The sequence below is a fragment of the Protopterus annectens genome, chromosome 1.part1 (assembly GCF_019279795.1).
Source record: "Protopterus annectens isolate FY-2018-M chromosome 1.part1, PAN1.0, whole genome shotgun sequence".
NCBI classification, from domain to species: domain Eukaryota; kingdom Metazoa; phylum Chordata; order Ceratodontiformes; family Protopteridae; genus Protopterus; species Protopterus annectens.
Window position 1 is genome coordinate 103,591,067 of NC_056726.1, and position 72,089 is coordinate 103,663,155.

Genomic DNA, 72,089 nt, shown 5'->3' on the forward strand with positions numbered 1-72,089 from the left:
ATTATATGTCTTTTAAAATTAAAGAGTTTAAAAAGATAGTGTATAATACTGGAGGCATGGCTTCATTATCCACTGTTTACAGCTGTGAAATGTATTATATATACTTTTCTATTTAGTGTCAAGAAACTTGTTATAATAATGAATATAGATATATGGCTTACGTCATTATATTATATTATATTATTTTATTATTTTCCAAATATATATATATATATATATATATATATATATATATATATATATATACACACACCTTTTACTTGTTATATATGTAAAAGTAGGTTTTTTAGTGACATTTTTAAAAGTTAATACAAAAGTTTTTTACAGACACATTAAGAATGTTGTAAAATATTTTTAATATTTTTAGTATTTTTAGAATTTTTGACATCTTTACATGAAAGTATCTGATTAGTTAAAACTTGACCACATGATGGTTCCGCTTGTTATTTAAATGGTCTTGTGAATGTAATGTGAAATCTGAAGAAGTTGCCTTAATCAAGGCGACGAAAAGCACTTTATTTAACCTGTTTTATTTGTTTAATTAAACCTGGTTTATTCGTTTACACGTTCCTTATTTTCATTGGATTGGTGTGCCGGGAGACCTTTGTTGTTTTTTAGTTTATAATTTATCCAGTTTGTTTTGTATCTACTATATGCTATACCATTTTGCAACATGAAACATGACAGGATCATAACATAGACAACATTAGCAAATGTTGTTGTTTTGTTTTAGTATATGTCATGACTGCTGATCATGGATCCTAATAGAGATAGGCTAGTACTGTTCCAAAGGAACAGGAAATGACCTTCATCATCCTTAGGCAATCAAAAAGGAGGTTCAGATTAGTGAATTCAGAGTGTTAGAGATAGGCACCTCACAGCATCTAATGTGATGCAAACAATTCTGGGGAAGCCAATGAGGACCAATACGAGAATTCTCTTTTCTTTGTAAATGGAAGGGCATCCTGGATTGGGTTCACCCTGGGAAAGAGGTCATGTCCTGGAAACTGTCAGAGTTCCAGCACCATCAAGTGAGGTCTCATTGGCACTTGAAAATTTGTGGGACAGTGTATAAGTCACATATCAGGTTGTACCCATATCAACAGCACACCTTCAAGTTGAATAGTTTCTGCCATGGTAGAACAGTATGGCTAAAAGAAGCTAGCAAGCCAATTTTGTAACTTTGGAGTAAGGATTAGACTTAATTGCTCTTTCAACACATCAGACTGTCAAAATATGAATATCATTGTCTTTTTTAAAAATGATACATTAACATAGATTACCTTGTATACAACATAATATCCTATACTATACTTAATTTGGACATCCAAATGAAGTGAAAACCAGTGGAACGGGAAGCAATGGGTTAGGTGCCAGATGAAGATATGTTGGAGCCTTCCACAGAAAGCCAGTATAAATATTCACTTGAAGATGGACAGCAAAGAAAGGAACAGGAAACTGTTGAAACTCTGATGCAGTTAATGTTGAGGAGTGATAGGCCAATGAGTTCCCATATGACACAGCAACAGATGGCACAGGATGAAATTTAAGAAAATGTGTCACAGGAAGATGGTATAGAACTTTCTAGAGAATACCTGCAGAAAATGGAGAACAAAAAAGGTGTCCTCAGTTTAGAAGTAAATGAGCTAATAGAAGAGTTGCTTGATTTAATAGAAACAGATAGAAAGATTAAGATCAATGGAAAAAATAGACTGCAGAAGGTCAGTAAAACCCAAAAAGTCAGAAATTTGATAAAACAAATGAACACAGTAATTAGGACTGTCCCTAGAGATCCATGCAATATAACAGAAGTAAACATATATTACTGTGCAGCTAAATTAATAACTGATAAAATTCCGCCACAAGAACACAAGGTAGTGAGGGAAAGGAAGGGGAGAAATCAAATACCATCATGGAAGTATCAAACAGAGAAAGCTATAAAGCAATTAAGACAAGAAGTGTCATTGTTAGAAGAGTATAGATGATGGAGCAGATCAACAAAAATACTTAGAAAGATAAACGTGATAAAAACAATGCTCAGTATTAGAACAGATCAGGCTCTATTGTGCACTATAGCAAATTTGTTTGTTTGTGTCTTTCAGCTTTTCCCAGTTAGGGATCGCCACAGCGGAACTCCGGTCTGCTAATGATTGGTAGTAAATTTTTACGTACTGGGTTACCAGCCCTGATGCACAACCTTCAACAAATAACAACTAAAAATCTCAGCAGAGGTGGAAAAACTTAGAAGATATGCAGATAAATATAAAGGAAAAGTACAAAATAAACAATTTATTGATGACCAAAAAAGTTTTATAGCGAGTTGGGAAACAAGGTAAAACAAATTAAAAGACCACCAAAAAAGAAGAAATAGATACATTTCGGAGAAGTCTTTATGAAAATCCTGTCGAACATAACAAACATGCTAAATGGATAGAAGAAGTAAAAGAAAGAGAAATCAGTTTAAAGGTGCAGGATATGAAATGGGATGAATTAACAGCCACAGAGATTGAAATAAAGTTAAAAAAGGCCTCTAATTGGAAACCCCCAAGCCCAGATGCAGTACCTAACTTCTGGTTAAATGAATGAACATCTTTGCATGAAGATTTAGCCATGAGTAAGAACTATTTTGTGAAAAGACATCAACCTGGCTAACAACAGGAAAAACAATGCTCCTACCTAAGAGTGAACCTGCAAGCTACCCTAAAAATTATAGACCAATGACTTACCTCTCAACGACATATAAACTATACACTGGAATTGATGCTGACAGAGTTTAATGTCATTTAGAAGAAAAGTCAGTTATGGCAATAGAACAAATGGGCAATAAAAGAAAGTCATATGGAACAAAGGATCATTTGTTGTTAAATAAAGTCATAGTGGAGAAATGTAAAAAGGGTAAGAATCTAAGTATGCCATAGACTGACTACAAAAAAGCATTTGATAGTATCCCACATTCATGGATAAAAGAGTGGTTAAAATGTATAAGATACACACTATACTGATCAACTACATTACAGTGACCAGGAAACAGTAGCAGACCATTTTGCAATTAAGGCATGATAAAGGACAAATTATTATCCCAGGCATAAAAATTCAAAGGGGGATATTCCAGAGTGACTCTTTGTCATCACTGCTATTCTGTCTTGCCCTTAAACAGTTAAGCTGTCTATTCAACAGAATAAAATGATGAAAAAGTAACAGTCTACTGAATAAAAGGTACTCGATACAGCTATCCCGAGGACTAAACAAGAATCTCCAGCACAAGCACCAGTCACACGATGTAAAATCAAAAAAGTTTAATTATATAAAATCTCCGTTAAGCGCTTTCATCGTACATAGACTTCATCAGAACAATGATAACAGGGTTTCAATCCCCTATAAATACATACGTTTGATCACCTGACTTCCTTAAATTAAAATTTAAAGTGCTAGTGCTGAATGCATTGATAATTTTATTCCGTAGGGGATTTTGCTCTGTAGATGGACCCTGGTTCAGCTTAGGATCTGTGGCCCAGGCTCCTTAACTTTATAGAACTATATCTGGTCCTTCTTCATGGAGGGGTGTCAGTGGAGTTTCATTGCCTACCCCATTTTTATGTTTTGCATGTTTTATTGAAAACCATAACCAACATAATATTTTAAAAGGACCTATGCCATCCACATTTGAAGACATAACAAGTTAATACAAGATTTTAGATACAAAACTCATTGAAAGGATTTCTGAATTGCCATTCATAAATCAGATTACCTTACTAATTTTATTTTATTTATTTATTTATTTATTTAACATTTGTTGACCGGGAAAGTCCGACTAGGTTCCACAGAGCCTGTTTTCAGCGGAGGCCTGGGGAGAAATGCTCCAGATGCATGTCTTTGGAAGGACATGCATTTTTTTTTAAATTTTAATTGAATTTTAATTCAATTTTTAATTGATGCCAGAATGTTTACATATTGCAGTTTTCATAATGTTTAACCCATTGTCTCCTACTAATGGGAGTGATAATATAGAAACTATATTATTTAAATCTATAACTGTAAACCATTATGATCCAGAAACAACTAAAACAAACAAATAATCCCAAACAATAACTACATTTCTACTGTGAGGGTATTAAATTACCTAAAAAAGAGTTAAGAATCTATTAGTGGCTCATCTTGACATTGACTAATATAAATTTAGCGTGAATATTATTCTTAGATGCATCTTTAAATATCCTTCAAGCAAACCCATTAGAAAAAAAAATCCCTGTAAACCCTAATTAATATTCCTGCCTCTAACACTTGATTGAAAAATAACGCTAGTATTGACTCTGTTGCTACTGACATATTTAAGAGAGCAGGCTAACCACTCAAATCCACAGGAAAGTTAGTTCATTATCATCTCATTGAGTAGAGCTTAGAATTTGTGGAAGTAGGACTGGTCCCACATCTACATTCAAATGGCCAAAATGTTTCAGTATAAACCTTTCCCATCCTTCAATTTGATTCAATTATAGAAACTCCAAGTTGGGCACTTAATATAAACTAGTTATCACAGACATTTGCAAGAGCCAGAAAGACTGAAAGCAGCTTAAATGTCTGCTTAGGGGATAACACGCTAAGATCCAAATTGCAGGATTGGGGGTAAATTACAGCTCACAACTGTGCTAGCCCAGTGGGACACCCAATACCATACTCAAGATGCAAAGGGGCATCTCTGGAACATATGGTATATATCAGCTTTATTTGATGCACACCCCAAACAAGCACCTGTGACAACTAAACCCTTTTTTTGAATTTTCCAAGGAGTCCAATAGCCTCCATACAAGAATTACAGATAATATCCTTAACAGCCAAGAGAATGAAGATAAACATTTTAAGAGTGAAAGCTGCAGAAGATTGGTTGGTCTTTGGTCTCCAACCGAGAACACCATTATATGCTCTAAAATAAGCTTTTCTGGCCCTATTCTATATTTCTCTGAATATGGTTCATATAGATGAGCTATCCATATGTCAAGTTTAGTTTGAACTGCCTTTTTAATAACCTACACAGCATCCTCTAATTTGACACATCTTATTCTAAGGCCTTTCCAATATGGAGACAGAAAAAGTAGTACCTAAGTTGAAGATACTTCTAAAAATCTGCTTTAGGATGACCAAGTTCTCTCCTCACTTCGTCAGATGTTTTTGCCTACAGGTTGCCTCCACATTTAACTAGAATTTGCTCTAGCCTATGCAAACCCATGTTGATCCAGTCTGGCCACCATATCCTGAACTCATTTATCTTAAAATGAGGTTTACCCCATATTGGACATTTCTCTATCCACACATTAAGACCTGGGTGAATTTGGTGAAATTTCTGCAGAACTTTGCTGCTTAACCTCATAGTCCACCAGCACCTGATGGTCTGTGGAAAAGTTGAGGTATCCATAAAAGGTATGTAATGCTGCCTATGATCCTTGCTTCTATCCTAGACCATATTGGAGGTGATTCAGCTGATATTCTATCTGGAAACAATGTTACACTCTACCTATACACAAAAGAGGTAAGTCCTCTGATATCTCTAACTTTAGACCTATCGCTATCCTCTCCTCTCTCTCTAAAGTACTAGAAAAATGTATTCATAAACAAGTTATGCAGTATCTAATACAGGAAAATCTGCTTACACCCACTCAACATGGCTTCAGACCCAAACATAACACCACTACAGCTCATTTATCCTTCCTCAACACTTTCTCTATAGCCATGGATGACCATAAACTTATTTCTTGCCTATTCTTGGACCTCTTAAAAGCTTTCGACACTTTCTCACACTCTCTTCTGCTGCACAAACTGCATAACCTCAACTTCTCCTCTGATACTGTTGCATGGATCTCCAGCTACCTCACTGATAGATCTCAATCAGTGAGATGCCACTCTGCACTCTCCCCTCCTCTCCCTGTCTAAATGGGTGTACCTCAAGGGTCTATCCTAGGGCCTTTACTTTTTAATATCTGTACTAATCAGCACTATACCTCCTGTCCTCAGTCATCTTTAATGCAATACGCAGATGACTCTACAGTCATCACCACAGCCAACTCTCCCTCTAAGCTCTTCTCAGCTACTCAGGCATCTTTTAACTTTGTTGAAACATGGCTCTCAACAACCAGCTCATCCTTAACCATAAAAAAAAAAAAAAGCTGTTACTTTTCTTACCTGAAAAGTTCATAAATATTAAACCCTCCTTCTACATACAGTCCCTTAATAACACGTCCATTCAGGTAGAATCCAGTACTAAGCTCTTAAGCATAACCATCGACGAGCAGCTTAAATTTGACTTGCATGTTAATAACTGTATCAAAAAGACTCATTCAAAACTAGGCTCCTTTACCGTAACAAGATATTCCTTACCTCTGAAGCCAAGATTACTCTCTCTCTCTTACCTACATTCTACCCAGTCTAATGTACAATTCTCAAATTCTCACAAATCTTAACTCAGCAGTCCTGACCAAACTCGAATCTACCTACAACAAGGTAGCTAGATTTGCTGTCCAACAAACCTACAAATCCCATCACTGTCTCTCTCTAAAACACCTAAACTGACTTGAATGACCCCACCACTCCAGATCATCCATTCTATCCTATACCAGCCTTCTGACTGCCCAGCACTATCCCCTCTCATCTCCCATTATTCTCCCTCCAGACCTCTCCGAAGCTCTAACCAAGACCTACTACAAATCTACAAACCCAAGTCTAAATTTGGACGCAACATGTACAGCTATCACTCCACTATTGTCTGGAATAGTCTCCCACTAGAAATCAGAACCCATACACATCTTAAACAATTTAAGACAGCCACCAAAGAGCACTTTAAAAGTCACTGGTCCTGCCACTGCACTCTCCCTCCTTAACATCCCCTACTTCTCATACCTTAATCTATTTTCTGCCCTTAACTCACTCTTCTCACTAACTCTCTCTAACCTTCCTTGACTACTCTTTCTATTGTCTTCTAAAATTTATTAAGCAAATTGCCTCAGAGAAACTTTCTATTGTAATTGTCTTGCCTTCATGCAACTACATCATGATAAAACTGGGTTTTTGTAACCACTTACCCCAAAAACTATACTCATCTTAATGACATATTTATTTTTATACAACTTGAAATAGTTATGCTATACTCCTGATTATTGACACTATATAACATTGCATTGTTACTTAATGCCTTGTAATAATCCTGTAACATTGCTGTTTAATGCTAATTTATAATGAAAATTGTATAATATGTTGGAGCTTTTCTCCCCGGGCCTCCACTGAAAAAGGGCTCTTCAGCTCAGTCTGACAATCCCAGTCAACAAATGTAAAATAAAAATAAATAAATAAATAAAATAATAAATAAATATTGTTAAATATGGATTGCTAGCTATATCTAAAGACATGTTGGATGTATCTATCCCCCCAAAAAATGTACTGGTAGTATGTAGAGCATCTCTAGGTATATGATGTCTCCCCTTGTTCCATACAAACTGAAGCATTAGCTTTTAAATTTATTTCAACCATTTATGGGAAGGTAGTGTAGGAACATGGTGGAGTACATGCAGAAGTTTAAGGTAAAAAATTATTTGCAAGGCTGAGATTCTACCTCACCATTAAAGGTGTAATTCCCTCCATGTGTGCACTTGTATAAATAGTTCCTCCCAAAGTAGTCTGAGATTGCTCTCCATCATTCCTATCTGGTTCCTACCCAAAGTAATTCCAAGGTACTTAGGAGAGTTAGTACACCATTGAAAAGGTCCATTCCAGTCACTTGTACATAGATAGTGCACTGATGCTTTGGCAGGGAAGAGGATTGTTTTAGCTAAGTTTATTTTTAGGCCAGTACATTCCCAAAATGTATTCAAGAGATCTGTTAGTGTATGAGAGTCCAGCAATTGGGTCTTCTGTAAGAATTAAACAGTCATCTGCAAATATTAAGATGCAAGTTTCGATCCCTGCCACCTCCCAGCCCTTTAAATCCTAATGGGCACAACAGCATCAGTCAAAGGGTCAGTACCAAACAAGAATAAATATGGGGAAAGGGGGCAACCCTGCCTAGTGGCTTTTTCTAAGTGAAAAAGAAAATAAACAAAGCCCTCTGTTAGAAGTCTCACAAAAGATGCATTACAAAAGCTTTTATCACCCTTGAAAAGGTGGAAGGAAAACCTCTTTTATCCAAAATCCACCAGAGAAAGTCTCATTGAATACTATCAAAGGCTTTCTCAAACTAAATCAAGATGGCTGTTGCAAGCTGGGCATATCTCTTAAGTATATCTAGGTACAGAAGTACTGTAAGGAGGTGGTCCTCTGATTTTGTGGGTTTTTATCATATGCTCGTAGAGGCATTCCATTGAACGCCTCTTCATCAACACATAATCAACGAAGTCACTAAACAGCGAATTTTCACATGAGCAATTTCTTTCCCTGGGAAAGGAATCACTTGGCCATCCCTGTTAGTTTGTCATTTTCTCCAATGCAGTGTGATCTTGGAGTTGGTATATTTAGTTAGGAGGTGTGTGGGGGGGTGTTCAGGGTGAAGCTCCCCACTTTATGTTTGCAGTGATGTGTTTGTGCTTTGAGGGCAAGTGATTTCTTTCCCGGGGAAAGAAATTGCTGTTATGAAAGTTTGCGGTTTAGTGACTTCGCTGATTACGTGTCGATGAAGAGGCGTTCAATGGAACGCCTCTTCTGGGATTTAATATAGACCCTATTTTATATGGGTAGAGTTTTGGGGATAAGAAGTTTAACCCTTGGTACTAAATTCATATCATAAATCTTGGTTTCTAGATTAATCAGGGGAAATAGGCCTATTGTTGAATATAGGCATATGATTTTTCCCAAGTTTGGGTGGGATGATAAAACAGGATTCCTTCATTGAAAGGAGTATTGGCCCCATAAAGAATATTTCATTAAACAAAAAGTGCATTGCCAAAGCCAGATGATCTTGTAATAATTTGCATAGACTTGCCATAAAACTACCTGGGCCTGAGGCTTTACCTGCAGGCAGTTCTCTAATGGATTTACTAATCTCATCTGACATAATCCATCTACCCAAAGTGCTTGCTTGATCAGGCTGGACTTGGAAAAAGGGATAATCTTCCAAGTGGGTGCATCAACCCTTACTTGTGATACAGTAGCTTGGAGAATCTGAATATAAAGACTGGTAATACTTCATAAACTTTTCATTTATCCCTTCTGGCTCTCTAATAAGTCCTCCTTTGCCTTCTGTTCTTGAGATCCTAGTCCATAACCACCTTTGTTGGAGTCTGTCTGCTAACAGCTTTCCAGGTTTATTAAGGGAAGCCCAGGCTTAGAGAGATCATCTCCCAAGATATAAAAAATAACATTCTAGAATATGTTAAAGAATGGGCGATCTCCCGGAATGGAGAATGAACACTCTCCAGCAGGGTGTTAATCTATAGGTAATGCCCACTGAAAAACGAGTCCGCCACTTTATTGCAGCATATCAAGCTGCCATGGAGCTCGGACTGATAGTAACCTAAAAGTCACTTTTGCTGTTTAGCAAGTGTAAAATATATATTTTTAATAAAAGAAAATTAAAAAAATGTGTGTGTTTATGTTTCTGTGTGTGAGTGTAGGTGTCCATGTCAGTGATAGCGAGATCGACTGAGCTGTTATTTTACACTCACTAAGCAGTGATTTTGCTGTTTAGCAAGTGTAAAAATTAAACAAAATGGAAAAAAGTGTGCTTGTTTATGTTTTTGTGTGTGTGCATGTGTGTATGTGTGTGTGTTTATATTTCTGTCTCTGTGTGTATTCTGTGTGTTTATGTTTTTGTCTGTGTGTGATTGTATGCATGCTTGTGTGAGTGAAAGTGAGGTGTGTGTGAGAGAGAGGGTTGTTGTGTCTTTCGGCTTTTCCCGGTTAGGGGTCGCCACAGTGGAACTGCGGTCCGCTAATGATTGGCAGTAGATTTTTACATGCCGAGTTGCCGGCCCTGATGCACAACCTTCAACGAAGGTATGCCCATCCATGCATGTCGTGAGAGAGAGGGTGAAGGGTGAAAACAATCAAGCACTGGCAGCAGCAGCAGTTAAAAAGTTTGCATACTTCTCTACCTCTTAGTTCAAGATATCTGGATAAAGCCTAAAATAAAGGGGGAACAACGGCTCAGAAATCAGAAAGTTGCTTCAATAATAGGATTTGTGTTAGCATGCATTTTCTGAAGGGCACATGTGTGTGTATCACAGAGAGTGAGATCATCAACCAGTGGCAGCAGCAGTAAAAAGGTTTGCATCCCTCTCGATCTCTTAGTTCAAGAAATACGGATAAAGCCTGACATAAAGGGAATGCTCTAGTGAGTTTTTATGAACGGGCTGTCAAACAAGGGATTCAGGAGGTTGAAACACTTTGTATGGAGGTCAACAAATTTGAATCAATGGGATCTTTTTCCTCACGGGTTAATCAGTTAACCACAGAGTTACTTAAGCTTGAACAAATTTTAAAGGACAAGAAACTCAAAAAGTTTCAACGAGATGTAGGGGATTATGACAGAGGGAAACCTTTTGAAATGCCTAGAAATGTCACTTTTAGGTTTCCAGGCAATAAACCCTCTGCCGCCAAGAGAAAAAGACCCACATCTATTTTAAAATGAAACTCAGAGTCATTGATCTACACATCAGGGGATGAGACATCTTCTAATACTGAAGGGGAGGGGAACCATACAGATGCCTCTCCTGATCCCAAGAGAAGGAGTTTGTCACACCCTTTGGGTTCATGTCCAGATGAGGGGGGAGGAAGCACAAAAAATGCCAGACCGGTAGAAGGCTTGGAGGGTCTTTTACAACTGATGATCGAACACTAGTTGACTATATGAATGTACATAACATTTCCTCTGTACACCTCTCTGATTTGGAAATTAAAGTTTTAAACAAAGGCCTTAACTTTGTCCCCAGCTTTTTTGTTCCAGAATATACCCTAGCACAGGATGTGGTTAATTTCTGTCAGTTGTTAAATCTTAAATTGTATTTTGAAAATGACACCACCCAGGAAGTTCCAGAGTTCAAATTTAAAAGGTCTACTTTTACTCCACCTATGTCAGATATAGTATCTATTTTTCAGGCCAGTGTCTTAAAAGATTTATATTGTAACCTTAAGGAATTTCAGTATTCTTACAAAAATCTTTCCAAAGAGGAGATACAATGTATAAAAGATCTTAAGAATAAAAAGGAGATTGTTATTGTACCAGCAGATAAGGGTGGTGTAATAGTGGTTCAAGATTGTGTCAATTACAATGAAGAAGCATTAAGACAACTTGGTGACAACAGGTATTATATGGCTATACCCTTGGATCCAACTAATCATTTCAAGACCAAAACTGATCCTTTTTTGACTCAAGCCAAGGAAGAGGGCATTATTACTGATTCTGTCAGACATCAGTTGTTGGTTTCATCCCCGAGTAAACAGTATTTCTATCTACTACCCAAAATACATAAGGACGCTAGATGTCCTCCTGGTAGATCAATAGTATCAGGGCACGGATCCATCACTGAACCACTTTCTGAATACTTAACACATTACCTTAAACCACTATTATCTATGTTCCAGGCCAGAATTCAAGGCACAACACAGTTTCTTGATATTATATCTGACATGCAATTGGAACCACATTGGCTTATGTGTACATTGAATGTAATCTCTCTCTATACTGGGCAGGTTTACTGGCTTTGGAATTTTGGTTGAGAAGACCTGGTTTATACCAACCAGGCTTTAATACTTTTTTAGTATGCCTGGCTGAATATGTTCTTACTAGTAATGTATTCTACTTCAAGGACCAGTGTTTTTGGCAGGCCAAGGGAACAGTAATGGGTGCATCATTTGCACCCATTTATGCAGACCTATTTATGGCCTGTATTGAGGAGGTATTAATTTATGACTCTAGTCATAATTTATACATTGAGGAAATAGATATTTGGCGGCGATATCTTGATGATTGTTGGGTGGTGTGGAGGTCAGATTACATGTATTTACATGAGTTTATTGGTTATCTCAATGATAACAAATGGGGAATTGAATTTAAACTGAATTTTCATAAGTCGAAGATTGTCTTTCTCGATTTTGAAGTTAGCAGGAACCCTGATGACACTTTAGCTACACGAGTTTATAGGATATTCCCCGAGAATAACTCATTTTTGCATGCCACCAGCTTCCACCCCAACACATCATCCGGAATATCCCCAAATCACAATTTCTCCAGGTAAAAAGGATTTGTTCCAGCCAGGAATCATTTGAAGATACCAGGGATGATTTGATACAACATTTTCGTGAGAGAGGTTACCAATCTGGGACAATCAGCACAGCTTGTCACTGGGCTTCCACCCAAGACAGAACTAAGCTTTTACAATACAAGGACAAACCAAAATGTTTTTCTAATCCTTTGGTTCATCTGGTGACCACATATGGACACAATACATGGGGGTTTATGAATATTATCAACAGACACTGGAACATTCTTATGGCCGAGGAGAGATTACACCCATTTTTGGGTGATAGATGCTATTTCTCTTTCAGGAGAGGATGTACATTAGGTTCCCATTTTAGTCATTACAAGAGGGTGAGACCTAGTTCTACGCTTCCCACTCAATGTACACTTACAGGTGGCCCATTGATAGGTTGTATGCCATGTGGACATTGCACTCACTGTTCTAGGGTTCAGAAAACAAGGGAATTCAGTAGTCACAACACATCAGTGGTTTACAATATTAATTTTTGGGCTAACTGCAGCACAGAATGGGTTGTCTATTTGGTCACTTGTTCATGCTCCTCATTCTATGTGGGACAAACATCTAGACCTTTTCGTCTCAGAACTGGGGAGCATCTTAGTGATATTAGGAATAAACGTCCTACCAATGCTTTGTATAAACGTGTACAAACACAATACTGCATCTTTTTATTTTAATGTTATAGATTGTATTGTGGGTAAATGTAGGGATAAATCAGGATGGCATGATATACTTAATTTCAAGGAATGTAAATGGATTATCAAGTTAGGAGCTCTATTTCCACCTGGGCTTAATGACCAATTATAATGCACCAATGAACTGCTTTATGTGTTTTATACATAAATATATATATATATATATATATATATATATACATATATATAAAAGTGCATTTTGGGTTGCTCATGTTTACTCACTGAAGAAGGCTATTGCAGCCGAAACCGATTTGGGGCAGGTAGTTGGGTTTATTTCCCTCTACCTTGTTATGGGATTTTATTATTTAAATAAAACTGTGGGTTTCCACCTTTACTGCTGGCTTTACTAATGTTTGGATTTGCTAATTTCTGAGCCATGCAGCAGCCATACATGCATTACGCAATTAATTGATATATGCAAATTACCCCTAAAGAACATACCTATGTTTCAATTAAATGGCTTCTGAATATGCATGCCATTTTATTTTTTTTTCCTTTTTGAGTGTTTATGGGTACATTCAAGCCAATAAACACAAATCCCACTAGCTAAAGGCAAGCATGTATTGGCTTCTTTTCTTTTTAACCTTGTCAGTGCAGTAAAAGTGGAATGTGCGGCTATATTTTAGATACACAGAGCCTAAAATTAAGCCTGATATCCATAAACATTAGAGTGCCTGCAAAATATACCAAATAACATCCAAACTAAATGACATAAAGGTCACACAGACCAACCATTCAGTAAAATCTGCAAAACAGACCAAATCAAGTTGTTATTTATTTGGCAAATAATGGTCTCTTTCATATTTAATATAGTTTTTATTCTAAAGCTGATTTTCTAGAACATAGACAGGCAATGTATCCTGATTAATCAGTCCAGGTTATTCCAGCACCTTACTGTTATCTGTTTCAATATTGACTGGTTTCTCTCTCAGCCTGGTACTTCTTCTTTTGAGATGGGATTTCCAGAGATTTGGTGATTTAGTTGCTTTTCAGGAAGGGAGCTTTAAACTGTTTATATATTATTTTATAATGCCAAGAACTCCTTGTTGGCGGAATCCAGTGTTGGAAGCTAATATAGTTATAGCTATATCTTACCATTTTTAACCAAAAAATCTCAGTGGTTAATTAAAATATTTCTACCTGATCACAAATAACTCAATTCATAAATTAATCTTTGAAGGCAACTTTAATGCTTTAACTTATCCTTTTGACAGTTCATTGGCCAATAAAGAGGGTACGGCCATGGATTTAGTAGATGAGGGTCCTCCTGATGTCTTCTTACCCCTGTTGTCTATCTGTTAATGTTGTCCATAAAAATGCAATCGGTGTCATTAAATTTGTAGTGGAAAATTGCCTACCAAGAGGTAACCATTTTTCCTTTTTCTGACCATGGGGTGTTGGGCTTATCCATTTTCTCTCTGTCCTTTGGTTGAATGTTGTTGATCTGTGGAGTTTGTTTTTTTTCCCTATGCCAGTATCGCAAGACATCCTAGGTGAACTTTTGCAGCTGGTTTGGTTACTATGAGAAGAAATTACCTTGTGCCAGTTCTCTGAGGCATATGCAAATATTATTTACTTACTAATTTGTTCATTTGTGGAATAATTAAAATGAAAACAATTAAAATGCTGAGTACAGACATACTATGAAATGAAAGAAAATGTGAAATGCTGGGTGTAGACATACTATGTACATTTTTTTCTTAGCCATTGGCTTTCTCAGAAAGTGGTTAGAAAAATTTTGAGATGTTACTGTTATCACTGCACCATGGAGGAATGTTTGAACATCAATTGGAGTCTAGTAGTGGGGAAAACTCATTATACAACGACCCCCATTAATATTCAAAAACGTGCATGCTGATTGGTCAGCGTGCATGTTGTAAATCAGAGTTATAGTAAAGGAAAAAGGTCCGGTCACCCAGACTTTTTCCATTACTATAACTCTTTTTTTACAGCAAGGGAGAACGCAAGATCTCCATTGCTTCACACTGTCTTGCTATGTTAAACTCGTTTAACATATCGAGACAGTTTGTAAAAAGCAACGGAGATCTTGCTTTCTCCATTGCTTTTGCCCACAGCTCTGATGTACTGTGTAGGCATACACATGCGCAGTACATCAGAACTGCCGCAGAATACTAGACAGCTGCGGAAGGGCAGCAAGGAGGCATTATACAATGCCATTATTTAAGAAAAGTAAGTATTTTTTTTCTTAAATAATGTCATTGTATAATAGCAATAACCCACTTCTGGGTGAGGGTAATGCTGGATTTACCCACGGTTGGCTTTGTTTGGCCACTCGGGCTTTGCCCTCATGACCAAACCACACCAACCATGGGTAAATCCAGCATTACCCACACCCAGGCGTGGGTTATTGCTATAATATTTAACAATATAAATCTACAGCCCAAGGTTTAACATTCCTGGCATAGATGACAAAACTAAAAAAAAAAAAAAAATTGGAGGGAATCTGATTTGTAATGGATCCCTTCAGAAGTACAAAGATTCATTCCATAAGTAATATGTTCAACTGTTTTGCCAGCCAACAGGATAATGGATTTGACTACCACTATAGCTCATCAATGGGATTTCTTACCCTAGTGTGCTACTGAACTTCTGAGATACTTTCAGTGCTTCCTTCAGTGCACAAGAATTGTATTTAACCATTTGGTATTTAAATGTGTGAAAATCTCTAGGGCCATACAGCCTCTAACTAAAACTTTAATGTTCTACTACAGCTGCCCAAGTCCATAGTTAACAAGCATTCATCTTCATTGCTGAAACACTGACTCGTAGACCACAAAATTCCAAGCTGTTTTCCCAAGTAACAATACTGCTGGAATTAGAACATTAACTTAACCATTAATGTCTAGTTTCAGTGCTTAATGCTGACTATAAAATATGCATGTATATTTGGGCAAGTAAAATTAAATCTCTTAGGAGGCATTCATATTCATAAATAAATAAATACCATGCTTTCAGCTTGCAAACTATTACAAGCCTAGTTACTAACCAGGCATCAGATTCAGTCCATGTACCTTGTATCTGTGAGGTAAAGACTTAGGCATTATATCAACCCCTCATTTTGCTCAATTCACCTTCATCCCTAATAAACAAACAAGGTATTATGTAAGGCAGACGGAGCAGAACATGATGATACTCCAGTATTGGTCCTATGCTGAAAAAAGCCTTTGACAGACTTCTTTGCCTTTCTCATTTAGCAGATTATCATGCTTGTGGTTTTACGCTTAACCAGATTCATTCAAGTTCTGCAAGCTTTATGTGAAGGCTCCTGGATATGGTTTGTTTAGGCCCACAAGTCTCCTGCCCTTTCAACATTTTGCTGAGTCTAAGCAGGGACACCTGTTCTTCCCCCTGTTCTTCACATTTGGCCTGAAGCCCATTGTCCTTTATTCTAGCAGTTTCCACTTGAGGTGCCATTACAGTCGTTGGTTTGAATGATACCACTGACTTACATGAACAGCATCTTGCTTTTTTTTGCTAAACACAGCTTCAGAGATACCTCTCAACTGTTATAATCTAGGCATAGCATTATGAATTTTGGCTTAGGATTTTACCATGGTTCTCCTAGGTATACTAATTTTCTTTTGCTTTTCCTCATAAAGCTAGACCTGCTGCTGAGAGACAACTGTGATGACTAATGGAGACCCAGCAAAAGAGCCTTCAGCCAGTACAGACCAATGTGGTACAACTGGACCTGTAGAAAGATAATACAGAGGTCACCCACAAGCACCATTACAAAGGCTCTTCAGAAGTATAGCCTAATCCTACAGTATCATCAGTGCAAGAATGACATCTACCTGAGAAGCCCAAAAGGTCTATCCATGTCCCCAGTGCACATTGCACCTGAAATGTTCAGCACTTCTGAGGTGCAGATATTCACCACAGGGGACAGGCATGGGGGAGTAGGTGCCACCATGATGACTTCAGAACCATCCCTGATTTAACTATGACACTAGGCATTAATCAATTAATCAACAGATGCAAAGTTCAGTGATCCAGACATAAATGGCTGCTGCCCACAAAGTTATGGAGATGATTAGTGTGTCACATGGATTTCAAGACTACATGTCACAAGTGCAAAATGATATGGAGCACAGGGACAGGGAGCAAACAATACTCCTGAAGTCAGTGTTAGCAAATGTCAATTTTAATATGTGTCTTTGTAAGGAACACAAAAACTGCTGTCCAGTCTGACTTCAAAGGCCATATTTCTTGTGTTCACTGGAGTGTCAGAATCCAGGTAGGTTGGCAAAAGACTGAAAGACTGTTCCAGTTCGTGGCCAATTGTGCCCATGGTGACTTTAAAGATGAGTGTGCTTAGTAAGTGAGTAACTGTTGCTGACACAGTAAGACATTTCACATTGGTTATGATTAGTACAATGATTCTCACTTGGGTTGGATGAATTTCCAAAGTGAAGAATCTTATTTTCTGTAGTTTGGATCAATATAGTATTTTTGGAGACTGTAACGCTAGCAAGAGAAACTCATATTCCTGTTCATTACAAGAACATTTATAGCTATAAATTTCCTTGCTTCTAATATGACAAGATTAGAGATCTTGTATGCAACCTATAATTGACAGATGACCTTGTTAGCTTGAGACTCAGTATGCAAATTAAAACTTAGGTTCCGATCAACAGTAATTCCCAAGTGTCGTTACAAATTTGTAGATGACAGTGGGTAGTGTACAGCATCTGTGATCTGCAGGTTGTTGAAATGTTTGAGCCTATGCTGGGCCTCAGGAAGCATAACTGCAGTCGTGGATGATGTTGACCGCAACTTTGTCAGAAGTTATCCAGTTCCAGGTTAAGCTAAAGTGGTATTGAAATAAAGAGGAAATAACAGTAGAATATGTACTCGAGTCATATAATACTAAATTAATGGCATAAAGTTTATAATTAATATTGGACAGATCCCAGAGATGATTGTCAATAAAAGTGAAAATAGTAGAAGACCAAGGACAGATTCCTGGGGTACCCCTGTGCATATGGAACCAGTCCCTGAGCTATACAGAGCACCATTTGTTGTAAAGTATCTATTGGAGAGGTAGTCTTTAAACCATAAAATAAGCATTAAACAAACTAATTGTTAAAAGTTTATTAAGGAGTATGTTGTGGTCTGTGGTTTCCAATGCTCTTATAAAATTGCAGATGACACCTCCACTCTTGATATGATATTCTCTCATAAGTCCATTGATTCATAGGTAAGTACTAGACTAGCTGCTCTTGTGGGCCATTTTAAGACTATCCAGTTTCCCTTTACATGCTTGATATGTCTTACCCAGCTTATGGTCAGTAATTATATATTACCCCTAATGAAAATAACTGGGATCATACCATATGCAATTTTGAGGGGACCCATGTACTTAGGAGCTGCCTCTGTCCATTATTAGTACAGCGGACAGTTCCGAGGTAAAGTTTCTGTTTCCCAACCACAAATCTAAGTAGTGGTTTGATATCGACAGGGATTAACTTTGTTTCATGTGGATACTGTTCCAGAGCAAGATATACCTGCCCCTCCAAGCTGTTCTGTTGATGATGCAGAAGCTGTTTAAATCCCTAGACTGACTATTTCTGGTATGATTGTGATGAGTATTTCTTACCAGCCAAGAAAAAAAATGAGTTGTAGGGGTCTGCTCAGGAAGAATAAGCAAGCAATAGAGCACACAGGTGGGGAAGCTCAATTACTAGCAGAGAATCAGAGTAAAAGGAAAAAAATAGAAAAATATGTCTAAAATTCTGATAATTGAAAATGGTTCAGCAAAGATGTTTTTGGAGCACAATTTATGAAATTGTTCCTCATAGAAAAACATTTTTCATAAACTGATTCTTAAACAGTCTCCTTTTGTAAAACACATGGTACAACAGCATCACTAGTATAACTGGCATTTAATACAATATCTTCTCATACAGCAAAATATATTCTCAGCTTATTTATCTTCATATTTTATTTATTTATTTGTTTTTGTTTGCTAGACAAGTCCAGCTCAGTTACATATCCCATTTTCAGCAAAGACCTGGGTAGAAAAGCTCCAGGAAACACTGTATGTACAATATAACAAAGTTTAGACAAATGTTAAGGAAAAGCCAGTGCACTAAAATAATGAAGCTCATTTTCTGTGTATAGAGAACAATAATTATAATAAGTGACTGAGTGAGAATAATGGGGTGTGGCCAAATGTCCTTCCACTTTATTCACACTGGATACCCTACAATGGCCGCATGCAGAATTCGCCTGACCTCTCAAAGTCAAAGACATCAGCAATGCCTTCAGCAGACAGGTCACAGATGCAGAACACGCATATTTTGTGTGGGGGACAGTGATGCACTACCCCAAAGGCATAATAGCATTATAGCAGGGAAAGACATCAGAAAAGAGTGAGATATGTCCTTAGAATTAGTGATACACTCATGGCAATCAGACTTCAGGATCCAGTGTAAGGAAAGGGCAGTATTCATAATCTCAGCCTGTAAGGATAGGGCACTATTCGTAATCTCTGCCTATGCCACATGCCAGGGTTATGATAATGAGGAAAAGAGGATATTCAGATAGCTGTTATAGAACCTACTAGATAAAGCAGGGCAACATGAATACGACTGCCTGGGTCCACGTGGTGGGACAACAGGAATAAAGGAAAGGCCATTCTAGACGTCTGTCTGGCAAATGGCTTGATAGTAGCCAACAGATGGTTCAAAGGAGAGACAGTCACAAGATCACATACAACAGTGACCAGCATGTATCTCAGGTAGACTTCCTCCTAGTAAGGAAAGGGGAGAGGGACACTGGGGTAGAATCAGAGATTACAAACTCATTTCCAGTGAAACATTCAGCCCACAGCATAAACCACTGGTCAGAGAAGCCTCTAAGGTTAACAGAGACCAGGCTGAAGACATGGAAGCTGACTGGTGAAAAAGCACAACACTTCAAAGAATTACACAGGGCTCTAGCTCCTCAGGAAAAAAAGAGGAAATAGGTGGAGTTGATGAAGAATGTCAGTGCCTCAAAACAGCATGTGCAAGGACTATAGAACAGTTATGTGGCTAAGCCAAGTATGGGAATAAGGATCATAAGGAAAACTAGTGGTGGAATGCAGAAGTTCAGGAAGTCATCAAAACAAAGAAGGCATGCAGGATAAAGTAAGAGATAGAAAAGACAGACCAGGCTAGGAAGGAATACTGGTTGGCTAATAATGAAGTTAATAAAGGACTTGGAGTTGCAATAGCAAAGAACAAGGCATCAGAGGCACTCTAACAGCTTCTGAAAAGTTAGTCAGTAGATGGCATGAAGAAAGTATATCAGGTTGCAAGATAAAGACAGAAAGATAAAGAAGATAGTTAGGCACCATTCATAAGTGATGCCAGCAGCAACAACCTACTAACCAGTCCACAGGACATAAAAGGCAGATGGAAGGAGTACTTTCAGCAGCTTCTGAATGAATAAAACTTCACAGAAGCTGCACTGCTCCAGACACAGCCTACGATAAAAAAGAAGAAGAGGAGCCCACCCTAGAAGAAGTAAGAACAACACTAAAGAAAACAAAGTCAGGGAAAGCAGCCGGCTCAAAGGAGGTCACCGCAGATATGATAACGATGCTGGGTGAGACAAGGGAGAAATGGCTCCTGAGGGTAGTCATAGCAGTGTGGAGAGAAATGCATATCTTAGATAAAGGGAGAATAAGAATACTAGTGCCAATGTTCACGAACAATGGGGAATTGACACCTGTGGGCAATTCAGAAGTATCAAACTACTGTCATACTGCATGACAGCTCTGGAGAGGGTAACTGGTAAATGAATATGTAGTAGAAATAAAGATGGCAGATGAGCACTTTGTATACAGATTAGGATGCAGCAGAACTGGCCCAATGTCTGCAGTGAGACAGACAGCTGTGAAGAAGCTAGAGATGAGGAAAGAGTATAACTGGGTATTCCTAGACTTGGAGAAAGCATATTACAAAGCTGATTTAGGCAGTTGGTCAGTGGCTCAAATTCTCAGAAACATTGGTCGAATTGGTGCAAGCTATTTGCAAGGACCCAATGACTCAAATATGAACAGTGTTTGGTCTCACAGAGGAGTTCCCGGTGAGAATAGGTGTGCATCAGGGCTCAGCTTTGAGCCCACTGCTGCTCCTACTCGTGATGGACTACATTAGTAAGCAGGTTTCAGGGGACAGATCAACAAAGTCGCTGTATGCAGATGATGTGGCATTACAGCCAGACTGAGCAAGAACTTCAGCAAAATTTTGGAGAAAGAAATGCAAAACAGTTGACACATGTGATGAAACTGAGTGCAGATAAGACAGCTGTAATAGCTACAAATGGTGAAGTACTGAAGAACCTGTGAATTGAGGCAGAAGGGAAAATAGTGTAACAGGTTAACAGCTTCAAGTATCTGGGAGGCGAGGTTAAGGAGAAGGGAAGTCTGAATGAGGAGGTCAAAGTTAGAATCAAACGGGCTGCAGCCAGCTGACACAGAGTGTCAGGTATAGTATATGACAGAAGACTGCAAAGGAAGCTGTAAAGTAAGGTGTACAAAGCAGTGGTGCAATTAGTACTACTGTATAGGTATGGAGACATGGGCAGTAAAGGCAGAGCAGTTAAGGAAGCTAGAGGTAATAGAGATGAAGTGCCTGAGATGGGCGGTAGGATGCACACTGTGGGACAGACAAAGAAATGAGGACATAAGAGCAGAAGCCATAGTATTTCTTACTGAAGAAAATGTCAAGGAGAAGAGATTATGATGGTTTGGGCACATTTGCAGAAAAGCAAAAGAGAATCTCATGAAGAAGAATTGGGACAGACAGGAAGAAGGAAAGAGGAAACAAGGGTGTCCAGATGTAGATAGCTTGTGTGAGAGAAGACCTGCGACAGTCAGGCATGATTATCGAAGAAAGCAGGAGAGTGGCACCAAATAGAGAGAGAATGCCAGTAGTTGACATGACACCCCCACCCCATGTAGAAAAATTGGAAAAAGGGGGTTGATGCTGATGATGTACCTGTAATGCCACCATCCTTATAATCACAACATACTACACATCTCTTAGTTGGATTAAAACAGAACTCCAGATAAACATAAAATATAATTCTGAAAGCTCTTTCACTAAATATTTTAGTAACAAAAAGACTTTTATATAACTCAATTTACCTAAACAAATGTATTAAATAAACCTTCTTATTATATGATAAATCAAATGTTTTCCACATAATTGTAACATTTCCAATTTTTTAATAATACATTTTCCTATTGCTTCCTTATTATATCCTGAATTCCAAATTCTATATCTGACAAGTTAAAACCTGCTTTAGAAAAATAAATGCCAGCTATCTCAACTATTTCACTAAAACCCTTACACTTTTTTTATTCATATTTAATCCAACATTTCTGAAAAAAATAACCAGTTTCAGTAATTCCTCCTCTTAGCCATCCCTTTCCTTTTGCTATTATTATTAATCTGTATCTTCTTCTTTCAGCTTTTTCCCGGTTATGGGTTGCCACAGCAGATCATCTGTCTGCTCATGATTGACAGAGGAGTCTTACGGTGTTGAGTTGCCAGCCCGGTGCCCAACCTTTCACAGAAAGCACACACATGCACACACTCACACTTAGGGCCAATTTAGAGTGTCCAATCCACCTACTGCATGTCTTTGGGATGTGGGAGGAAATCGGAGCACCCGGAGGAAACCCATGTGACCACAGGGAGGACATGCAGACTCCACACAGAAGGCACCCCAGCCAATAATTGAACTGGAGAACCTCTTGCTGTGAGGTGGCAACACTAACCGCTGCACCACCGTGGCCGCCCCACTATTAATCTGTATGTGACACATAAAAATGAATTTCTATATTTTATGCAGCTTCACATTTCCTAAACCATTATCCAAGCGAGCATCCATCGCAAACACAAAAAGTGCTACTTAGGTTCATAGGTTAGTACTAAGCTAACTGCTCTTGCGAGCGATTTTAAGCTTAGCCAATTATCCCTAGTGAGACTCAAACCCTGCACCTTGTGTTTGTAAGGCAAACACCTTAACCATTAGGCCACCTTCCCAACCCCTTGGCACCCTTGCATAAATACTTTCTTAATTTTCATTACTAAACCATCCATTAGCTTTTATCTTCACAATAGAATTATTATATACATATTTAATGACATTAATAATGCTCTTCCCTGTCCTATAACTTTCTAATATCGCAAATGTTTTATCATAGTCTATATTATCATATTCCTTCTCTACATCACATATAGCAATTATCACCTCTCTATCTTCTGTAACATCACTAACTACCTCTTTTACAATTGATAAAAAGTCTTTAAGCTTTCTACCTTCTATCTCATAAATACCCTGTTCAATAATGCGCCTAAACATTTCTCCCAACCTCCTCTGACTTATTGTCATAAAAATGTTATATGTGCATTATTCAATGTTAATTATAGCCATTTTTTAATTTCCTATATTTCTTCTTATAAATAAACTTCATTATTCTCTCAAACATTCTTTTATCTCTAACTCTGCTGTGCAACCAATCATTCATAACCCCAACAATATACACCCTTGTTTTTTGTTCCTCCATCTCCTTATAATATTCATATCCTGTACCATCTGGTCCTGGAGCACTCATGTTTTTAATAATTTTCAAAGCTCCATTATACTCCATTAACACAATCTTTGCACTCAAACATTTTCTACCTTCTCCTTCCATGTTTTTAACTTTCCAAAAAATAAACTTCTTTCATTTCCCTCTTACTGTATAAATCCTGCATACAGTTTTCAGTCACCCTCATAATTCTTTCCATATTATAAATCACTTTCCTTCTTCATTTTTGACTGTTTCATATTTACCTTCATCATGCTTAACTTATTCCCCAAAAAGGGTGAAAGAGCCTCCTTTTTTCCCTTGCAACATATTTTTGTGTATGCACCAATTTTTTTGCAAATTCTCTTGATGAATCTCACTTTTCCTTTTCCTTCATCATAGGTTCATAGGATGTTACTAGGCTATTGAGACAAGCATCTTTACAAGCCAAGCCATTATACCCCAATATAATACTAGATGAGAGATATCATTTATACCCAAGGTTTTTCTAGCAAGGACGACCCATATCCAGGAGACCAGCTGGGGCAATCCCCAGCAGAAATTTACTGTTTCCCATCCAGTCGTCCAGGCTGTGCTTAAACAGGGTCATGGAGGTGCTCTGCTTAATATGGACTGGAAGCCTATTCCAGAGGAGTGGCAACCTCTGAGAGATGTATCTGCCTCTCCAGCAAGTTCTCTTTATGTTGCAGACTAGAATGAGGTCCCTGAAATGTGTGACTCTAGTCGCATTAGACTTACAGACGTGCTGCATTTCCATTTGATTTGGGTCAGATATAGCCCTGTAAACCAGACATAAGTCACCTCTAAGTAGTCTATACGCTATTGACTACAGTGGTAGTGACTTCAGTCTGCCCATATAAGATGTGCTGGAGACCTTGAATTTCCTAGCTGCAAACCTCTGAGGTCTCTCAAGTTGCTACAGGTGTCTGATATGGTACATAGCAAAGGGAACATTATATTCAATAACAGGCCTAATAAAGGATGAGTATAGGGGAGTTATAACCTTTTTTACTCTTGAGGTGATGTCTTTGTTAATGCCTTCTTCACCACAGTAGGCATACGGTGGTCAAAGCTGAGGTCACAGTCAACTTGTGTTCCCAGGTCTCTCACTACTAAATTGGTACTTAGGGTATTATTGTTTATTTTATAATCAGCAGGGACATTGTTTTTACTGAAGGAAATGATGCATTTTTTAGCATTTAGTTTAAGACCATGACTTTGGCACCAATCACTGGTCTGTGTAAGCCCCTTCTGAAGTACACTGACATCACTAGGGAAATCAATGCTAGCCCCCAATTTGCAGTCATCTGCAAACTTGGTTAGCCACAGTCCCTTTGTTTTGGTCTGTACTTCTGCATTCTGAGAATTATATCCCAATCAAGAGAGGGCCCAGCACTGACCCTTGTGGGACTCCACTGGTGACATGTCTGCTGGTAGAGGTAAAGTTGCCCTCTTTGACTGAGTGTTGTCAATCTATGAGCCAGTTTGCAACCCACCTGACAACACAGGGGTTGATATTCAACTGGGTTAGTTTGTTAATGATGCTCGAATGTGGGATAGTGTTGAAGGCCTTGGCCAAGTCTAGAAAGGTTGTGTGCAAGACTTTGCCCTTGTGTGTGGCTCAGGTTATGTTCTTGAAGAAGTCCACCAAGTTTAGCAGGCATGACCTGCCCTTGACAAAACCAAACTGGGACGGATCCAGGGATGGACCTCAATTATATACTTTATGAGGTCCATGATAATTCGTTCCATTATCTTACAGATGAAGCTGGTTAAACCTATTGGTCTATAGTTACCCAGGTCTGTTACTGAGTTGCCCTTGTGAAGGGGGATAACAGTTGTTTTCCATTCAGTGGGGACAAAGCCAGTACTCAGGCTGCAGTTGAATAGAGTACCTAATGGAGTAGCTAGCTCTTGTTTTAGAACATTAAAGATGCAGCCTGGAATGCCATCTGGTCCCATGGAGGCTGTGTTCTTAGCCTTGGAGAGAGTATTGATGACTTGCTCTTTGGAGATGCAGGGAGGAGGAGATGATAAAGACATGGTTTGTAGTATGCTTGGGGGGGGGGGGTAGAGGGTGAAATTTTCACCAAACTTGTCTGCTAGCAGGTTTATGATTTATGTAGGGTCAGTGTGAGTGCTACCATCCACAATTAGTTCAGTATACATCTGAGTCCTACCTTTTAGGTTGCGGACATAGCTGAAGAAAGCCTTATGTTTATCTTTGGCTATGGTTGCTAAATTTTTCTCATAGTTGCTCTTTGAACATTTTACCAGTTGTCTTATTTGCTTGTTTAGGCTGAGGATGGTGGTCTTCCAGTTCTGGGATCTCACGTTTCTATTTTTATACAGCAGCTTCTTTTGCTTATTGTATAATTTATTAATGCTGGACGTCCACCAGGATGGTTTGTTTATTCTTGAGGATCTTGCTTTAATCCTATCCAACACGGCTGTGTCTATACATTTGTGTAGATGTTTATACAGGGCATCAGTGTATACTTTAGTATAGTTGTCAATGCCATCTGTGGAAACTGGAGCTTGGAAGTTGATTATACCTTCCTTTAGGAGGGTAGAGTAAGCTTTGGTGAAGTGTTTTAGCCTGACTTCTCCATTGGGGAGTTCTGGTGCTATTGCTACTTCATAACTGACTGATTATGGTCAGATTTCACCAATGTGGGTCCCACACTTGAGGTGTTGCATTAGTCAATCAAATTGTCGAGGACCAGGTCTAAGATATTGGAGCCCCTTGTGGGGTGGTGCACTATTTGTTCCAGGGCATTTGAGTCAACAAAGTCCAGGAACTTTTTGTGTGAGTGAGTCTAGGCTCGTATAAGTTTCCAGTTAATGGAATGATAGTTGAAGTCACCTGTCCTCACTTCTTAATAACAGTTATTAAATTCACCAACAAAACATTTATATTTTTCCTTTTTTTCTTCCAAAATCTTTTTTTCCAAACTTATATACTCTTTATTATACTTCCTGTTATATATATAACCCACCGTTCTATTATATTATTATAAAACAGGACCATTGTCATATGATCTTCCCACAATCTTTTCATATCTTCTCTAAACCAACTCTCCTTATTTACTACACCAAACAATCATGTATTTCCTCTTCCTTATTTTATATAACTTTCAGAATTTGTGATTTCAGATAAAAATCACACAATCGTCAGACTCAGTAGTACCTCTCTTACTTCAAACAAACTATTAGAAAAAAATAATAATAATCTGTTTTCTGTTTTCATCTTACTATTACCACTCTTATGTGTATATTTCTTTCCTTTTCCCAAACTTAAAAAAAAAAATCTCCTCTTGAAATTCTTTAACAATCATGTTGGCTTCACACAAACCCTACATGATTTCTGTGCATTAGACAGATTAGCAGTAGCACTCGTTGAATATGTGTGCTGATCATCACACTTAACGCACTGCTTTGTGGCCAGCAGCAGTGTTGGCATCCATGAAACAGTGCAAGGAAGCACACATACACAATATAAACAAAATGGCTTGCCTGTAAGCAAACATGTGAGTAAGGGCAGGCAGCTTATATAAAGTAAGGGCAAGTTGATTATGACAGCTAAGATGCAAGGGACTTTAAATGGGGAGAATTTTATACAGAATACTATGTTAATAGTACATAAAAAAGTAAGGGGGAGAGCAAACGGAGAAAGTCTACTGAGTTAATGCAATCAAATGTGATTATGTCACAAAAAAAGATTTTAAACATAAATACTTCCATATCAATGTAATAATTTATTCTGTTCACAATTCTTGACCCATGCGCATAACTAAAAATGGACTTGTTAACAACAGATCCAAGAGGGACACAATGCAACACTGTAACAAAGGGGAGTAAATGTGATATTAATATTGATTATATGACAAGTTGAGATAACAGTTAGCAAAGACAGTGGATACATTTGAGCCCTACATCTCTTATGTCATGCACTTGAAAAAGGGATATGTTTTGCCATTTGTTGTCATTTGGCAACCATAGACAGGTAGGTGGTGCACTACCTTGAAACATGTACTAAACAAGCATGTGTTTATGTTCGTGTACATACAAAACATTAATATAATAACACTCAATATACACAAGTGACAAATGACAACACAGCTTTGATGACATTTCAGTAGTTCAAGGTCTCCATTTGTAAATCGAGCACATCTAATACATCATTATATAGGGCATGCTCACAAGAAATTACAGCAAAAACTGACATAACTGCATATAAACAACACCAACACACATGAAAGTGTTCTAACACAAGTCCAATTGCACTTAATGATGATCTTGTATCATGCCATACAGTAAGAAATCTTATGTAAGTTCTCTTGTCCTATAAAGCTATACATTGTAAAAAAAAAAAAACAATTACAATAATACTTAAATGTCTGGAGGAAATCATGCAATGCATTGCATTCCTATTAAGACATTCAATAACACCTGTGAACAATCAGTGGCATACCCATTGCAAGCATCTTGCCAGATTCAAACACATGCCAGGACAGATATCATAATGATGCATATCAACCTGTGATGTCACAGAAATAGGTATACAGCTTGTGTCATGACCAGCAAACTTGGGATTACAGCTCTTCCTTATTGTATTCGGTATGGATCTTCTACACTGGAGGGTAATGCCTTAAAAATGCTCCCCTCTTACTGTGCTACAAATACTTTCTTTGCTTGAGCCACTCCTGTCTGACACAGTTATCTGACAGACACATTACCAGATTCAAACCACTGATTGTCATACTATGCACACACTGTACAGAACTGTGTATTATTAACTGTATCGGCTGTACAACATAGCAATGGATCTGGTCACAAATAAATGAACTTAATGTGTGAAGTAATAAAGGGCATTTGAGGATAGTTGTACAATATTATTTTGTCAGAACGATGAAGGTGAGGTAACTATGTTAATATTCACATAACTGTGAGCAGTGCAATATTGATGTTTTTTGGCTCAGGAAGCTGTTCCAAATGTTTTGTACAGCAACATTGTCCCACAACTGAAACACACTCTGTGCAAATATGCTGTACAAGTCATTATACAATGACCCCCCATTAATATTCCAAAACGTGCATGCTGATTAGTCAGCGTGCCCATTGTAAATTAGACTTATACTAATGGCAAAAGGTCCGGTCGCCCGGACTTTTTCCGTCAGTATAAGTCTTTTTTTTTGTGTTTTTTGTTACAGCAATGAAGAATGGAAGAGCTCCATTGCTCTAATCTCGCTATGTTAAACGGGTATAACATAGCAAGATAGCTTAAAAAAAGCAATGGAGACCTTCCTTTCTCCGTTGCTTTTTTTAAAGCTGTCTCGCTATGTTAAACGGGTTTAACATAGTGAGACAGCTTTAAAAAAACAACAGAGAAAGTTAGATCTCCGTTGCTTTTTTTAAAGCTATCTCGCTATGTTAAACTCCTTTAACATAGCGGGACACTTTTTAAAATGCAAAGGAGATTTTGCTTTCTCCGTTGCTTCCACACACAACTCTGATGTACTGCACAAGCTTACGCATGCGCAGTATGTCAGAACTGCCGCAGAATACCATACAGCTGCGGAAGGGCAGCACAGAGGCATTATCCAATGCCATGATTTAAGAAAAGTAAGTTTTTTTTTTTCTTAAATAATGTCATTGTATTATAGCAATAACCCACTTCTGGGTGTGGTTAATGCTGGCTTTACCCATGGTTGTCTTTGTTTGGCCACTTGGATTTTGCCCTCCTGACCAAACCACACCAACCATGGGTAAATCCAGCATTACCCACCCCCAGGCGTGGGTTATTGCTTAATTACTGAATACATGAGCAGCAGGTGCAATCACATCATGACATCCACAGAACACCTGTTTCACTGGCAGGAAATTACAAAATGAGTTTATATTTCTTTCTCTAAAGTAACAATTGAGAACAATAACTTGATACAGTGTTGTTTTTATACTGTCAGTACATTCATATAACATTGCCCTTTGCTGGAACTGATCAGCAAGCTATGTAAGTCCACTAACTAATGGAGTATGTAAGAATTACATGCACTACAGTGAAAGTCTTAGCAAAGCTGCATGACTCCAAGTATGAGAAGTCATTACATCATATGATTGTGTTGCAAACAATTTGTATGAGTTAAAAGAGATGGGGAGGCTTTTCTAACTGCAGTTGTCCACATTATAACAGTTGTGGATGTCATTCATACAAAACAGCATAAAGACTTCCTATGGTTAGTCTATGTGGGTTTTGAACACATGACTACTTGACAACAGAAGCTACGTGATATTCTGAAGAAAGAAAGTGACACAGTGCAAGTGTTGTTAAAATTGTGCGACATTTGGTCTTTAAAACTGTGATATCATGTTATTGCTGCAAAGGATATGCGTGCTTGTAATTTCTTTAAAAGACTGTTACTATATGTCTATTTCTCACACAACATTGCTTGCTGTTAGGCATATTCAAACAGACTTGATGCTTAATACAGCTGTCCCTGTGACAGGAGAATGGAAATTATACATAATTTGAGTATAATCATGGATTCAAATACATTCCTTAATATGGCAACAACAGAAAAACATTGTCTCATTTCCACATACCACATAAAAAGCCTTAGTAGTTCTCTTGGGAAAGCCAAATGTCATATAATGGCATCATCTTTATCCAATAAAGTATTTCTTTGTGAAAAATGAGCAAAAAGTTTTCTAATAAGACTCCTAGCAGACAGCTAGGTGACAACATTGCTACATAACATGCGCATGTACATTCATACTGACATCAGTGAATCTAAGGAGCAATGGCTAGATTTGAACAGACTACCTAAGATAACATGGTACAGAACATTACCTGAATCACGTGCCACACTAGATGTTGGGTTGTAATTGTGACAGTGCACATTTGAATGAATGACATTACCATTGTTAATATGGTGAGGTTCTTCTAAAATAGTAGAAAGGAAGTTAAAGAGCACAGTAACAATCCACAGCTGCACATATTATATGCATTAGAAGCCTTCTCTATACAGCACAGCATTCCAATACACACTTACAGTAATCAGTCCTTATTGGATGATTCAAATCTCCTCCCTCTGTACTTTGCAGTGTCAGGACCGCAGTATCAATAGACAGTGCCACAGGGCGCAACATCTGTGATGTAATTCATTTTTGATAGCATAATGTAACTATTGTGTTTCCAAAACTGGGTATTGCCTGGGGGTAATACAAATGTATAAGGTTCCCCTCTGCCAGTGAAAATACATCTCCTAACTCGAACTTTACATAAGGGGTGCCCCTTATGTAAAGTTCCAGTAGAGGGTATCAATGACAATCACAATTTGTGAAACAGTAGATTGACAAGCAAGCATTCATGATAATTCATCCCTGGATGATTGCATGCAAATAGTAACCATGTATTGTGTCACTGTCCGTTGTCTGCATTGACAATGCAAACAGACACTTCCTAAATATGACAGTGCACTTCTGAACAACGGTGATGGGTTATGTGTGAAAAAGTTGTACGCCATTGTTACAAAGCTGAATGTGTAACAGGTGGACTGCAGACATTGGGGTGTGTAACTGTTTTTAGCCTGAGTGTACACAGTTAAGCACAGCAGAGTGAAAAGTACCAGAGTAATGTGGCTGAAGGCAAAAACTCACAAGATTTTACCAAGAGCTATTTACTGTCATTTTCTTAAGGTACTGGTGCGGCTCAACACCAGGCATTACGTATCTGCTAAGGAGACAAAGTGATGACACAGAAGGGAGGACATTCATAGACAGGGGGAGAAGGAGGCAGGAAACGAGTAGATTATGAGAAGCAGGATGATGGTGGCTCAAAACAATATGGAAGCAACAGCTACATATTAAAAAGTCTTCTAAAAACTGTCAACAACACTTTGCAAATGTCTGCATTATAATCCTTGCAAGTATACTTGAACTTTCTACCCTCCTCCAAAATCCAGTTCTCACTCCATGTTTACTAACCTCTTATATTTTCTCTTACATATGATCTTATCTACAACTTCGTAGCCCAGTTCATCATGTATTTATCTCTACTTTACTCCTTACCTAACCTCCTTGTTAACTTTATCTTCTTTTCCAATTAATTTGTTTTGTAACTCTCCTTCATTACTATTTCCTCTACCTTTACCTCCTATCAAAAGTATCGCATACTGTATGCTTAATCTCCTATTGTATAAGATGTATCCTCTCCTAACTAACTGTTTTACTAACTGGATTTCTTCCTTACACACTATCCCATAAGCTGTATTCATCTCCTAATTAACTTTTTACTAAGAGAATTATTTCCTTTCTCACTTTTTAACTTATTCTGCTTAATTTGACTCCTACAACCTCTGGTTATACCAAAAAAAAAAAAAAAATCACAGGAAAAGAAATGTGTGTAATAGTATATCTGTAAAGACTGCATATTGCATTATTGATTTTTACTATAGTATCTTACTAACCATTGTGATCTGTATATTAATGTGTTATATCTGCAATGCCTGCATTTATTACTACTGTATTTTACTATTGTACCTCACTAAAATTGTGATGTAATAACTTGTTATACTGTGGAGCTTTTCTGCCCGGATCTCCCCTGAAAAAAGGCTTTTGCTCAGTTGAACTATCCCGGTTAACAAATGTCAAATAAATAAATAAATACAAAATACAGTCTATAGGGCTGAGCATTTTTTTTATCATGCAGCAAAGGAACTCCGACTTCATATACTTGAAATCATACAACTGAAGGGACAGTGACAACTTACTGAACAGAAGTAGTAATCAGAGATAGCAAGAAAGAGAGAGACAGAGAGAGAACTACCCAGAATTTTTAATGGTACATTTAGGACCATCTTTATGGTTTTTACTCTTAGGTTTTTCAACATTATTAATCTGTCATGCTCTGTACAATAAAGTGTTTGCTACATGGAGAAAGATGGTGGTAGGAACGTGGAAACAAGATTAAGACATACCCAAGATGAGGTTGGATTATTAAGTCTGCCTCTTGGAGATGGAATGTTTTTGCAAATGCTTTCTTGCTGCACTGTTCAAATGGTATATTAATGAAATGTTGTAAGTGGAGATACATACAGATGTTTGCAGTTACTGTAAATATATGATAGGAATATTAAATGTCATGAAATAATAGTTTGACATACAGCTGTAACCAAACGCATGACAATATGCATGGTCATCAACCTACAGACAGGGAAATTACCTCAGTCCACCAAATAGGGACTAGTTTGTTGCATCTAGAAGCCTAAGAACTGTTAGAGTAACTGTTTCAAAGTACTGCCTTGATGCTGTATTCCTAAAGTGCAGCAGATTTAAGCACATTTGTGCAAAGTAGACCATGTTAGTTTGACTGAAATTAAAATCTTCAGCTTTTGCCACAAGAAGTTAAGCAGCATGTATTGTCAATCTCCAGAGGTGTGCTGTGCTATCCTGCACGCAAATGCTGTGGACAAAAACTTAAGGCTTTTCAATGGGGCATTTCTGCCTAGGTGTACGGCCTGTGATTCTACTTTTTGACTAGATTAAACATGTAAAAAGTGTCTGTTTGGATTATCAATGTACATCCTGAACCAAGACAACTGACAGTGACAACAGAATAATGTTATATAGTCAATTGGATCAATTCAAGTGAGTCAAGATGACACATAGATAACGTGCAGAGCTCTGTATGGAACATATTTTTTTTTTTGAGAGAGAGAGAAAGAGAAATGTTTTGTAAGGTGATTAGGAATGAGAGGGTCAGGTAGATAGAGAAAGTTAGGTAGCAGTTGCAGACATGCAGGACAGGGATGGTGATGGACACAAATGGTTGGGGGATAAGTAGTGGACCTTGGAGGCATATCTACATCCAGTTTTAGAACAGTGAGAATGTAATGCTCACCCTCAGAACACTCATTAATGTCTATGTGTCAGTTGTCTGAGTCAGGGCCAGACATGGCATCACTTTGGCAATACTACAGAGGACCTTTTCAATGCTGCCAATTTGGGCCTTCTACATTGCACCTCCATCAGTCATGTCAGTTCCTGATGGGTGATACAATCACCATCTCCACTACTACTGATCTCAGGGGGTACCACTGCCCCAGCAGCCTGAGCAGAGCTACCTGATACAGGTGGAACAGATAGGGAGAAGTTATGGAGGCAACACTGACAAATTGCGACCCAGATGTGCTGGTTGTCTGTTCTGCCTGTGGTGGTGCCACCATAGCCAGCTGTGAAAGTATGGTGTGCCAAATGGTTCTTTTGTTTTATATATATATATATATATATATATATATATATATATATATATATATATATAATAGGGTGGGAGAGACAAAAAACAGAGAATTATATCAATGGCATGTCACATTACTTTAATATTTTACTACACAAACCAATATGAGAAACACAGTATACCCTGGCCACATTCAGATATGATGGGAAGGCATTTCTTCATCATAAAATCATCAATCACACTGGTATTATATGACTAAAGAGATGTGTATTTCATTATGCCATATTAGACATCTGCTTTCAATTACACTTATACATTCATTGCCTAATGCAATAACCAAGAGCTACTGGAGCAGGTATGTATGCTTGATATCAAGGATAAAGGACGCCTGCTCCAGATGATATACAGTGATAGAAAATACTTCTTTGCTTTGCATTCAGACCTGATGCATCCTTACCCCTTGCCTCTCTGAGGTGAGTTAGTCTCTCATGATGTACCTCATGGTTTTCTGCTATATCTGCTGCAGCTGTACAGTAGAGAAAAAAAAAGAAAACACAGATATATGAAAGCATGGCAATATTGTACTTGAAGGCCTCACCAGATGCGTAGTTGCAAACCCTGCCCAAAACCCGCCCCTGTGCTGTTTCGTAATCGGGCACTAATGAATATGTATTCCCTCGAAGAATCCTAATACACTGTCCGGCTTTTAGTATGTTTCTTGTGTTGTCTTCGAGAACAATTGTTTGTTTCTTATTTTAATATAAACAAAGAAATGCATATTTATTAAATAAAAGACATATTTCAGAAACTTAGTTTTGTTCCTGCATCTGGCTGTCTGCAAAGTATATTTTATTTTAAATTAAACGGTAAACTACATGGTCACTTTTTAAGCTAATGATTTAATCGGGAGATACATTTTTTGTTCAAAATAAAGTATATAAGCTCACTTCTTATTCTTGTCCTGACCTATGGTTACCACCAGTTTTTTTCTTTAGGCTGGGCAGTCCCTTATTTGGGCAGGTGTGTCCTTGTCGAGGAGGTGGATATGAAAATGGCAAGTGTCCTTTTTTTTAAGTTCCCTTTATTAGTTGACTAAAGCTATTATTTTTGTATTTGAATCGCTTATCAACCAACTAAAATTCTAAAAAGAGTGGGCTTTTATTTTAGCAAAAAAAGCTATTATTTTTGTATCTGAAACACTTCAAAATGTAACAAGCAACTAAAATTCTTCAAGAGTGTGCTTTTATTTTTAGCCAAAAAAAGTCCATTCGTTTGCATTGTTTGAATGCCATGCCAGTCATAGCTCATTATATATGCAGACCTGGTCGTCAATCATTCGCAAGATGCCCACTTCTGCGTGAAACGCAAGGTGAGGCCTTCAAGTACAATATCACCGAAAGCATAATAAATAAACTGAATTGGCTTGCTAATTAATGACGTATTATAGAAAGGTGATGGGTCAGTATACGTACACAAGTGGGAGGTGTTTGAAGTCTTAAATTCATCCTCTCATCTGCTCAGGAGGTCTTGCTTTTGCTTCTTCTTGTCACTATAGTGGTGATGACATTGTCCCACCAGTGTTTGGGATGTCAGTTGCACTGGAGACAACCTTGGCTGAGCTATTCGAAACCTCAGCCTTATACTTGAGACCTGGTATAATCTCCCTACACCAGTCTATGACTGTAGCACTTGGCAAGGAGTGCCACAAAGATCATGGACTCCTCAACACCCCACATTTGCACTCTAAATGGAACACCATCCCTACCTATGCCAGCCATACCTGTAGCAGTCAAGCTGGAAATATGTGTCTGAACTGGTGCCCAATTCAGATCTCACATGTAACAGCTTGTGCACAAAGATGCACAGCTTTGACAGCTGCATTTGTACCACTGAAAACACAGCAATGGCTTGGCAGACACATTAGCAGTGATTACAACAAGCATGGACAGTCTGAAATATGGCAGTGATGCTCACACTATTGATATATGTTCCAGTGTTAAATATTGAAATGCTTCATGGTGTTAGTCAGAAGCATGGCTTTCTGGAGGACAAATTGTATGACTTGTGACATATTGGCCAGTTGGGAGTTACACACTGGTTAGATTGAGTAGTACCACCTGGGAAGCAAACTCATGAGGAAAAATGGATAAAATGGTAAACTTTGCTTATTAACTATCAGTGCCAAAGGTCAATTTACTTTTTAACATTGTAATTAGAGGTACACTAACTTAAGAATGAATGGAAATATACTTAAGAGATGCATATATGTCTGTGACTTGACTTAGTCATGGGACTGCAAAACTATGTAAAAGGCATTTTTTTTGTCTTTGTAAATACATCTCAGATGCATTCAGTTGCATAACCTAAAAAATAACTGTAAACAGAATTTGAACCCTGCATGTCATTTCTTCTTTTGTTAAATTCACTGAGTCTATGCCATGTGCCACATACATAGCTAGCCAATGGGAGGAATGTCTTTGCTCTGTACTGTCCTGATTGCTGACAAAAGAGCACTGGTGTCAGTCTCACTTGTGCTACTGATGGCATTCCAAATTAAGTTTGCTAGTTTTTACCTTAGGAAGTAAACTGTTGCTCACTGCTAGGGACCACTGCCAGTCAAGATTGTGCAAGGCCAAATGGCATGCAAAGGAAGCCAGAAACAATTATACAAAGGAAACATAATGACACATTTATTTAAAATGTGCATTTATGATGTTACCTCCACTTTGTTGTCTTTCATCTTGAACATATGCTACTTAAACATCAGTATGTTCATATGAACGGCACCCTCTCTAGATCTGTACCATCAAATCAGTGAACAACACACAATGGAGGTTACTATCAGTATTTTCTGGAGACACAAACTTATGAGAGGAAGAAGAAGAAAAAGTAGATTACATATAAAGAAGATGTGAGATTGTGTCAATTCACATTACAACTGCAACAGAAACAAGTTCTGAAAGCTGTCCCCCTCTAACCTGCTAGTAGATGTGTAGATGAATGTGATCTTAGCAACAGTTAAACTGATAATTCTTAATGACTATAAAACAAATATTTGCAACACACCACAGCTGTTTTTGTCTCTTTATTTTTGTGATCAGCATTTCCTTATCTATGATTTTCTAACAACAATGCTATCTCCTTTGCATTGCTATTGATAGAGGCTTCAACAAGAATTGTACATCCTTAGAAATGTAGAAGAATTGTTACTCAGAGGCACAAAGTGTGGTCATAAACCATTCATAAAAATTATATTTTGTTCTCCTAACTCAGTGAATGTAATCACAAATGTTAATGTTATGTCTCTTCTCACTGATATACTCCCAATAAATCTGCATCAAAGTGCATAGACTGTGAAACACTGTTTTTCCTGTATTCAGGGTAGTCATTCACACTTGTGATCCCTTAGCAAGAAACACTTTTTACTGCGTATCCTTGCAGAGTTAGGGTGTGTGTGTGTGTGTGTGTGTGTGTGTGTGTGTGTGTGTGCGCAATAGGATCTTACACCATATTTATATTCTGTGTACTTAGTGCAGATTTTGGAATTCATGAATGCTAATGACTTTGCACCTCATGTGTATATTCACAGTGTTCAGAGGGCTGAATCTACACCATATCAAGGTAATCATATGGTCAAGAAACTTGTATCATGGTAGGGAGACAGGTTGGATCCATAGAGTGCCATGCTGCCATTTGCTTGCAAAATGTCTTTCTAGTTTCACAATTAATTTGATGCAAGGCTATGTTGCTGTTTTTATAAAATGCTGTATTTCAGCCTTATTTCACAATACACCCATTGCTTTACAGTCTACATTGTTTATACATGATATACGTGTCCCTTGCTGGTGGCATAGACATGTATATCAGTTTTTTTTTTCCATTACAGATGTTTGCAAAGAATGTAACATGACATTATGGAAAATGTTCTATAGCCATCTGGCCAGTTATTGCAGAAGAATGTTGTATCACTTAGTAGCAAGGTCATGAATTTTGCATTTCTAGTCCACAAAATGTATTTTGCCTATTACATATACTTGGACATCCAACAACAGTTTTAGCCATTTGTAATATAAATGTGTACATTGTTTTGTTAATGCTGCAATGTACTACACAATCACAAACCTGTTGTCCTCTTTACATAACTTGTACACTTTATTTAATGAAATCTTGGAAAGTGAGAGGATGCCTGAGGAATGGACAAAAAGTGTTTTGGTACTGATTTTTAAGAATAAGGGTGATGTGCAGAGCTGTAGTAACTACAGAGGGATTAAACTGATCAGTCACAGCATGAAGTTATGGGAAAGAGTAGTGGAAGCTAGGTTAAGAAGGGACGTGATGATTAGTGATCAGTAGTATGGTTTCATGCTAGGGAAGAGCACTACAGATGTGATGTTTGCTCTGAGAGTGTTGATGGAGAAGTACAGAGATGGTCAGAAGGAGTTTCATTGTGTCTTTGTGGATTTAGAGAAAGCATATGACAGGGTGCCTAGAGAGGAGTTGTGGTATTGTATGAGGAAGTTGGGAGTGTCAGAGAAGTATGTAAGAGTGGTACAGGATATGTATGAGGGTAGTGTGACAGCGGTGAGTTCTGCAGTGGGAGTGACAGATGCATTTGAGATGGATGTGGGATTACATCAAGCATCAGCTCTGAGCCCTTTCTTATTTGCAATGGTGATGGACAGGTTGACAGACGAGATCAGACAGGAGTCTCCGTTGACTATGATGTTTGCAGATGACATTGTGATCTGTAGTGAGAGTAGGGAACATGTTGAGGAGACCCTGGAGAGGTGGAGATATGCTCTAGAGAGAAGAGGAATGAAGGTCAGCAGGACTAAGACAGAATATATGTGTGTGAATGAGAGGGAGGATAGAGGAATGGTGAGGATGCAGGGAGTAGAGGTGGTGAAGGTGGATGAGTTTAAGTACTTGGCATCATCAGTTCAGAGTAATGGTGAGTGTGGAAGAGAGATGAAGAAGAGAGTACAGGCAGGATGGAGTGGGTGGAGAAGAGTGTCAGGAGTGATTTGTGACAGACGAGTACCAGTAAGAGTGAAAGAGAAGGTCTACAAGAGGGTAGTGAGACCAGCTATGTTATATGGGTTGGAGACAGTGGCATTGACAAAAAGGCAGGAGTCAGAGCTTGACGTGGCAGAGTTGAAGATGTTAAGATTTGCAGTGGGTGTGAGAAGGATGAACAGGATTAGGAATAAGTATATTAGAGGGTCAGCCCAGGTTGGAAGGTTTGGAGACAAAGCCAGAGAGGCAAGATTACATTGGTTTGGACATGTGATCAGGAGGGATGCAGAGTATATTGGGAAAAAGATGCTAAGGATGAAGCTGCCAGGTAACAGGAAAATAGGAAGGCCTAAGATAAGGTTTATTGATGTAATGAGAGAGGACATGCAGGTAGTTGGTGTGACAGAGCAAGATGCAGAGGACAGGAAGAAATGGAAGCAGTTGATCTGCTGTGACAACCCCTAACAGGAGCAGCTGAAAGAAGAAGTACACTTGCTTTTCTTTCCTTTCCTTTCATTTTATTCCTTGGGGGTTATAAATTTACTTGTGTGTACTAATCTGTAGCTTTAACATTTTTTAATTATTTTGTACATGATAGAGTCATACATTCAGTATACATTCATACATAGATATTTGTTTTGTTTACAATCACTTGTGTCTCAATTGTGTAGTTTCAGCTCATACAGGTTATTGCATCTATGGCATCTGCACATTGTAAAATGCCATAGAGGGATGCAAAGAATAAAGTTATCATCTATGCACTATGTCAACACAGCTCCTTTTTCTTAGAAAGAGGCAGAGGTGACAAGTACTCCTGTGACCATTTATCTGGGGAAAGATGGTTAACTATGCAAATTGTGTAGGATGCCATGGCCATACCTATCAGAAACTCTGACACAGGACCACTGACATGAAAACATACATGATATGTAAGGCAAGTGAAATGGGCTAAGAACGTATGGCTTCTGGGGGTTGGGGTCCTGCTAACAAACCGCCAGTGACTGAAACTGGGGAGTTTCTGTCCATTGTCAGATATCACAAACACCTAAGCAGATGGTTCAAACAAAATCATTGATGTTGCTTCTGACATGGAGAACAGCACCAGTATGTATACTGGAGCACTTCAAAGTGTGGAATGTAGTTCAGTACTTTGTACTCACTTCATTGGTGTCCAACTTTCCCTCATGTATTCCCCTCATCACTACCCTGTGTCAGTGATGTTGTCTGTGCCTTGCCCTTTGCATATTTTTCATTTACTTGTGGTTGTATATATGTGTATGAAAGTGAAATGCTTGATCTACATTATTGGGCAATGTCCATAGTTGGATATTGCAGACAACAGTCACACGCACATTATTGTACACATGACAGATGTATCATCTTAGAGACATATAACAACTTGCATATGAGACTAAGCAGATATCTAATTCTTTTTTTTTGTTTGTTTTTCAAACAAGTTCCTCACTTATCTTGGGCCTGAGGTGAGGGTGGTAGGGATTACATATTTCCCGTACCATTTCCCTTTCTACCCAGCATTACTCTACAATTTCTGTGTCATGCAGTTCATAGTAAGTCAAATATGAGATAGACACCCTTCTTCCTGGCAAAGGTCTGGCAGCAACAGCAGCAGCACCTTGATTTAAAGCCTGTTACATATACAAATTAATGATGACAACAAACAACCTATAACGTTTGATTTTTCTAAGTGTAATCATGGTTGTAATTGAAAGATTTTTGGATTTCAGAACAAATGGCTGCACTAAGTTTAAACAATTGCTTTATAGGTTACTGAATAGCTCCACCATGATGGATTGTTTAATTAGCATGTAATTCAGCTATTTATGCTTTCATTAGCATACTCTGCCATTTACCGTTGTTTTGAAGCCTTGCACTAAATGATTTAATGAATACCAAATATAGCACTGTCATGTGTGTGTGTGTGTGTGTGTGTGTGTGTGTGTGTGTGTGTGTGTGTGTGTGTGTGTGTGTGTGTGGAGTGCCTCACTACTTGCGCAACCGCTGTGCATAGTGTGGCCTTTCATGAATCTGGCTCTCCATTTCATCATTTTCCTGCATTGCTGTACACCTTTCTTTATTTTATCCACAGTCCTCCTTAAGTTCAGTTAAAATCACCTGCAATAACATTATCTAAGTTGGACATTAAATATTTTACCATTTCTTCAAAAAAAATAGTAGAATCATACAGCACAACCACTCTCTATATCTTTCTTCGATCCAGTATATCACATATAACACATTTCCCAAGTTCTGCAAGAACATCGATTATTTTCATCCCATTTTTATTTCTCATCACAGCTACTCTAGAACAAGTATTTTCCCCAAAGCTCCAAAATATTTCTTTCCCCATAAATAACTGCTACCTGCCTTCTCTGTTTCACACATATCAATCTAACATGTGACACACATCACATCTTAATTTTTGTAGCCATGTTACTTCATTCAACCTACATTTTTCATTAATTATACTATTTACATTTAGAGACACAATCCTAAAATTATCCCTTGCTTCTTTGCAGCTGTTTTCTGTAGCAATCTCATATTCCTTTTCTTACCCTTTTTTCCCATAATTCCTTTATAACATCTTGTTCTCCACCGTCTTCACCCTCTGTATTTTCCCAATTTTCATATCTTTTTACTACACTTACACTATATTCATTCCTTCTTCCTCACCTTCCTTGTCACACACATTTCTCCTTTCTTCAGTAGACATCACCAGACTCCCCTCCTTCTCATTTTTATAAATATTTACATGTTTTTTTATATGCATCACTTATTTTCTTCACCTTAAAATCATATTACAATAAAAAAAATGATCCTACAAAAAAACCCTTCACAATTACTACTAGTATTTCCCTTATTGGGTTCCTATTAAATCAGCGAATGCTTAAAATAGCAAACGCTGTTTAATCAACCCTGTTTACTCTAAATGGCAAAATCCCGAAAGCATGGAACAGTGATTTTATTTTCCCTAGGGAAAAAAAAAATACTGGTCAGTTTTCGGGACTTTGCCATTTCCTCCACTGTGATGCGATCTTGGTATATTTAAAGTAGGGGGGTGTCAGGAGCACAGCATTTTATTTTGTGTTTGTTTTATTTTTTTAATGAGCAGTGATTTTTTTTCCCCTGGGAAAAAAAATCACTGTTCCATGTGTTCAGCATTTTGATGTTTTGACTTTCAGTTCAGGGTGAACAGAAAGATTGTTTTTAAAGAGCATAACAAAGTTTTCAGCTTTTTCAAAAGTCTCAAAAATTGCTTCATCAACAATTCCTTACCAATGTGTATAAAAGCTCTAATATCCTCTTGTGAAACCCCAAAAACACTAATAACCTTATCCCATACAAAATATCTGTCCAAACTCTCCCCATTTCTTGTCTTAATTTTTATAATTGGTCTCCATTTTGGAAAAACATTCCTGCTTTTTTTCTATCCCCTTTGACACTGCAGCACAGCTGCACATAGTTTAATTTTGTATACCTTCCATCTCAGTTTCTTCAATCAAAAACAGTTTATTTATTTTAGTTATTGACATTTGATTACCAGGAAAGTCTGACTGGATAGGTACCCATTTTTAGTTTAAGCCTGGGGAGAAAAGCTCCAAAGTGTTACAAAAACATTTTAAGAACAATAACTTCCCTATCTTTAAAATAATCCAAAAACATCCACAGTTTAAATAAATATTGGTTAAGAATAGATACAAATTATATGACAATGATTTAGTATTTAGAGAAATTTCAGCCAGTTTATAGAGAAATTAATGGTAAGTTATTATTATACAAACAGGAACTGAAATATGTCATTAGAGAAAAAACAGGGTCAATGCATATCTAAAAAGGGAGTCAGAAGAGAAACTGATTGAAGTAAGGAAGTGAGTGAAGAAGGGAGAGTAAGGAGATGTAAGGTATAAACAGGTACTTGTCCATATTTATGGATATAGTTTATCCTGGGGTAGAGTAAGAACAGAGCGAGATTTTGGATCAGAAGTTTTTCAAAATGGTTTAAAGGACTGGAGGGAGGGTATTGTCCTGATCAATACAGGTAAGGATTTTCTGGCCTTAGCTACATGAGTATGCCTACATGAATATGCCTAGCAGATCTAATATTTTTGCGGACAGAGAGGAGTTCTTGGCCATTGGATTGTAATGACTAAATGGACCCATAGTTGTGTAGAATGATATATAAAGTCAGACAAGCAGAAGAATATTGGATAATTTTATAGATGGTAAGAAGCTGTTTATGTGTTAGTTGATAGGGTAGTTCTAACCAATTTAGGATTTTTAGTGCTATACTGTGGTGGGTTCTGAAAGGGGTATTTGCTGAAAATTTAGCCACTTTATTATAGCATTGTCAGTGTTTTATTTTTGTGATGTCTGGAGGTTAGTAAGGATAAGAGTACCATGAAGTAGTAAGGGGAAGAAGTATGTAGTGGCAAGTGTAGTTTTAATTGCATTGGTAAGAAAGCTATTGGTTCTGTAAAGCATCCCTATTTTGTTTGTGATTTTTTTTATGCAAGTTTATATATGTTGGTCAAATTTACGATTACCATCCACTATCATCCCTAATTACTTCCTATGAGAGGTGACCTCAATGGCTGTATTATTAAGAGAGAGGATTTTTAACTGTTTTTTCATGAGAGATGGATTTGGGGAAAAATAAGTAGTTTTTTTTGGGGGGGTGGTTGAGCATGAGTTGTGAGTTACAAAGCCCTATTTCCGTGTCTGTTAAAACTTCCTGAGTAATTTTTTGGAGATGTGCTGGGTTGTCAGATGTACATATCATTGTGGGATCATCTGCATATTGTATTAGGGGAGCCTTTTTTGTGAATGTGTGGAGGGTGTTAATGAGAATGTTAAAGAGGAGAGAAACAAGGACAGAGCCTTGAGCTACACCAGTGGTGACTGGGATGTATGGAGAGAGGGTTAAATGCCATTTTACTGACTGACACCTATTGGACAGGTAGCTGTGGAACCTTAGAAGGGTAGGGCTGAGATATACCTAGTGAGAACATATGAAGTAGAAGTTTGCTGTGACAAACTGTGTAAAAGGCTTTAGAAAAGTCTAGAAATAAGGAGGACACTAGTCTGCCATCAGCCCTAGTTTTATTGATAGAGTGGGAGATTCAATAAATCTTACATGATAATTTTTACTGTGTGTTCATCGTGACACGATGCACACATGGGCACAAAAAATTTTAGATTCAGTAAACTCCATGTAGAGGCTCTCAGCAGTTCACACCCACTTGCGAATACATTTGTGGCATGCAAATTACAGCATAAGCAGCTGCATTTTATGCTAATGAAGCAAATCAACATGGTGGAGCAATTAAACAACCTCTAAAGCAATCGTGTAGACTCTGTGTTCGTGTTGGCCGTGTATTCCAAAACTTTCTGAATACAGCCACAGAAATGAGTCTGCATGGAAACAAGAGCAAGTAAAAGCTCTTACATTTGTACAGAACTGCCCTTGATATTTAAAACTACACATATTCTGACTTAATTACACATGGTGGATGCCAGAAAATCAGTGTAAGAAACATAATAACTACATTTTAAGTGCCATGACATAAATAGAGCTTCACTCCCCCACCTCCAAATGAATAATATACTTGTAAGTAATGCAGGCTGCAAAAATATGTAAACCTCCATGAGACAGAGTATTATGCAGTAATTTAAGCATGTGCAGGATGTAGCTGATGGAATACAGTATTCCTCTGTTACAACAATGGATCCCTGTGCAGTTTCTGTGCCTGCACAGTTACTAACTGCATAGATTCTGGGTTGTCAGAGAATCTGACACTATACCTGTGGTGAAGAATTTGATAGGGTCTGATATAGGATCCAATTTAATATGGAATTTGATATATTGCTGTAATGTATGAAACTATTAATTAGTCATGTGGAACTATATAAGTTCATGCTAGATGTAAGGAAGTAAGATGTTATGTCCAACTAGCTGATATTGACATAACTTAGTAGTATGTACTCTCGTGAAGTCATTTTCCTTCTGCACACCGCTCTCCCCATGCATAATCCATTCATTCATTCTGTTCACCATCTTTCAGTAGCCACCCAGAAATAACATCTGGCTGTGCTTCTTAAGACAGAAGTGGTGAACTTCATGACACCCATGCAGATGGACAATACAGTTACGACTGCTGAATCCTGCACAAATGCACTCTGTAAGCACTTACACGAGTGCATGGATCGTGCTATCTCAAACAGAACCAAGACGCTATCCTCCAAAAAAGGAAGCCAATCTGGTGGTCCCCTGCCATAAACAAACTGTACAACAGAAGGAAGAAATTGTTGCAAAAGAGAGTAAAATCCTATGAGCGGAGGATCTCCCCGGTCAGCCTCAGTAAGAAGCTGAGATCCCTTATAAGATCCTCCAAAGCTAGCTACAAAAACAAAATCACCACTGATTGTAAGGACAACCACAAAGCATTCTATAGCTATGTCAAGAATCTCAATGGCAACATCCAGATCTGCTCTGAGTTACAGCACAATGGCACGAAAATTACAGAACCAACTGATATTGCCAACATCCTGGCAGATAGGTTCAGTGCTAACTTTACCCCCCACCACCACCACCTAAAGGGCCCATATCTATACAGGAAGAATGCAGAGTCCTTGTAATCACAACTATGCAGAGAAAATCTGCACTCTCTAAAGCCAAAAACACAGCATCCATGGGACCAGACAACATCCCAGACTGCATTTTACACAAACTTCAGAACGAACTGGCTCCCCCCCTAAGCACCATGTTCAATCATAGCCTCACATTAGATTTTGTGCCCACTGAATGGTGTACAGCAACAGTTATCCCACTCCATAAAGGGGGAGCCACCACTGATCCCGGGAACTATCACCCTATTAGCCTGACGAGCCTGGTCTGCAAGGCCATGGAACGTATAATCATGGAACTCATAAACAAAGACATTGGTAACCTCCAAATTCTGGATCCCACCCAGTTCAGGTTTGTGAAAGGCAGATCATGCCTCCTGAACCTGATCAACTTCTTTGAGGCAGTCACCAAAGCCGTAGATGAGGGTAAGGTGGTTCACATAGCCTATCTTGACCTCGCCAAGGTTTTCAACACCATCCCCCATTCTGGAATTTTAGCTAAACTCACTAAGCTAGGTATAAATCCCTACGTCACAAGATGGGTTGCCAACTGGCTCACTGAGAGAACTCACACTGTAAAAGTTGCACACTCCAAATCTGACCTCAAACCAGTGACAAGTGAAGTACAGGGTGCAGTCCTGGGACCTCTCATGTTTGGTATCTACTTCTCTGAAGTACAAGCTAATACAGAAGGCCTCTGGCTAATGAAGTTCACAGATGACTGCAAACTAGGATCCATAGTTGAGTCCCCAAATGATGTGGAAATCCTACAGAAGGGCCTTGCTGATACAGATGCCTGGTGTCAGAGCCATGGCCTCAAGCGCAATGCCAAAAAGTGCATGGTTATCCCCTTTGGTAAAATCTCTGTACCCATGAACTACAACATAGACAGCAGTCTACTTAACACTGGATGTGTGATAAGATACCTTGGGACACAGGTGGACAGTAGTCTGTCCTTTGATAGTCACATCACCACAGTAGTTAGGATGTCCTTCTATGTGGCACACCTCATCATAAAAGGGTTCTCATCCAGGAAAAAAGAGGTCATTGTTCCCCTCTACTCGACACTCATTAGACCCATTATAAAGTATAAAGCCCCTTTTGGAATGTACCTAACAAGACATCCGCAGCAGCTGGAAAAGCCGCAGAAATACCTCATAAAGAGGATTACTGGCCTCAAACAGATGCCCTACACTGACCTTCTCAAAAAACTCCAGCTTTACTCCAAAGCATATTGCCTACTCCGAGGTGATCTCTGCCTAACATATAAAGCTATGTCAAACCCAGAGCTGTTGGACATGCTACACCTAAAGAAATCCCAATCCCTCTGAGCCACATGCTCTAGGGACCTAACCTTGTCACCACAATAAACAGAACATGCTGGAGGGATAGATTTCTGTCCCAGAGACTTCCCATACGCTGGAACAGGCTACCCATCTATGTCAAGCAAAGTTCTTCATTAGCACTCTTCAAGAAAAATCTTAATGAGTGGATGGGAAATAGGAAATACACCCTGGGGATCACTTTTGTGTCTGTGCTCGACAGTGGCACAGGAAAATAACTTTCTTGGGTGGCGTAAGCCAGGGAACCTTGTTGGCTAGGCTTACGCAGGCCCTCGAGCCGATAGCCTAGTACCTACCTATGAACCTATGAACCTATAAATAACAGTGTTCTCAGCCTCCTGCTGCCTCTTCCATCATATTATGTAAAACATCGTTTACCAAACCACCTTGTTGCAGCTCAGTAATATGAATGTGCAGCACTCCTCTACTTGCACAACTTGTATCCTTTTACCATTTTTCAGACATACTATGTACTTCATGCCACTCCTTCATCATGACCACATTCCTATGTCCACTTGACTTGATGCCATAAATGCACACATCTCCTACTCCTTCTGTTCCACAGGGCTTCATTCTGGTCTCTGCCCCTCTGGCTATGTGATTGAAAAGAGTAGGGAAAGTTCCTAAATGCCCTGTACAAATCTCCCCTAGTACTATAAATACCACTGTGGATCTCCTCTGAAATGAGGCCATTGACCTAGTGGGACTAATTTAGTCAACAAAGGATAGATAGATAGATTAGATAGATAGATAGATAGATAGATAGATAGATAGATAGATAGATAGATAGATAGATAGATAGATAGATAGATGGATAGATAGATAAATACTACGGATGGCCCATGTTGTGGCCAATAAGGGTCTTTAGACCAGTTCACCGATCCTGTTATCAAATGTAAAATAAAAGTAAAATAAAAATAATGCAGGAGGAACAGAGTTTTCCTTTAAACCTTAACTGACCTGCACATGCTAATTGGCATCCAAGGTGTGGATGTGCAATAGGACTTTGTCCTGTACTGTCATACCAGTGTAATAATGTAACTAATTGGCAATGCCTGTTTTGTAGGAAGCACCTCCCCGTGATCCCTGGTTTATACAAGTGCGTCATCAAGCACATACCCCCCTAACCCAAAGTAAGGACAGCAGGCTGAGCCTCATCAGTTGTGTCATCCACCACAGCATCTTAAGCAGGTGCTAAAACTACTGGTTGAACTTGAATCTCCAGGACTATATTCCTTCATGACAATGGAGATGGCTTTAAGCTTGCTTTTCACTTTTTTTCCCTAAGATATTATAACATGAGAGTTGATTGGTTAAAGCTTTATGAGTGAAAAAAAGGGGCAGACTTGCACATGTGGTGCAGGAAAATAAAACCATTGGCACAAATATAATGTTGTATTTCACCATTTAGTATGATTTTCTGCCATCAAAAACACTTTCAGAAAAATAATGAGCTGTGATTTTATGAAAACTGTTGCATTAGGTTGCCTAGCTCTACCTATGTCTTTACATTACAGCTACTGTGAAAAGCATACATGCTAACCATAAGAAGATTAAAACTACATCTTACTCACAATCTTAAAACTTGACCTAACAAAGTCCACTGTGTAGTTTTAATTAGGTTATCATGGTTAAATCATTCTAAAGTCAGGATAATTAAATGAATGAGATCCTTTAAAAGTGTTACTACATAAACAAACAACCATGCAAACAAATTAATACGTATGTGAATAATAAGTTAGCAAATAATACTGCATAAATGTTCAAGTCCAGTACCTAAAACTGTACCCAGTTCATTTCTGTTACACAAGGTAAGTAGAGAGCAAATGAAACCTTCATCTCTAATGTCAGTACTTGATAGGATAAAGAACCATTTGCAAAGTACTTAACACAGTTCTGTTGCATTTCAGTCAGTTTAAAAACATAAACTACTCCATAGAGCAGATAGAAATAAATAAAATTAGTACACAATATAAATACCATAATAAAATTATCAAAGTGGTAAACTATGCTCTCTAGAGAAATTGTTGTAAGAAAACTAATTATTGTGTAACGTGACTAAGATTTATCCTAAACGGATAGCTCAGGGACCGCCTAATTAAGGCTTCAAGAGGTTTAAGGAAGCATCATAGTTAAGTCCACTAAATACAAGGAAACCTTTGAAATCATAATATCACAAAAGATTAGAAAATGTTTCATTTAAGGAGCACTATCTCCTTGGTAACATTATACTTCCAGGAATAAAATTCCACCAGCTCTATTCTTGTGGTATACAACCTCAGTTTTAGTTAAGCAACATAACGGCCTTCAGCACAATAAATCCTTCCTTCGTTTCCTTGCATTGTGCAATGTAAGTACTTAAATTGCTTATTCTTCTGCTCTGTATAGTATGTTATACCATAAAAGTATGTATATAAATTCAGGTTCTTGCTTTGCACTGTGACATGCAAGTATTTCTTTTTTTTGTGTGCTTTTTAGTTTAGTCATTCCATCTTATTTTATTTTGGCATTTATGATTATGAGTCTCCTCTGTAAAAATAATTTTATTGAATCTTTTCATATGTCATCCATCTGTTATTTGCATATACATTACAGTTAAGTTAGAGTGACTCAGGGGAATATTTTGCTCTAGTTTATATTCATGCCAAAGAAGCATGTTTCTGCCCTATCCCATTCTGTGTATACAGAGAATGGGGTTATAGACCTTATTTGAACAAGTTGCTGTTAAAAATCACCTTCGCAATACTGTGTCATCAGCTCTTTACCACCATTATACTGCAAGAAGGAAAGAGGGCACTTTCTTGATGCACAGGCAGAATGTTTTATTTATATTATAAAACATCCCCCTAAGAAGGTCTGCATAATTAAAGTGCTAACTTCTCCCAGATTTTCAGCTTTCTTAGTGTGCAGATTTATCTGTTGCTGTTCTTTCATATTTTATATTATGATTTTCAGAGACAAGTTGTTTTAATTAAGTTATTGTGGTTAGGTGGCTTCTAGAATTCCTCTGTTTACATAAATCCTGTTTCTAATTTGTAAAATGCTGTTATCATGAAACACAGCATTTGAAATTACTTCCAAGAAACCTAGGTATCCCTTTTCCTTCATAGTTTCTTTCCTAAATATGAGTTGTTTGGTATAACTTGTGATCAGCTGAATGATGCCACAATCACCTTTCTGTATGACGAAATCCAGAATACTCCCATCCCATAAAGGGATAAAGCTCTGACCTCACCCCTGATGACCAATGTTCAACAAGCAGCATGGGCACTGGAGGGGATTGGGCAAGGGAGAATTGGACAAGTGGCCTATACAGACCCATACTTCCTGGAGGGAAGGAGGGAAGGCAGTTTGTCTCACTCCTTTGGCAAAACCAGCAATTATGCAGATGCATTACAGGTAGCATGAAAATCCTGGTGTGCCAGTACTTTAAAAGGTTCACAGCTTTAGGAGGTTGCGCATGTGTGGAAGATGCATACATCTCCTGATTAATCTATAGCAGAGCTCACAGGATGCTGAGGGAGGAGGGAGTAGTAGGAAGGTCTGCAGGATCTGCACATTGGCCCTCTCCCTAACATTTGACTCTCACTTCCACCAGAAAAGAAATAGGCAGGAACACTCTCATTCCAGTGGGAGAGCTAATTGATTAATTTGGTCAAATAAGGGGAGTTACTGAGTCAAACTGGTGGACATAAAGAAAGAAAAAGAAAATCCGGAAAATGAATGGTCAGGCTGACAGAAATTGCATACCCTGGGATTCATTAAATTCCATGCAGGAATAGTTTGATTCCTGCATGGAGTTGATCATGCCAGTCCAGCACAGCAGCATGCCTTGCGTATTCATGAAGGCATGCTGCTGTATAACCAGCATGGGCATGATCAGTGAACGATGCAGGGGGCATCTCCGAGCATTGCTCGCACAGTACACATGCCCCCTGCACTCTAGAATTGCCATACAAGAATGGTAAAGCAACTAACAGTGTCTGCGGACACTGCTATCACAACATAACAGTGTCCACAGACAAAATACATTAGAGTACACATAGAAGCACAGCCTCAAACAATGGTCCAGCACAGATAATGTCCACAATGGTATGCTAGTGTACATGCTGGCATAGCAAATAAGTAAGCATGCCCCTGAGAGGAACAGGTAAAAATAATACCCTCTGTATGATGTAGTTGCCCTGATGTCCTGCCCTAAGAGGCAGAAAGCAATGTGCATACCCCTAAAGTAAATAAAAATAAAACATGTTTATTTTTTTTTCATCCCCAATAACGTTTAGGCATAGCTGAGTGGGTGTGCACATTGTTCAGCTTTGTATATCATAGCTTAAACATCCAAAGGAGCTGAATAGAAATTTACTGCCAAAGTAGTCAAAGTGAAATAGTGTAGTGGTTAGAACTTCCGCTTGGTATGCAGTCCTTTACAGTTCGAGCCCCAATGCAGTCCATTCATTTTATATGTGAAAACAGCACTAAAAGTATCTTATTTATATAAATAGGTAGTGAATAACATATATTTGTTAACCAGGATAGTGTAGCAGGTCCAAATGTGAGGTGTCAGTGTAGTACAAATGTGAAACCCCCATATAAACACAAGTGTCCCATACAGTATAGCCACAAAAGAATATAATATGAAAGCACAGAGGGAGATGTTATGGAAGGGAACCATACATATCATAATATGTCATTAATAAGGAATCAACCCCACAATCCTGATAGTCCATAAAATGAAAGTTGAACAATGCTAAATTGTGCTCAGCTATGCTTCTCTGGAGTAAGCATTGCTTAAATTTGTATGCTTAGCAATAATTAGTATAGCTAAGCGGATTTGCACACTGGTAAGCAGTGCTTAGCATCTACCCCATTTAAGCAATGCTTATCTGTGCTAAGCAGGTTTGTCCATCACTTAGCTTAGCTCAACTGATTCAGAACCATCCAATCCTAGTAAAAAGTGTGAAATCAGCCCTATTTAAACCTCACAGGTGGGAATACAGCCCATAACCAGTTGTAACTCATCACTGCAGGCACTATGGTCGGCGTTGGTGAGGGTGTGTGCTTTTGGGCACAGTGCTGGGCATTCAGGAGTCCAGGGTCATGGTTAGACTCCTAGTAAAAGACCATGAAGGGACACTGCTGCAGGACTAGTACCAGAGCTCCCAATACAAAGCGAAGTCCTAGGACCATCTCGCATGTGATCTCACCAGTGCCACTGGCATCCCTCAGACTTGTGAGCAGGTCCAGCACCAATTTGCTGACTTGAAGCATAGGAAAAGGGAGCTCTTGGACCAGTGGATCCAAGATGCACGGGTGGGGAATGTCCCAGATGTGTGTAAGTATCAGTATCAGTAAGTGTTTTCCAAAGTCCAGGCTGTGTATGTGATGGATAGTTATGCATAAATGTTTCTCTATCTCCTGTACAGCTGCAGATGAGAGGGCCGCGAACTTGGATGCCCATGCCAGCAGACTGCTAAGGCTGCATCGCAAGGCTGGAGAGTACAAATCTAGCTTGTGGTATTCAGGGAAAATAAATAGAAAGGCGTAGAATGTCACCTATCAGTATTTAAAAATGAGTATGGTTTGTACTGACTAAATGAGACATTAGTAGAGTAATAGTGACGTATGTCAGTACCTGTCAATAAACGTCAAAACCCCAGACTGGTTGTGTTTACTTTGGTATGTGGTGGTACGAATCAAAATGTGTACAGTTTCTGTACAGCAGCTATAGCTCTGAAAGCATTAAATAATCAAGGCTCATCTGACAAAGATTGTGGCATTGTAAAACAGGAGATTAACTATATGAAATGTTCCATGCACCAAGATCTGATATCTGAATAGTAATGTTGTGTTAACCAGTGTTTTCCAGACTGTGCTATGTGAAAGTATGAATACACAGTATAAAAACCATCTGCCATGCATGAATGTCAGAATTACAAGGTCAGATTGTACAACCAAGAGAATATTAAGCAGAAAACAGTCAGACAAGCAACAGCCATTTCTCAATAGTGCATTCTGATGAAACACAAACTTCTTGTATTTATTTGCACAAACAGGCACGGTTCAAATCCCGGGAGTGGTAGTAAGCTGCATGCATAACATCACCCAGGAATATGTGTAGAATCAGTCAGGTAGTGTTAACAGAAATTTCCTCCACAGGTCTGCCAAGTAAGAAAAGGTATATCTTAGCTGTAAGAAGCCTGTACTTATACTCTGTGTACAACACCCACTGTCCATCCCCAAGGCTGCAAATGACAGCAAGATAAGTACATACACCAAGTAATCTCCTCCAAGAAATGCCACACTGTCACAGCTTGTCATCACTGCCACCAACACCCAGGATGACCAATAGAAATCAAGGCAGAGTATGGCAGTAGCACACACACACACACACACACACACACACACACACACACACACACACACACACACACAGTATGAGTGCACATATGTAACCCTGACTATGTGAATATGGGTAGCAACAGTCAGGTAGTGTTAACAGAAACTTTCTCCAGAGGTCTGACAGGTAAAAAAGGTATAAATTAGCTGTAAGAAGGCTGTAATTATACAATGTGTGCAAACAAACCAATGCCCAACCCAAGGCCATGGGTTGATGTAAAGTGAGGTAATACCTGGAGAGTAATGATTAGAACAATGATTATTAAAGTTGTGAGAAATTGAAGCCTATACAGTTGTTAATTGATACCTATCTCTCTCCTCCACCATATCTGCACCAATAATCTAAATGCATAAATCAATGGGTATGTTTTTTACCAAACCTACTGTTGGGACATGTGTCCTATTGTTCTACAAATATTTAAACAATTGACTATTAATGTTCCCTGTGCAAATGCTATCATTGGTGGCCTGATGCTATCAATGTAACCTGCATGACATTATAATGCCCACTGTGGTTCCATATATGCATGTGCTCTGTTTGCTATGCAGCTGTTCCAAATCTGTTGTTTTGGGTTAATGGAAACACCCATGCATCCTGTTATAACTAATCCTGGAATGTGATTTTCATGACTAACCAACATATGTTATAAAACTGCAACACCATAGCAAGTCTGGGAAGGCCAATCCCAGCAGATCCACCTGTCCCGCCTCAATTGGCCATGGCACCAGGTCCCAGCACATCTAGGACCCAACCCGGGACCTCCTCGTCTACTGGTCCTGCACCACCTTCAGGTGGAACTGCCTCAGGGGATTGGGCTTATCCCCGCTGGGAGCAGGTGCAGATAGAACACTGTCACCCGAAGTCAGGTCCAGGGATTGGTGTGTAGTGAGCTTTGAAAGGAGTTTGGAGATCTGCTACACAAGCTTGAGGGCCGCATAGCACATCATGAAGATCAGCCTGCCCCTCCTGCTCAGCCCCCAGCACAGCCACCTTTGGGGCCATGAAGGTGCAGTGGTGACTGCCCATGGGTGGGGACCTCAGTCCCACTGTTTCCATTTGGGGGTTCATGGATGTCTGATTCCCAACCACCCTCCCTGTCCAAGGTGTTTACCCCCTACATGTGTCATATACTGCCCCTATCTGCTGTCTTGTCTGCCTTCCAACCCAACCTATCTCCCCATATATACCTACTATCCTTCCCCAACATCCCACTCTCACCTTGTAAAAAAAAAAAAAAGGGCAATCTGTTCCCACAAAAAAATGTTTCCCCATATATAGCTGTCCATTTTGCACACGTGTTCACTGGACACATGTAATCTGGTCTAATTGGCTTAACAACACATTAATATCCTAACCCCTCTCTGTAAGGGGTTTGAGTGTCCAAATTCACCTTCAAATTCTGTACAAATGCACAGCTGTTGCTGTATCAGAAATGGACAGCTATGGACATTCCCTACACACATCCCGCACATGTCTAACTATCTTTCATATTGTTTTTCCCCTCTGCATGCTCCCTTTTTCACCACTTTAATATCACCCCTTTTTTTTATTTTCTTTTAAAGAAATTAGCACAGCGATAAGCAGGAGTAAGCTGCAGTAAGCAGCAGTATGTGGCAGTAAGGGAGTTTGTGGGAAGCTAAGCGATGCCTACACAGATTAAGAAGTTTTCCATTTAACCATGTTTGGCATCACTTCCATCAGGCAAACACATGCAAACCCACTTACAATTGCTTAAAACTGCCTTAATGACCCTGTCTCCATCAGCCACTGTTCTGCCCAGCAACAAAACAATCAGCCCTGCCAAGGCTTGAACCTATAAACCATAGTTAAAGAAATTTACCACTACATCATCTGAGATGTAACAATGAATGCTGTTTTTTCAAATATATCATTCAGTACAGGAATAGAAGAGCAGTGGACAAACCCTGTGGAATCAGTCATGATTAATATATATATAAATATACACATATAGATGTGTATGGTGATGGATAAATATTAAAAAGTATATACATCAGATATATGGAGCTATACATATAAAACAAATATGTTTAGAGTATGTACTATATATTGTTATATAAATATATGTATAGATATCAAAAAAGGAATATATATATATATATATATATATATATATATATATATATATATATATATAAAGGAGGCCTTCATTTGCATTTGAAAGGCCGACAAATGATAGTGGAGATCCCACTACAGTGTGGGACTGGGAGATTCCCCTTTCCTGCATGGTAGTGTGATCTCAGAGTGAGAATATATAAGTAGCAGGGGGTGTTGGGGTGCAGGGGACTTGCCCCGTTGCATAACACAGTTTTACTCTTTTTACAGGTAGGTAAATGGTGCTATTTCAGGATGTCAGTTTTTCGGAATGTCGATCATATGGTGTCGACCATATGAAAGTTGGCATTCTGAACGGTCAACATTCTGAAGTAGACCCATAGATATATATATATATATATATATATATATATATATATATATATATATATATATATATATAAATATATGCCCATAACATGTAGTGGAGTCATACCCAGCACCATACCTCTACACCTCTTAATGCAATAATTCTGGACAAAGGCCGTCAAAATGGGGGGACAATGGTCCAAGAACAGGGACATAATGTATGTACTGTAGTTATAAATGTAGAATGTTCCTACAGTAACAGGGTTCATGTCAGCATACATATTCAGAAGGATGTGAGTTCTGAAACTGAAATGTTTGTCATCATTTATAGACAGAAAACCTCACATCATCGCAGTGATTTACCACAGAAATTAAAATAATGATTCTGTGGAACAGAACATACATATGAGCAATAATCCTGGACAGTCTGAAACAATCTGGAGAGGTGAGAGGTATGCTCATAACCCCTCACTGCAACAAATCTGGACCAAGCCTGACAAAGGGGGGGGTGTAAAGCCATAAAACTGGGAACATATCATAAATACTGGAGTAGATAAGGTGACACAGTTGATGCAGTAACACCCTCCTGTCTGTTGTAACATATATTTACTGGAATAGCCCAAGTTCAAAACCAAATTACTCCCCACTGCTCACTGACATAAATCCCACTAATGTGTCAGATATGCATGACACTTATGGGGACCAGGCAACGGTACATCTGATAAATATTGGGACATAACATCACAGTAGGGAAACTACACTGAGCTGCTAGGCATGTCTTCAAGTACTGTCTAAACTACAGGCAGACTAACACAACACAAACCCAGTTTTGCTATAGGGGAATACACATGTAATTGCAAATATATCAGGCACTACAGGGATGTAACAGCACTGACCAACAGACACCAGCATGAAAGTGCATACCCAGAAGCAATCTCACCACATTCAAAGGGACATACTGGTAAGCCACAGGAACAGTAGAGTATATGGACTGTGTGGACAAAATCATCAGCATGTTTACCATTCACACACTACCCCTATATATACTGTACCCATTTCACAGTGTATTCTAATGCCTGACTGTGGTATGGGACTTGACTCAGTCTGCCCCTACAAGCATATACAGCTGATAGAGCACAAAAAGCTGGAGCAGCATGCAAAGTCAGACAGAAAAGGACCCTCAACACATACATCTACTCCCCTCCCTACACAGGCCAAATAACACATTTATAATACACTGCTACACAATCCTGACAGTCTGCCAACAATTGCCAGAAATACACAGTCCTCTCAACTGTATAGAGTCCCACAGAATGTCCAGCCTTCGTCCTCATATATAAGGCCTTCTACACGTAACATGTTTGGCAGTCTGATACATCAATGGGATGATATCTGGAATTAAGTCACTATATAATGATATACTATACCTATACACCTCTTACAGCATGTCATCTGGACAAAGCCTGACATATTTGGGGGCAGAGGCCCAAACACAGGGGCATTATTGACATATTGCTGTCATAAACTAAGAAAGTTGTTGATGTAATGGTTGTGCAGCATATCTGTTCTGAGGGATATGAAGGCAGAAACACACATGGATGTTACCATTTACTGACTGCAATCCTCAGAGTATGCTATTGAATTTCCAAGGCCAGAAAATGTGTGAGTAACACACCAAATTTAAGAGCCCAAACTCTGGCCAGTCTGCCGATAGCCCTACAGTTGTAAGTTGTCAACCATATAACACTATCAGACTTAAATTCATACAGAGCAGCCATATCCACACAGACTCTGTCAAACTAGCATTAGTTCAACTGCAAAACAGCAATACTTACATCCTGTCCCTATGTCTGGAACATTCTACCCAGTTTGTTGGGCTGTTTCCACAGTGTTTGCTGTAAGAGGTATTCCCAACTACACTCTGTGATGCTGCTCATCACACACCTCCATGAAGTACTCCTCCCAGGCAAGGAAAAGGGCAACGTCCACATGAAGTACTCAGTTATATGAGTGTGTTTCCATGCTATTGGGTATGGGAATGATACCACAGCTGTTCTACATTCAATCAGCAAGCAGGGGACTTCAATTGGTGCACAGGCCATAAACTGCTCATGGGCATTACCTACTAAAGGCAATATGCTGCCTACAGAAAACAGATGTATATCCTACATCTGTCTCAGAGAGAGAGAGAGAGACACACACACAGAAAAAAACAGACAGACACACACACTGAGACTGATGGAGTATACCAGCTGAATTGAAAACAATAAAACACAGTTATGTCAAACAATTAAGCTTGTAATGGAATGTAGCAGGGGGCATGTAAACATGGAAAATAGGAAGTTCAAACAATATTATGTCTCAACAACACATGCTGTACTGATATATTGCTGAGCAGAACCTATGGCCATAGAAACTGTGTCTTTCTGCATTGACATAGAACACAGCCCAGGGCCCTGAGTTACCCCAGGAAAGGATGGCTCACATATGACCATTACTGGAGTGTGTGTTGCACAATACTGACTGTGACACTGCTAGGCCACACTCAGTGCAAATCATACCATCAGTAACTATGCTACATCCAGCTCTGACTTGTGCCTCTTTTCTCAATGCCAATGTCTCCAACCCATATAAGATAGTTGGTCTCACTAGCCTCTTGTAGACATTCCCTATCACTGTTAATGGTACTTGTCTGTCACAAATCACATATGACACTATTCCCCACCACCCACATCCTGCCCATACTCACGTCTTCACCTTTCCCCCACACCCGGCATTACTCTGAACTGTTGTTCTCAAGTATTCACATCTATCCATCTTTGCAAACTGTACTCCCTGCATCTTCACCATTCTTCCATCCTTCCTCCCATTCACACACATATAGTCCATCTCAGTCCTGCTGAACATCATTCCACCCCTCTCTAGACCATACCTCCACCTCTCCAGGGTCTCCTCAAGCTGTTCCCTACAGACCACAATGTCATCTGCAAACAGCACAGTCTAGGGGACTCCTGTCTGATCATGACTGTCAGCCTGTCCATCACCACTGCACATAAGAAAGGGCTCATAGCTGATCCCTGATGTACTCCCACCTCCACCTTAAACACACCTGTCACTCCCAATGTAGAACTCACTGGTGTCACACTAGCCTTGTACATATTCTGTAGCATTTGTATGGATTCCTCCACCACTCCTGATCACCTCATGCACTACTACAACTCCTCTCTAGGCATCCTGTCATATGCTGTCTCTAAGTACACAAAGACACAACACAGCTATGTCTGACCTACTCTGCATGTCCCCATAAACACTCTCAGAGCAAACATCACATCTGTACTGCTGTTTCCTGGCATGAAACCATACTGCTTATCAGTAATTTTCACCTCCATTCTAAGTCTAGCTTCCACCACCCTTTACCATTACCTCATGCTATGACTGAGCAATGTTATCCCTCTGTAGTTACTACGGCTCTGCACACCACCTTTATTCTCATAATCAGTACCCAAACACATTTTATCCACTCCTCACACATCCTCACTTTCCTAGATTACAGTAAACAATCCAGTTAAAAAGACCAGTGCCATTTGTCCTAAACACATCCATGCTTCCACAGGTATGTTATCTGGACCAATAGCCTTTCATTTCTTAAACCTCTTCATAGCTATCCTTACTTCCCCCTTGATATTCTGTTGCATGTCCTGATTCACCATACCCACATCATCCAACCTCATCACCCTCTTCATCCAACAGCCCATCAAAGTACTGTTTCCACCTGCTCGAGACTCTCTCCTCTTTAGTTAACTTTTACCATTATCCTTCCTCAGCCTTATCTGCTGCACATCCTTCCCAGCTGCATGCCTCTGTCAAGCCAATTGGTACAGGTCCTGTTCTCCATCCTTGGTGTCCAACCTTACATACAACCTTTCAGATGCCCCATACTCAGCCTTTGCCACGACTCTCTTTGCCATGCACCCCATCTCCTTATACACCTGTCTACTGTCTGCATCTGTCAGACAATCCCACTTCTCCTTAGCCAACCTCTTTCTCTGTATACTCCCCTGTACTTCCTCATGCCACCACCAGGTCTCCTTGTCTTCCTTCCTCTGTGCAGATGCCACACCAAGCCCTGTTCTACTCATCTCCCTTATTATCTCAGATGTAGTTACCCAGATATTTGCTAATTCTTCACTGTCACCCACTGCCTGTCTTAACTCTTCCCTGAACTCAACCTCACAATCACCCTTTCTCAGTATCCACCATTTGATCCATGGTGCTGCCCTCACACTTCTCCCCCTCTTCTTGATCACCCATGTCATCCCACAGACCAACCCTCCATGCTGCCTAACTACACTTTCCACAGTCCCCACTTTACAGTTACCAATCCCCTTCAAACAGGTCCAACTGCATAGGAGATACACCACCTGTGTGCATCTTCCTCCACTCTTGTATGTCACCCTATGCCCCTCAGTCTTATAAAACTATGTGTTCACCACACCCATGTCCAACCTCTGTTGCAAACTTCACCACCATCTCACCTTCTGCATTCCTTTGCTTAACACCATACCTACACATCACTTCTGCATCCCCTCTGTCCCCTTCACCAGCATGCCCATTGAAGTCTGCACCAATCACCACTCACTCACCCTTGGGTACACGCATCACCATTTCATCCAACCACACCAAAGCATGTCTGTCTCATCCATCACGCCCTCAATTATAGGAGCATATGCACTAACAACTGTCAACATTACATCATCATTTCCCAGCATCCTGAACAAAACTCTACCAGACACTCTTATCACCTCCACAAGCACTCTTGGAATAATGTTCTTTCAGGTTAACCCCTACACCATTTCCACTCCCATACACACCATGATAGAACTATTTGGATCCATCTCTGATACAAACAGCTGTACACCCCTTCCATCTGGTCTCTGGCACACACAATATGTCCAACTTTCCTCTGTCCAGCATATCAGCTAGCACTGTCCCTATAGCAGTCATACTCACATCATTAACAGTTTCTACACTCACTACCACACACCTAGCCTTTCACCTCTCTGCCTGCCATATGACCATCATACATCCTCCAGGGTATGTCTGTGAAAGCAAAGGCTACTGCACTATCAAATGACATATGTGTGTTACAGCAGTATGAAGAAAGTGTCAGTAATTGTGGTCCATAGCCCACCATTTATGTGCATTGCCTACAGATGTCCTGCCCTAACAGGTTGACATGACTGACTGAGCAGCAAGACTGTCATTACAGTATGCCATACTGACATACAACAGACATATATAGCAGATATTATCTGTGAATATGTATGTATGGGCAGGTGTACCTGGCTGCCTCATAACAACTGACATGGGAGGCAAAACACCAGGTGAATAAGCTCTACATGTTGTATATTTGTGTAACCATAGTTTGTGTGCATCCAAAAGATTTACACCTCTACAGCTACTGGCTGTGTCATTGCCCTGACACAGACATGAGTAGTATAATAAGCATGAGTATCACATTGAAATTGTAGAGGTGGCCATCTGTGTTCTTACCCTGTGTCCATGGCTACTACAAACATATATATGACCACCCACATAGCTGTATGGCCTCAGCAATACCTTACTTGTAAAACCCATTTCCACAAAGTAGAGAAAAACCTTTTGCTGGACAGCAGTAATGCACAAAGCACATTATGTGATGCTATATTGGTTGTACAGGGCAAAGTAGGAGCAGGAACAAACTGGGTGGCATGTCAACCTTTGTTTGAACAAGCATATTAGGTCATAGGTGGATTATTGTAAGGCTAACTATGAGAACAAATTGGACACATCCACTATGGGCGATCACAAGGCCATCTTCACATATGTCTGCAGTCTCAGAGGCACCACCCCAAATGACCCTGTAATGGTAGTCAATCACAGCACATACACACAAACCATAGCTACAGCCAACCTGCTGCAGACAGGTTTAGGGCAAACATCACCCACCTGGATTACCATCAGTATAGGTGGATATGCACAGCACACACACTCCTCCCCTCATCATCATGGAGCAGATGCAAACTGCGTAATCAAAGTTAGCAAAAGCAAGTCACCTTGGGTCCTGATAACATTCCTGTCTGCATGCTACATTAACCTAGGCATATGCTTCCAGCTCCATTGCACACTGTATGCAAGCAAACCTTGAGCACTATTGACATCCCATCTGCAAGAAACATGGCCACTGGCATCCCTCTACAGAAACATGGATGATGAATGGTAGTTTATGCAATGTACTGGCCCTCATTGGGGGAACATGACACATCAGGACCAGGAGTACAGTGCATGTTCATACAGTGCTGCCAAGTACAGGGGTATGATGTGTTTGTAAGTGGTGGCTAATGATACTCCATATGCATGTGCTGGCTTTATAAAGAACTCAGGGCAATGTCTGAGGTCCTGTGATGTGTTTCCCTGTTTATGTCTTCCAGGTGCCATGCAGCGGCAACTGCCTTACACCAATGCAGAGACAGCAGCCATCACCAAAGCTGTAATCTTAAACTATGCCATCCTTTTTGGCTTTAGCTGGCAACATTTGCAGAACTGGACTGCCCTGTCAGATGAAATCATCCACAGAGTGAACGTGTTTGGCCACCATGGATGCACATATGATCAGGTCATGCATAGAGCAACTGACCTGATATGTCATGCCTGAAAAAGGGCTGCTGCTCTAGTGAGGGACTGTATTGCTATTGGTGTGGAGCCAGCCACACAGGCCCCACTACAGTGACAGGGAAACTCCTTGCCAACCTTGGGGTAGCCCCCAAACAAACTCAAACACAGGAAATGGCAGTTGTGTATTTGGGTGGCACACAGGCAACAGGCGAGGAGCATCCAGGTAAGGCCAAAGTGCACATCAATGTAATTAGGTAGCATTTAAACTATTTTCTACACTGTCTACAGATGCATATGTCAGTGCAAAATGGATTAGTGGGTGGGGTGTAGTAATGCACACAAGTGCGCATCTATGGTGAAGGACAGCAAATTGTGTAATATCATAGTGTGTACTGTACCTGTGCAGAAATGTAGCATTCATCTTGTACCAATGTCTAATGTGAATCTGCTGACAATACCTCTCCCTCACAACTACATAGGTCACTCTGGTCTGCACATGGAATAGCAGCCTGAACCCAGTAAGTATGGGGTTTCCCTGTTGTGGCTCACCAGTCCCTCAGGCATGCTAAAGTTAATGCATGTGACCATGCACACACCTGTTACACTCAGCCATTTGGCAATATCTGCATTTTCACCTGTGGTGGTGTTTACTGCATTGCATGAAGGTGGTCATGACAGGGGCCTGTTTGCAGGAGATGTCACATATCTGTACCATACATCACAACCCGTTATTGCAGGACACCTGGGCAAAGACTGACAAAATGGGGGGACAAAGGGCCCAAAACTAGGGTCATATTGTAGTAATTAGTGGTATACAGTGCATATAAATTGTGTACATGTTAGAATGCCAGGTATGTGTAATATACAAACATGAGAGCACAATAGACAAGTTTAAAATACTGCCAACCTTTCATGTGACCTATAACCTGTACAATTCAACTGTAAAGCAAACAAATATGTTAGGGGAACAATAATGACACATAGCAATAGTACAACAACCTAGATGCATGTTTGTGCACAGGATGAAGCTAGTACCGTGTTGAGGCAGCTTTTGATATAACTACAGCAGTACATCTTATTGGCTACACAACAGCCATCAATCACAGAGACTCTTTGATTAACAGCAACTAACAGTCAGCTGTCCTACCAGGATTATCCTAGCATATACCCAGTTGTCTGTTACAGCAACAGCCATGGTTCACATACAGCTGATGAATCTGCTAACGGACCACATGTTTAAGATGTATCAGCCTGGAGAAGGGTACCAAGACATTTCCACAGCATTGTACATACCATGGAACACAGTGCAGACAGTCATCAAAAGGTGGTTAAAATATAGGGCTACAGTGACATTGTGAAGGAGTGGGCATCCCACCAAAGTCTATGAGAATGCAAGACCGAAACTGGCCAGTGAGGCTGCCAGGAGCCCTAAAGCAACAGTGACGTAGTAGCAGGAATCTCCAGAAAGTACCGAATGTGTGCTACATGTCACAACAACCTACCATGGCCCCCATATTTCCTACCTATAGGGTAGGATTGGAAGATGGCAGAAGTTCCTCACACCAAACAATATCCAGGCCCGGTGAAAGTCTGAAAACAATACATCAGTTCTCCAAAAAGCAAGTTTGAAAATGTGCTATAGTAATATGGGAAAATGGTTGTACTTTTTGGCCACAATTCTGACATTTGTGTTTGGCACACTATCACCACTGCACATCTCCACAACATCACCACCCTCAGAGTGAAGCATGGTGATGGCAGTTTCCTGTTTTGGGGTTGCTGTTCACAAGCTGGAACTGGAGCTGTAGCCAAGCTAGAGGGGATTATGAACAGTTTCCAACTCTGGTCCCCTGTGGCTGCAAAATGTTCTGGTGTTTGCCACATAGCTGTGGATGGTGAGGAATTCCACCTTGCCACACAACAAAGGCCCAAACCATACATCCAAATCAACAAAGGGATGGCTTCACCAGAACACTTGGAGTGTTCTACACTGGCCTAGACAGAGCCCACACCTGCGTCCCATAGGATATATGCAGGGTGACCTGAAGAGGGCAGTGCACAGGGGATGCCCTTGAAATCAGACATAGTTGGAGGTGTTTTGCAAGGAGAGTGTGCAAACATTGGCAAGTCAAGATGTGCCATGCTGATAGATACCTTCCCAAGAGGACTGCATGCTGTGATTAAATCAAAAGTTGCTTTAACAGAGTATTACTTTAAGGGTCTGCACATTAATGCAACCAGCCTATTGTACCTATTGTACCTATTGTACCTATTGTACCTATTTCAGTTACCAGATTTTACCTGTAACTAATGTGTATGTTCTTCAATTGGATTGCGCAGGTTATATGTCATATGAAATGATGGCAATGTTATGACCTGATTTCTGTGGTCTCATACAATATATAATGAAAAATTGGCATGTTAACAGGTTTGTGTACACTTACTATAGCCACTGTGAGCTTGGGAAAATGTTTGAGTAACCAGCTTTGTTTTAAAATACATGTAGTGCAGATTATGCAGTCTGCACCTCCAATTAAGACATTACTTAGTGGCACCAATCCACAGGCCAACCCAATAATGTATCAGACAATCACAGGGTTATGAGGAACAGACCAAACATATGAGCCACATGTAGACATTCAACAAAATCCTGTACAGTTGGGGGGTATGTTCTGTAGAAGTTGCCACAGTGCTATTCAGGTGAACAGCAATAATTTACATGGGTGCAGTGTGTGCTAGGTGAAGGGCCATTGCCTACTAACACCACTAACGTATCCCAGAGGTGTATATTAGTAGTAACAGTAACTGGAAAGGGCTGCACTGCATGATACTGAGGGTCCGTCTAGAGTGTGTATGTTATTTTCTGACTGTGGGTCATGAATGCCCCCAGTCAGCTAATGTGAGGTCTGTGTAATGCCTTTGAAGCACCTCATCTGTGTGTGTGTGTGTGTGTGTGTGTGTGTGTGTGTGTGTGTGTGTGTGTGTGTGTGTGTGTGTGTGTGTGAGTGTGTATACCAGCAACCTTATAGTGCCAGTAGTAATCTACATATGTTGTTTTTCCCTCACAGATGGACATGGTGGCTGTGGTCCCTCCCACTCTGATACTGATGTCAGTGTCTCTACAGTATCTGACCATGATGATACTCATATTGAGGCACAGATGGGCTTGTCAGGGGCTCATACTGTGCCATCAGTGGGCATTCCACTATTGTCAACCCCATCCCCACATACAGTCACAATGCCCACACATATCCCATCACCAGTGGCCAAAGATAATGGACAGCTGGTGGATGGTGGCATGGAACAGGTTACTGTGATGACTATGGCAAGTAAGGGTGTAGGCACTAGCCATAGCCAGAGTGCTGGCAAGGTCCCACGCAGGCAGATGGGCACGGGTGCTCGGAGGAGGATTACAGCCCATCATGCCCCTGTTACAAATGCCATGGCAGCAGTCACCAGACACATGTTTCAGGCTCTTATAGGGGCAAAGGCATGTAATGAACATAATACCAGACATATACGCAGGGTCGTGAATGAGCATGTCCCTGGTGTCTGTGGCAATATGGACTCAATGCAGCAATCTGTGAGAATACTGGGGTCATGGATAGATGGTGGGGGGAGACCTTGGCAGTCCTCAACCATGGAATATCTGTGCTTGAGCATTTCATGGACACTGGCCAGCAGCTATGTGGCTGTAGGGCAGCACCACAATTATCTGAGGGTCTACATGGCTGTGCACCATCACATTACCATGCTGGCAGTACCACCAGCAGTACTGAAGGGGGTGTGCTGTCCATGCCACAATGTAGCAGGCCATGGGCACATGATCCTGGCTGGTCCCAACAGGAAGGTGGATCCAGCAGGCAGCAGTCACCAGTGGGGAATAGTACTGCATCTTGACTCACCCTGGTGGTGCTGGTGATACCCTCGACAGGCCCAGTTCCCATGTCTGTGGCTAGAGATGGTGAACTGTACACCCTGCCATGTACAGCACACAGTTGTCCAAAATACCCCTCTGTAGGGTGCCCACACAGCATGACCATGTGTATGCAAACACACACAAATCACCATCAGAAAATTCACCTACACACACACACACACACACACACACACACACACACACACACTTCATCTCTGCAATGCCCATTTAATGGACACCACCCAAACACACACATGATGTCAACTGTGTGGCCTAGCCTTGGCTTCTGGCAAACCCACACAACACCCTCTGCATATGATGATATCTGTGCCACATCCATGCCATCCATACCATTGATGCAGAGACATACTTATATGGGTCTAATGCACTGGGTGACTTTACTAGATTGTAGCTATTTAATGCTGTGTAAGGTGATGTCATCTGGCATTTGTAATAGGTACACATCAGAGTGTGTGTGTACCTTTTCAGCCATGAAGAATTATTGATGTAACACTAAGCAAATATGTTCTCACATGTTGTATTCTGTTTATGTTCCAGGTGTCTGTGTGTCAGCAGGAAGTGACCCTGCAGACATCACCAACAAGGGGTATGGCAGTCTAGTAACACATTAACCATGTCATTGTCTGGGTACAACTGTATCTGCACACATTTCCCAGGTCTATGTAACAGTTCTTGCATGTGCCTCAAAGTTTATAGGGCTGACAGGTTGTATCTCAGTCTATGGTGGTTAACATCAACTCTAGTATAGTGGACAATGGTAAGTGTGGTGGGTGGAACACACCTCATATTGCTAATGCCCCTAAGCCCAGAGGATATTGTGTCAGCCAAACAGACAGAGAATACTGTTCATACACACACACACACACACACACACACACACACACACACACACACACACACACACACACACACACACACACACACGCACAGGATCACAGTTGCCAGTGTTGTGTTTTGACCCCCTTCCCATCAAGTTGTGTTACACACTATTATATGGTTATTGCATGTGGCACAGGACTACTAGTGTGATGAGTGTTACAAGGTGCCTGTAAGGTGAATAACATCACATGGCCTTGTGTGGTATGGCAATGGTGGCTGTACTGGGTGTGAGAGTACTCATAGTGTTGCATACAAGTCTACGCACTCACAACCACTGCTATAAACACCAATGCACACACACACACACACACACACACACACACACACACACACACACACACACACACACACACACACACACACACACACAGACACACTTGCCAGTACTGACATTAGCAGACCAACCTATCTTGTTATTCATACCATACTATTCCATACTGTTGCACAGGGCATATAAAGCTGAAGTGTGACAGATACCACTATGATTAATGTTTACAGCGGACCTCATACTGCAGACTTAGCAATGTGTACTGTGTGTACCATGGTAAAAATATGAATCCATGGTCATCCATTGGATTCATTTGCACGCAAACACACAAGATACTCTTCTCTCACACACACATTTGCCCGGACTGCGATTAGACCCCCTACCTATCTATTTGCTGTTACTATATTGTTACGCATTTATCACATGCACCATGAAGGTTATGGGGTGACACTTGTCCAAAGGTACTTCTATGGTGAGGGACATCACCAGGCCTTGCAAATAATGACAATGAGTGATGTACTAGGTGAGAGAGGCCACAAAACACTGTAATCTAGACACTTACATGCAATAGTCCCCCCACACACCAATACACATTTTCCAGGACTCATATTAGAACCCCTAGCTACCTGGTTATTGGTATTTTAGCATGATGTAGCTACTGCACATACTACAGAGTTATAGGTTGTGGATTGTCCCAAGGTACCTATATAGTTAATAATATCTACAGCACTTGTAAGGTATGACAATGGCAGTTGTACTGTGTGAGAAAGGCCACCAATTAATTTCACCCACATGCCTGTACACTCAAAAACGCTTTCAGACACACTAATTCACACACACACATTTGACAGTACTGAGATACATAGGTCCAAAGAGTCATAGGTGTGTACGTGGTAAATGGCCATGGAGCCTTTACATGGCTAGCCTATGGGAATACACTGGCATCATGCCAACTGACGATACTCCCCAGTGTGTCTACTGAGTATAGTCACTGGAGTGATCCCCAGGGTATTATTCTATTCCCCCTCCACTTATCCTGATTTCTCTTGAAGAGGCCAAGTGATGTGCTCAGCTTGACATGTATGTGATGTATATTCCATAGTTTGGCCAGTCTGGGTTGTGAACCTGTCCCTCCAGCATGTCCTGTTTGTGAGGATGGGGTTGAGGTATCCGGGGCATGTTGCGTAGACAGATTGGTTTCCTGGGATGTAGCATTTCTGATAAGGATGGGTGAGACATGGCTGTATATGTCAGGCAGAGATCACACCTAAGTAGCCAATATGAGACAGAGATTCATTGCAGTTGTTAGAGACCATCCATATGGGGCAAGTGTGTAGTACCTAAGATCCTCTTTGTGAGGTACATTTGCAGCCTCTCTTGTTGTTGCTGGTGGCCAGTGGGGTACAAGGCAAATGGGCCATACTACACATTGATTGGCCTACTGAGGGGACTGTACAGAGAAACACTGTTTTTTATTTCCCATATTCAATACCCTGAGTCCGGAGAAGTGACAAATGGAAGGACTTTTGGAAGACAGTGGCACTGTGGTGGTCACCATAGAGCTCACTGCAAACCTGTGTTTCCAGTTCTTTTATAGCAACATCAGTGTTCAGTGGGCTACCATCAGTGTATAACTTTATGGGAACCATGTCATACCTAAAGGGGATCGCAGTGCATCATCTGCCATTGACCTTATGTCCAGGATTCTTACAACAGTCATAGGTCTCAGAGAGGCCTTTGTGAAGGATGTCAACCTCACATGGGGGGTTATAATAGCACCCACCTTGTAGTCATCTGCAAATATTGTCATCCAGGGCGCCTTTGTATTGGGCTGGTCCTCAGAGGTGTGGATCCCAAACATGAGGAACCCAGGTCCACAACCTGTGGGGACTCCACCCATGACTGTTCAGCAGTCTGACATGGAGTCTGCTGCTTTCACACTGTGGGTTCTATCTGTGAGCCGGTTTGCAGGCCACGTACTGATGTAGCGGTGGCTGTGTACCTGAGTGTGTTTGTGTATAATTCCTGAGTGGGGAGTGATATCCAAGGATTAGATGGGCAGCCTATCTTATTATACATTCCATACTGTCACATAGTTATTGCACATGGCACAATGCTTATAGGGCTACAGAGTGTCTACAGGTCCCTCTACAGTGGATGACAACTGTGGGCCTTGTAATGTGGATACTGGGAAATGTACTGGATGAGCAACAGCAAAAAGTAGCACAAGCCACCTCCCCAATGGATATGGTTCTCACATCAACACAACAACCCCCTCAAAGACAATATACTGTTAATACACGTGCACACACACACACACACACACACACACACACACACACACACACACACACACACACACACACATGCACACACACCCTCGGGCTGAGATTAGAATCCTTACATATCTGTTTATTGCTACTACAGTGCTACGCATTTATCAGATGTGCCACAGAGCTTATAGGATGAAGGTTGTCCAAAGATACTTCTAAGGTGAGGAACATCATCAGCCCTTGTAAAGTATGGCAATGGGTGATGCACTGGGTGAGAGAGGCCACAAAATACTTTAAACTACATATATATATATATATATATATATATATATATATACACACACACACACACACACACACACACACACACACACACACACACACACACACACACACACACACACATTTGCTAGAACTGGGATTATAACTCCTACCTAACTAGTTATTTGTACTATAGTGTTATGCAGTTTTTGCATGCACCACAGAGCTTAAGGGGTTGAGGCCTGACGAAAGGGACTTCTAAGGTGACTGATATCTGCAGGACTGCTAAAGTAGGGAAATAGGAATTGTACTGGGTTTGAATGGACCCAAAAGCCTTAACTTGTAAACACACATGCACACACACTTTTACATTGGCCAGGACTGAAATTAGAACTCCTGCCTAACTAGTTATTTATACTACAGTGTTACACAGTTATCACATGTGCCACAGAGCTTATAAGGCAAAGGCCTGACGAAAGGGACATCTATGGTGACAGACATCTTCAGGGCTGCTAAAGTAGGGCAATGGGAAGTGCACTTAGTGGGGAAGCTCTGTTCATTCCTAGATCCTACTGACATTTCTCTAAGTGTATGAGCATGCCAAGTGTGACGTTCTATAGTACATGTGGGACTCTATTCCAGGTATTGTTGTACTCCAGTCTGGTTTGTTTTGTGCTGCAGCCATACCTCTCAACCTGTTGATGCAGGATATCTGGAGATGGCCTATTAAAATTGGGAGAGAGTGGCCCATATGGTAATTGTGACTATTTCTCTCAATAATGTATGGGTTGCTAGGGTTACAGGACTTGATTTAGCAGACGTCTGACATACATGCCATTTGACACTGCCATGTATTGTTTAAGTACCTTGTGACATACCTCTTCAGATCATCACAGTGATTTACCAGAGGAATATAGGATGGATGATGCACACGCCAAAATTATGGGCCAAATGCTACACCTTCTTGCACATTCCAGCCTCTTGATAGGTGTGCCTACAAGCAATTGACTGCTAGTGCTGTGGAAATGGTCCAGCACCTTGGTGATATATTACAATGGTGGAATCTCTGTGCATTTCTGTTTTGGCCTAGTCTGATTTCCAGTCCACTGTGGGTAATATACATCAGACAAGATCATGGTGACAGGCAGACTCTGGATAGATTTGTAGGGGAGAAGATATGTGGTGGGGGTGTACTGGGTAAGCTATGTTTGCCTATAGCTACCAGTACTTTGCATAGGGGTCTTCTCAAAGGTTGATTGCACTTGGAGGGTCTTGTGTGTGTCAGACTGTTTGACCTGCCTAGAGGTGTGTGTTTGTCTCACATATATGTATGGCCCACCTCATTTTGCTTGGATGGCCACATTTTGGGGTCAGGATGCTCCATAGGATGAGTGATCAGGGAAGGGTGTGTTACCCCCCCATGGCTGTGGGTCAGGGTTCTGTGGGTGCAGATATGTCACCATCTTACAGAGTTAGGACTGCCTGCAATGAGTGCATTCCCATGTTTAAACTCCTAGCCCTGCCTATCGACTATACAGAGTATCACAGAATGTCCACATTCATGACTCATATATCTTGTTGGTTACCCAAACAAATGTGGTTTCAAGGAAAAGTGTTTTGCAAGTCACTCAGGTTGAAGTTAGATATTACTGACAGTTGACATTGCAGTTTCAGACTTCATACCCATCAGAAATTCCATGCTACTACAATCATTCCATCAACTTTATAACATTATTGGAGCAGTATTTCAGATATGTCCTTCTCTTTGGACCTATTCCACCTCATTATTCATGGCTTTGTTCAGATTTCTGTCTCTCTGGCACTGGCTGTTTTTCCGGCATGGCCTTTCTTTGCATTTTGTATACTGTGTTATATTGGTGTTATGGATCTCATGACACTCCATAACAGGGCACTGTGGGTGATGCATGGGTATTTGCCACAGACCTGTAGGCCAAGTGTGATAGATGCAGGCCATCTGTAGCAAGACAGTGCATTCTGATGATCATATGTACCCAGGCTGCCAGCAGTAGACAACTCTGGAATGGCACCAGTAAGTTGACTGTGGGTGTTACTGACACTTGCTTTCTGTTCATGCTGAGCCATCACTCTAGTTGACAGCTGAATGCTGCGTAAGGCTAGGGACATGTTACTGCATTTCTATGGGACTATGAAGAGGGGGTGATACATCTGTACACAATACACATTTGCAGAGACTGTG